Raw genomic sequence first — 71,834 nt, 5'->3', positions numbered from 1 at the left:
GTTTAGCCTTTTCTAAGAAGCAGCACTTCCCTGATCCCCCAACCACCACATCTCTGTCAGAGCCCCCGAAATACTCCTCCCCTTCCTCCAGATGCCTCCTGCAATCCGCTCCTTCCTGTCCTCCACATCGCCCTGCAGCCCATTTTCCTGCGCCCCTAAATCTGCCTCCTTCTCCCCCTCATTTCCCTGATCCCCCTCACTCCATCTACTTTTAGCCCTGTCCTTGGAGCTCCTCACAGTCCTTATGTCCTGTCTAGCCCCCAAACCAGAGTGGCAGCCATTTTGCCTGTGGGCATGGCTTCCATCTCAATGTAAACAGCGGGAGGTGGCAGCCAACTTTATCAAGGGCAGCCTCACTTCCACGAGCAGATGGACTGTAGGGAAATGGTAGCCAGTGTTATAAATATAGAGGGAAGGGTAGCAACCTTTATGCTTGTAGTAGCATAAAATCCCTCCTTGGCAGCGCTACTAGATTGGTTTACCTGTAAGGAGTTAGGCAGTTCAAATAACCTAGTTGACACCTGACCAGAAGGACCAATGAGGAAAGAAGATAAACTTTCAAATCTGCGGGTGGGAGGATTTGTTGTTCTTCTCTTTTGTTGCTCCCTCTCCAGATGGAAGGAGAAGCCAAGCAGGTACAACATCATCTGAAAATATAAGTAGGGCAAGGAAATGCATTAGGTTATCTTTTGTTTTAGCTTGTGAATTTTGTTTTTGTAACTGTGAAGCTGAGCCAGAGGAGAATCCTCTGTGTTCTAAATCTTTTTATTACCCTGTAAAGTTACCTTCCATCCTGATTTTGCAGGTGTGATTCTTTTATTTTTTTCTTTATAAAGTTCTTCTTTTAAGAACCTGATTGATTTCAGTGTCCTGAAGACAAAGGGTCAGGTCTGTGCTCACATTGCTAAAGAAATTGGTTGGTTTATTACTCTGAAGCCTCCCCAGGAAAGGTGGTGAAGGGGCTTGGAGGGATATTTTGGGGGGATAGAGATTCCAAGTGACCCTTCGCTGAATTTTTGTGTAAATCACTTGGTGGTGGCCGCCATACCGACCATGAACAAGGAAAGGAATTTGTGCCTTGGGGAAGTTTTAACCTAAGCTGGTAGAAATAAGCTTAGGGGGTCTTTCATGCGGGTCCTTACATCTGTACCCTAGAGTTCAGAGTGTGTGAGGGGAATCCTGACATGGTGGCAGTCGTGGGATCAGTTTAAACCAAAAGCACTCAGGATTTTAAAAGAATACATTTTTCTTTTGGCTGCTTAAAAACCAGGGAGGTTTCTTTTCTCTTAAGGAACACATTTTTTTTTCAGCCTCATTTCCAGTAAGAGGAGATGGTGGCCATTTTTAATAAAGGAAAAATTGCTAGTTTTCGCCTTCCATCATGTTTTCAGGTACAGGGTTGGGGAAATGTCAGTATTACAAATTCTAGTGATTTTAGCACAACGCTTCCATGTGGTCCAGCCACTAGAGAGGGACAGAGCCACACTGGGTATGGTGAGTTACACTAGCACATCCCTTTCCTTAGAACAGGACTGTCAAGCTGTATGGGGGGACTTAGGAGTGTGGGCACCTCCCAAGAGACTAGTCACTCACTGAGTGCATCCTAGATCTCACACCAAAGAAGCTGGCAGCCAATCCTATAGTAAGCTATTTAGAGATTTATTAGTAAGGGTATGTCGACACAGCAATGTAAGTCCAGACTTGAGCCTGGGCTCAAGCCTAACCCCCTTTGTGTCCGCACACCAATTGTGTTAATTTAGGGCTTGAACTTAGGGTCACAGGACCCTGAAAGTCTGAAGGGTCCGAGCCAGTGTTAAGCTGGGACCTAGAGTCTGAGTTCTGTTGCTTTCCTGTGTGCATGTGGCCCTGGCTTGACTCATTCCCAGAAGTTCTCCAGATGTATCCCAGGGTTCCCTGGGCTTCATATGCAGAGGTGCCCAGGCAGTGTGCACTGTGAGGGTGGGGAGTGGGAATCAGCCCCAAAACTTCCTCTCAGCCTCCCAGGGATCCCTTATCCCTGCCTCACAGGGTGTTGTGGGGGCACAGAAAAGGGATCCCTGGGGTTTGCTGAAGTACACTGCACCCCAAGCCCTGGGGATAAAACTTCACTGGCAGCAGCCAGCCTGGGGTGGGTGGGCATTTTCCCTCTGAAAAATTTGTTTTTGTCAAACATAAAACCAAACCAACAAAAATAACAAACAAACAAAAACAGCTTAATTGAATATCCTGTTTTAAAAATGAAGAATGGCAAAGTTTCATTAGAATAGTTTGACAGCCCTGGAGACTGACGTCCTAATTATCCCTAGAACTGGAGCACATGGGCATTTTCCTGCCAGTGTGACTCAGCCTAGAGGTGCAGGGCCCAACTCTCACATTAGATGGTTGTTCAGTATAAAGCCTTCACAAACTGCAGTCACTGTACTGAGACAGCCGCCAAAGGAGCTAGTTATGCAGTTGATGTGCTCATGTGTCCTTATGGGCACCTGAATCCCATCAACAGCACTGTCACAGTTAGGAAATAGGGAGGGCAATAGAGTTTTCCCACAGTGCAACACATTAAAAGGGCTTGAGTGTCAACATTGGGATGGGGGAGTGGGAGTGGGAGGGGGAGATGTGCTTGGTACTCTGGGATAGGGTTACTTTGTCTTGGGTCTGTGCACTGCAGAGTGGACTACAGAGCCCTAGATTAGAGCACTGGTCAGGAAATTCTTTATTTAGGGTTAAAATGCAGTGTGGATTCTCAATTCAGGGTTCTCTGACACAGGTCTGCTGACTCAAGTCCCACTCACCCTAGACTTACATTGCTGTATAGACATACCCCAAGAAAAATAAATGCATTATTCAAGGGTTAAAGCAGGTAAAAATATATGTACAAGTGAGTTATGATCTATAATTTCAAAAGGTGGGAGATATGTAGGTCATCTGGTCACAGAACAGGGAACCAAATTGATCACATTACAGTTAAACACAAATGGAGAAGAACATATTCATAAATGATCTGGAGAAAGGGGTAGACAGTGAGGTGGAAAAAGATAATAAAAAACTGCTCAAGATAGATAAGTCCAAAGCAGACGCAAAGAGCTTCAAAAGGATCTCACAAAACTCGGTGACCTGCAACAAAATGGCAGGTGAAATTCAGTGTCAATAAATGCAAAGTAATGCATATTGGAAAACAAATCCCAACTAAACATATAAAATAATGGGGCTCTCACTCAAGAGAGATATCTTGGAGTCACTGTGGAAAGTTCTCTGAAAAACATCCACTCAATGTGAAGCAGCAGTCAAAAAAGCAAACAGAATTTTGGGAATCATTAAGAAAGGGATAGATAATAAGACAGAAATTCCAAACTCTAATAATAAGTATATAGGTAGGGATATATTACTGATCACCTGACCAGGATGGTGGTAGTGACTGTGAAATGCCCAGGGAGATTAGAGAGGCTATTCAAATAAAAAAATCAATAATAATAATGCGGATTTCAGTTATCCCCATATTGACTGAGTACATGTCACCTCAGGACGGGAGGCAGAGATAAAGGTTCTTGACACCTTAAATGACAGCTTCTTGGAGCAGCTGGTCCTGGAACCCACCGGAAGAGAGGCAATTCTTGATTTAGTCCTAAGTGGAGCACAGGATCTGGTCCAAGAGGTGAATATAGGTGGACCGCTTGGTAAAAGTGACCATAATATAATTAAATGTAATAACTCTGTGGCAGGAAAAACACCACAGTGGCCCAACACTGTAGCATTTAATTTCAGAAAGGGGAACTACACAAAAATGAGGAGGTTAGTTCAACAGAAATTAAAGGTACAGTGCCAAAAGTGAAATCTCTGTAAGCTGCATGGAAAGTTTTTAAAGGCACCATAATATATGCTCAACTTAAATTTATACCCCAAATTAAAAAAAAACATTGTAAGAGAACCAAAGAAGAGCCACCATGGCTAAACAACAAGGTAAAAGAAGCAGTAAGCGGCAAAAAGGCATCCTTTAAAAAGTGGAAGTTAAATCCTAGTGAGGAGAAAAGGAAGGAGCATAAACTCTGGCAAATGAAGTGTAAAAATACAATTAGGAAGGCCAAAAAAGAATTTAAGAAACAGTTAGCCAAAGACTCAAAAAGTAATAGCATTTTTTTTTAAGTACATCAGAAGCAGGAAGCCTGCTAAACAACCAGTGGGGCCACTGGACAATCAAGGTGCTAAAGGAGCACTCAAGAACGATAAGGCCATTGCAGAGAAACTAAATGAATTCTTTGCATCAGTCTTCACAGCTGAGGATGTGAGCGAGATTCCCAAACCTGAGCCATTCTTTTTAGGTCACAGATCTGAGGAACTGTCCCACATTGAGGTATCATTAGAGGAGGTTTTGGAACAAATTGATACATTAAACAGCAATAAGTCACCAGGACCAGATGATATTCACCCAAGAGTTCTGAAGGAACTCAAATGTGAAATTGCAGAACTGCTAACTGTAGTCTGTAATCTATCATTTAAATCAGTTTCTGTACCAGATGACTGGAGGATAGCTAATGTGACACCAATTTTTAAAAAGGGCTCCAGAGGTGATCCCAGCAATTACAGGCCTGTAAGCCTGACTTCAGTACTGGGCAAACTGGTTGCAACTATAATAAAGAACAATATTGTCAGACATATAGTTGAACATAATTTGTTGAGGAAGAGTCAACATGATTTTAGTAAAGGGAAATCATGCCTCAACAATCTACTAGAATTCTTTGAGGCGGGTCAACAAGCATGTAGACAAAGGGGATCCAGTGGATATAGTGTACTTAGATTTTCAGAAAGCCTTTGACAAGGTCCCTCACCAAAAGCTCTTACGCAAAGTAAGCTGCCACAGGATAAGAGGGAAAGTGCTCTCATGGATTTATAACAGGTTAAAAGATAGGAAACAGAGGGTAGGTATAAATGGTCAGTTTTCAGAATGGAGAGAGGTAAAGAGTGGTGTCCCCCATGGGTCTGTTCTGGACCAGTCCTATTCAACATATTCATAAATGATCTGGAAAAAGGGGTAAACAGTGAGGTGGCAAAATTTGCAGATGATACAAAATTACTAAAGATAGTTAAAACCCACGCAGACTGCGAAGAGCTACAAAAGGATCTCTCAAAACTAGGTGACTGGGCAACAAAATGGCAGATGAAATGTAATGTTGATAAATGCAAAGTAATGCACATTGGAAATTGGAAAGCATAATCCCAACTATACATATAAAATGATGGGGTCTAAATTAGCTGTTACCACTCAAGAAAGAGATCTTCGAGTCATTGTGGATAGTTCTCTGAAAACATCCGCTCAATGTGCAGCGATAGTCAAAAAAGCAAACAGAATGTTGGGAATAATTAAGAAAGGGATAGATAATAGGACAGAAAGTATCATGTTACCGATATATAAATCCATGCTACGCCCACATCTTGAATACTGTGTGCAGATGTGGTCGCTCCATCTCAAGATATATTGGAATTGGAAAAGGTTCAGAAAAGGGCAACAAACATGATTAGGAGTATGGAACGGCTTCCATATGAGGAGAGATTGGAGGAGAGATTTTTCAGCTTGGAAAAGAGACGGATAAGGGGAGATATGATTGAGGTCTATAAAATCATGAATGGTATAGAGAAAGTAAGTAAGGAAGTGTTATTTACTCCTCATAATACAAGAACAAGGGGCCACCAAATGAAATTAATAGGTAGCAGGTTTAAAACAAACACAAGAAAGTATTTTTTCACACAACGCACTGTCAATCTCTGGAACTCCTTCCCAGAGGGTGTTGTGGAGGCCAGTACTATAACGGGGTTCAAAAGGGAGCTACATAGATTCATGGCAGATAGGTCCATCAATGGCTATTAGCCAGGATGGGCAGGAATGGTGTCCCTAGCCTTTGTTTGCCAGAAGCTGGGACTGAGCAACGGGATGGATCACTTGATGATCATCTGTTCTGTTCATTCCCTCTGGCACACCTGGCACTGGCCACTGTCAGAAGACAGGATACTGAGCTAGATGGACCTTTGGTCTGACTCAGTATGGCCGTTTTTATGTTCCTATGTTCTTAACTTTAGAAGATGTACATAGCAGGATCGAGGCACGTGTGGGTGTGAACCACTTAGGCTAGTGGTAACTAAAATGAGAATAAAAATAAGAACAAATAAAAGATTCTGCCCTGCTAGAATCCAAACAGTGAAGAAATAAAGAATTTTTCCATGGGTCCATATTTATAACTTCTCCTCACAGAAACCAAGCTTACTGGATGTAGGTTCCTTTCTTCATGGTGGGAAAAGAGGAATGCGCTTAGACTTTGAACTCACACACAATGACCACTTGCTTTGAATGCGCAGGATTTAACACTTTCTGCTAGACTTCTACATTTGCGTTACAGAAGACTTCTTTTTTGTTTGATGAGTTACTTCCTTACAGGGGTATATACAGTGCAGATGTTTGCTATAACAGTATAACAGGGTACAGATAAGTGAAAACAAAGCATGCAACATCCTGCCGGTTTTTCGTGAAGTCTAAACACTAAACACATTTAACATCTACTTTGAACGATACTAAAGTACCAGTCAGCTGGTCTGGCTTCCAGCTATGAGTTTGTCAGTTCTTAGCTGACACCTACGGCCTTGGCCAGAGCTGGCACTTGGTTTACCAGTGTCACGAGCACCATGCTCTGAACTGAGCACTGGCCCCTGCTCTCTCAAACTTGCTGCAGACAGAAAAACTGCATTCTTCTGAACTGGCTGTAATAGTAAATACAAGAGTAAGTGAAATGTTCCTGTCTTCCTGTAGCTGGGACACATTTTTGAGCTCTCACCTGCATTTCAGCAGTGTCAGGCCCAGTGTGCAGCACCACAACAGCTGCTAAAACTCACCCCCTTCAAGATCTGAGTTACTGAGGGGAGGGGGGCGTGAGGTGCCCATGTAGCAGAGAGCTGAGATAATTCTGCTTACATGGAGAGATTCTGTAAGCTGGATTTTGCAGCCCCTGCTCCCTGTGAGTGCTGAGTAGCTGCACAATCTAGCCCTTTACGTGCAGAAAGGACATTGCTGTCCCATCCCAGAGCTCACAGGGTGAGTGGGGTGCAGTGGTGCAGGCCAGGCTACAGACTGCACCAATGCTTCTCCTCCCCTTCTCCAAAGGAAAGGCACCAGCTAACAGTGAGATCGGCAGGCAAGGGAATGACATTGGTACAGATCCTGTGGGCTCTGGCAGACAGCTGGGAAAGACCCCAGTGGTGGGCAACGCACTGACAGGGACTGTGGGCTCAGGCATCATGTCTGCAGAGAGAACTAACATCCTTTTCTTTCCTTATTTTCCCCACAGAGTGGACTTCCACCGTCTAACTCCAGTAATGCAGGTAGAGCTGTATGCAGTGGAAAAGATAAAACCTGATTTGATCATAAAGATGCAGCCGGAGGACTGAGTGGGAGCCTGTGCACCAACACAGCTCTGGCCTGGCCGCCCTGCCACTAGCTGGATCAGCAGCCAGGGAAAGGTGAAGACCTGGCTCACTTACTATAGATCCCACTATCCCCAGGGACTCCAGCATTATATTTCAGCATCAGTGGCAGGGAGCTAAGTAGAGATTGTCAGGCCCAACCCTCCTGTCTGAGGCAAGAAACTCAGAAGTAGAAGCTGGATTTGCTCCATGCTTGGTCTGACCTTAGATGGTAGAGTTGATTTGCGGGATGGAGCAGGAGGAAGGAAGGGGGGCAGTGCAGGGGGGTGACCCAAGAACCATCCTTGGAGCCAGTGGATTCTGTTCCAATAGCTCAGTCATTATTTGTTGTATGTTTCTTCTCCTACCCGTCCCCCTCCCACAATTTCACACAATTCCCAGGCCATTAAGTCAACATTCTATGTCCATCTACAGCATTTGTTCATGCCAGATGGATGTTTCTATGTCAGTTTTGCTGGAGTCCAATAAAGATCATGAATCAAGACTAATGCTGCACTTCAGAGTTTGTATTTCTTTCTATAGTTTGTGCTGTTCTTGTGCACAAGAATTCTCCCATTCGCCAAGGCTGGGGGAGTCCTCAGGGATGCTTTTCAGACCACTTTCTCAGGGTCAAGAAGCTTGCACAGGCAAAATGACAGTTTGGGCAGCTAAAAGAGGGTTTGTTTACCCTTCTCTGGGTGCTCATGGCTTTATCAGAAAGGTGCTGTAGGTCGCCACAAAGGCTCGTGAACACCCATTTGGGAGTGGAAAACAAAAAAGCAAGATAGGGAGATGATTAAGGCCTGGCCAGTCACCCAGTTGCATGTGCCCAAAGAAATGCTGCTGTTCTAGTTATGCCTGGTGAACTACTAATATATCAGCACAAGTGACGACATTCACCTCATAGCCACTCACTTCCTCTCACAGCTACAGCACAGCCACAAGCCCTATTACGCATTGATTAAAATACCCCCAAACACACAGACTATGCAGGGCTGGCCCACAACATTTTGGCACCTGAGGCGGGGAGCTCAAATGATGCACCCTCGCTTGGGCCAAAATTTTGAAAGGTCTCAATTCTATCTTCTTCCTGTTCTACTCCTCTCATGGTACTGCTCTGCTACCTACCCCAATAGAGGAGAACTAACAACTTAAAATGCCTTCTTTAAAAATTTTAAGTAACACTTAACTTTCAAATGTCTGAACAGCAAATGTGACTTTTCTTGTCCACATAGTAAACATTGGAATTTTTCTCTGTTTGAATAATCAAAGTGATGCTCTCTGTGCCTTCTTGATTGCAAAGATTTGAACCAAGGTCCACAGTCTGGGTGAACTCATGCTCTATTGAGATGGTTGAAAGGCCGACCAGCCTCTCCTGTGTCATTGTGGAGCACAGATATGTTTTTGTTAACTTCAGCTTGGAGAAGCTTCATTCTCCACTGGCAACTGTTACAGGAAGTCTTAGAAGTATGCACAGAGCAACAAAAGCATTTGGAAAGAGGGTGATCATCTTATTTGTGCACATATATTCCAGAACAACCTTTGGAGTTGATCCTGCTGAAATATATCTTGAAAGGGCTTTCAGTTCATCACCTAAATCACTCGCATCAATATCGCACATGTCAATATTGTCTCTAGTGCCCTGCATTGCTAGTGTAGGTCTTCTTCAGGTATAGTGAGGAGTTTTGGAATATCATACAACATCCCAAATATACTGCTGTGTTCCTTGAGCTGCATGAAACGTTCTTCAACTGACTGTATTGCACAATTGAGCACCTGGTTAAATAATTCAACTTTGAATATTGTTGTTTGGGGTCTCTTTGGGGATTATCCCGTGCCTCGTAATCAAAATGTCTTCTTCTTCAGTGACTCTTGTATTCTCGAATGGGTGGGGAAATAGCTTCAATGTGAAGTTCCTCTGCCAACTTCTGTGCACTCTTCAGAACATTTTGAAATTCTTCATTTGACCGGTAAGACTGTAGGTATGACTTTGCTTTGTCCAGTTGTTCCATTGCTCCAGATATATCAAGGCCAACACCTTGGAGTCTCTTGCTTACAACATTTATTTCAAACAGTATGTCATGCCACAACACTAAGCCACACAGAAATTTGAAGTTATGTATGTTTCTGGTGATTCCATTTCCCTCTGCCACTGTTCTCCCACAAACAGTTCCTGTCATAGCATTATCCTCCATAATGGCAACTATGGCATCCCAATTTGGTGTTTGATAGGCTTTATCACATCCACTCGACTTTCCCATTGTGTAGCGCTCAGTGGTTTCAGTGTCAGAGAGGATGTTCCCAGATGTTGCTTCAAAATTTGCCATTGATGAGTTAATGCAGAGAAAAATACATAGATGCTTTGAATTACATTAAAAATTCAGCAGCCTCCCTAGAAGCTGATGCTGCATCACTCACCACCAAGTTCAATGAATGAGAACTGCATGGGACAAAAAAAGCTCAAGGGTTTAACTCTCAGATCCATGTCTGCACTCCTCTGTTCTTTCCTCTCATGTTGGCACCATTATCATAGCCCAGACTCTCATGTCAGCTATCGCAATTCCCGTATCTTCCAGCTTTTTAAGAAGCACATTTGTCATACCAGCTCCTATAGTATCAATGTCAATAAATTCTAGAAAATGCTCTCTGACAGTCACCGTTACAGGGACATTTTCAGTAGGTTCTGTTGTTGTTACAAAACACACCATTAAAGTCATATGTTCCATATGGCTTATGTCAGGTGTGCAGTCCAGAATAGAGTAATAGCTTGATGACTTCAGATCTGACACAATCTTCTGTTTGACTTTTGTTGCCAGTAACTGTATGATCTCATTTTGAATTGTTTTCCCAAAGTAGTAGTGTGTGTACATTTCTTGGGTGGTGACTCTTCTTAGATGCTCCTGGAGTACAGCATCAAACTCAGTCATCAGCTCCACAATTTTAAGAAAGTTTCCATTGTTTGGCACATACAGCTGATCTGAAGTGCCACGCAGTGCTAGGTTTTGGGTAGCACGCATTCTCACAATGGCAATGAGCCTTTTCAGAACATTTTGCCAGCAAAGAGACTCTGATGCAACCTTCTCTTGATGCTGATCATCTAAGGTGGCCTTTCTCAAGCTCTTTCCACCTATGGAATGCTCGCTGGTGATTTGCTGCCTTCTCATGGCATTCCAGATTTCTACCCAGATTTTTCCAGTCCTTTGTTCATGTAGAACCCAATGGGGCTGGAACATTAGACTGGAAGAGTTTGCAACAAAACAGTGTGCAGCATTCTGGGTTTTTGAGTACATAAGCCATGGCCTCTCCACTTTGTCACCATTGGGAATTTCATGCCAGTAATGTGTTGAATGGAAACTTCTATTTTCATTGTCTTTGGGGAACATGAAGTTTTTCACTTGCTGTGGCCCATGCAGTACAAGGAAGTCCTCAGGCTACTGCTCAAGTGGGTCCACAGTCCTGGATCATTTAGACTTAAGGAACTAAACTCAGCAGCAGCTGTTTCTTGCGCCTCCACCACACTCTTCTCTGATCTACACTTTTCTTCAGGAATGTGCATGGTTACATCCATTTGAGATGGAGATATGGATGCTGCAGTAAGTGCCAGGTCACCTGCACTAATTCCTCTCTTACCAGACCAGGGTGGAGACAATCGGTTGCTGTGACACAAGGGACAAATTCTGCCCTCAGTTACATCCATACAGCTCCACTGAAGCACAGACGTTCCACATGGACAAGACCTGGGATCTTAGGGCTAGTGGAGGATGGTTCCTGCAGAAGTCAAAGTTGCTGCACTAGGATAATTCAAGGTGGAAATTGACCCTAACACATTAAGGGATAATTCTCCCCTGCATAGCCCCGTGTGCAGGCATCTGCATCTGAGCAAAGCTGGTGAGAAGAGCGTATTAAACCTTACTAGGGAATTTCACCTGCTTTATAGGCCTAATACTGCAGCCATTGGCATCAACTGCAAAACTCCCATTGACTTCAATGGGGCAGGAATAGGCTTTATGGGTCTGCTGTAAAGCCCACTGAAGTCAAAGGGAATCTTTTCCTGGGCTTTGGATTCAGCTTTATGTGGAAAAGTGACCTCTGGAGTAATCACCACGTCACACCAGCATTGGTCCTTTTTTTTTAATGTGACTGGTCTAATTTGGAGCTTATGTTGGCAAGAGCTTTTTTCCCCTCACACTAAGACTATGCCCCCATGTGAATCACATACTCATGCTCAAGAACCCACCGAAGTGTTGATGGAAACAGGTATAACACTGTGTACATGCATATCTCTGTGGCCACACTGCCACTGTAAGTGCACAGCAGTAGCCTTGCCATTTCAGGGGTGGTATCTCAGGGCTCTGTGTGTCACAGGGAGATACTACAAGAACCGCTTTGCTGTGGGATATTGGTACTGTCCTCCACCTTCACACGCTTGCCTGTGGCAGTTCTTGATCATGTCACTCTCTGATTGTTACTCCTAGAGAACTCGGTAGAAGACATGGAGCAATTGGATGATGATCTGGTTTGTCTCCCGTTCCTCACTGAGGGATAAATGGTTATGCAGTGAAGTGGGTGCTCAGCAAGCTGCTAGATGGAATTTGGGCAGCATTTTCTGACACATCGAAGATGGCTGACCCTGTGGGGCACTGACAAGTCAATTCTGCTCACACAGTCAGGGGCGGCTCTAGGATTTCCGCTGCCCCAAGCAGGGTGGCGCGCCGCGGGGGGAGCTCTGGCGGTCGCCGGTCCCGCAGCGCCGGTGGACCTCTCGCAGACGTGCCTGCGGATGCTCCACCGGAGCCGCGGGACCAGCGGCCCCTCCACAGGCACATCTGCGGGAGGTCCACCGGCGCCACGGGACCAGCGGACCTTCCGCAGGCATGCCTGCGGGTGGTCCGCTGGAGCCGCCTGCCGCCCTCCCGCAGGATGCCGCCCCAAGCGCGCACTTGGCGCGCTGGGGTCTGGAGCCGGCCCTGACACAGTATAGCTATGTGAATGCCTGTATTGTCACAGTGCGTCCTTTTAGTGACTGTCACATCTGGTGAAGGAGAACCAGCACCGTGTGGTAGGATCCAAGTTTTGGGCCGAATGAGGCAATGGACCTTCATGGGGCACTCTGACAAGCTTGCACTAACTCTCCAGCACCAGAACGCTTGATTCAGGGGAGCTGCACCAGTTCGGAAGTGGATGGCTATTGCCCTGTGGATGCTGGCTACACCAGACAGCTATTGGTCCATTGTAAACCACTTTGCGGTTGACCCACCCACTGTCAGGGTTGTGGCTGTGCAGGTTTGTGAGGCAATGAACACTGATTTACTCACAGGTGGTTGCCATAAGAAAAGTTCCAGCACTACTGGTTGGTTTTCAGAGAATAAAGTTTCCTAACTGTGCAGGGCCATCAATGGCACCCATAGCCCAATACTTTGCCCCCTGCACTGGGCAAGTGAATCAGTGAACTGAAAAGATTACTAGTCAATCATCCTGCAAGGCTTAGTGGATCACATACTGCTGAATGGAGGGATTTGGTCATCTATGAAGGTGGAGGAAGCAGATTTGCACTGCCGGTGCCAGCTGGAGTTTTGCTGCAACAGAAATTGGCTGAAATATACTTACAGGGAGGAAGAGTCAGCGCACAGTACTATTAAATGCCCTTGATCTTAAAACTGAGACTTAAGCACCAGAGCAAGAAGGGATATTAGTGAGGAGAGTGAGGGGGCAATGTAACCTCAGTTTCTGGTTCCTGACATTGCTCAGGGCAGGAGCGACTCCAGGCCCCAGCACGCCAAGCGCGTGCTTGGGGGCGGCATGCCACAAGGGGCGCTCTGCCAGTTGCCAGGAGGGTGGCAGGTGGCTCTGGCGGACCTCCCGCAGACGTGCCTGTGGGAGGTCCACCGGAGCCGCGGGACCAGCGGACCCTCCGCAGGCACGTCTGCGGGAGGTCCACCGGAGCTGCGGGACCGGCGACCAGCAGAGCGCCCCCCCACCCCTGCGGCGTGCCGCTGTGCTTGGGGCGGCAAAATGGCTAGAGCTCAGCTCGTCATGGGGGAGGGGGAGTCTTCTTCAACCTGCTCCTGTTCTATGCAGTCTGGCAGGCTGAGGGTGCCTCTTCCAAGCTGCAGCCACAGAGCATCTAGTGGCACCTGAAGATGGGAGACCCAAGCTGCATTTTGCAAAGGATAGAGAGTGTGCCCTGCTGCATGGCTGTCCTTCTCCCTGTGCCCCTGCTGAGACCTATATCCCTTTTCATGCTCCCCTCCCTCCATGCCTTTTCTGTACACGATTATTGCCTGGCACATAGTCCATGGCAATGCCAATCTCTTTGCTTTGTGCAATATAGAGGATCATCCCCACACACCATGGTTGATTGCAGGCAGCATGTGACAATCAATGAGGACTGGCTCAGGAAGGAGATGGGGGAAGAGAGCAAAAAGTGGCAAAGCATCTGAGCAGTTGATCAGCTACTAAAGTGAGGCCCCCTCAGATCACAGCCAGTGCTTGTTAGGAGGGAGGGGGGCAAGATCTTTGCATGCTAAAATGTGGGTTCTGTGCTGGTGGAGATCCAGGGAAGAAGCATACTCCATGCACCTGTTCATTTTCCACCAGTCATTCAGTTCACACATCACCCCTCCATGTCATACCCTGTCATTCTGTGCACATATCCCAGCATCTCAAACAGTAGCCTGCACCGAGCCAGCCTGCACGCTACACAAGGGAGGGAAAGCACAGTCGCAGGCCTGATCCTTTACAGGTAGAGACCAGGGCAATGATAGGGTTTCCGTGTGTTCAGGGGATGTCCCATCCTTCTAGGCCCATGGCTCCCTGTCTCCCATTTCCCTAGGAAAGAAACTGCCCCACCCTTAGACCCCCCCAGGGCACTGGCTTTCCCCAATATCTGATTTCGCAGTTCACAGACGTAAGACAGAAATGGCTGTTGTGACAATCTAGTCTTACCTCATGCAGAAGGCAACACAACATCCCTGAATTAATTCCTGCTTTGAGTCCAATAGTTGTGCTTGATCTAGAGCAAGTCTTTTAGAAAAATAGCCACTCCTCATTTTAAACGTGCCAGTGATGGAGAATTCAGCGCAATCCTGGGTCAGTTGTTCCAGTGGTTAATTACCCTCCCTGTTAAAACTGTGTGCCTTACCTCCAGTGTGATGTTAGTACTGAATGCGGGGGTAGTGAAATATGGTTACCAATGTTTGCAATTATTGTGGGAATACAGAAAAGGACTGTGCTTAACCTGTCCCAAAGGATCTAGTCACTTTCAGGTTAAAGAACCTTGGTAAAACAAGGGCTCAAATGTCCGAGCCCTGTAAAAATATGAGGGTGGGGGTGGTGTAGGAATAGCAGCTAGAAGGGTGTATAGTCTTAAGGGTTCTTCCTAGGTTGGTTTAGTCTGTTTTCTTCTGTTAAAAAATAGGGCTAAATAGGCTTTATTAGGAGCCTTTTATTATTTTAATTGTTCAGTCAGTGCTGGTAAATCATCTGTAGCAGGACTTTGTTTCTGTCCTGCCTCTCCAGAGCTGCAGATCACTTGTGGAGGACAGTGTTTAGTGCACAGAGCTAAAATCACTAAGAGTGGCCAGCTGGCACGAGCAGGCAGAGGCAGAGAGACATGATGAGTGGCCAGCAGGGCCGCAGTGGAGAGGCGTGATGAGTGAGTAAGATGCCTCTTACCCTCTGTTTTAACCCTCATGCAGCAGGGGAGGTGAACTCTGCAGATGTACCTCTGAACTGTAGGTCTGCATTGACCAAGGGCAGCAACTGTGAGTGGGGTGCACAGAAGGATTGCGCGTGTGAAGGGGACTTTTGGGTTGCTGGATTTAAGAACCTGAGGGGAATAGGACACTGCCCAACCTAGTTGGGGTGGGTCTTTTACACATGGTTTATGTTTATGAAGCTTGTTTGTTGTGTTTTCCAAAATTAATGCTGAGTTACTTCCCTCTTTTTATTAAAAGTTTCTTTTCTACACACAGACTCTGTGCTTGCGAGAGAGGAACTATTGCCTCTCAGAGGTGCCCCAGGGGGATGTGTAAATTTCCCAGGTTACTGGGTGGGGGCTCAAGCCAGTTCTCTGTTGGTTCAATGGAAAGGAACCCCTAGATATTGAACGTGGCCCTAGCTGCTGCTGGCTCCATCTGGCAGAAGGGTTACAGTTTTGGGGGCTCGTCCGGGATCCTGGGTCAGTACCCCTCACAAGCACCTGGTGAGTGATTCACTAAGTTGGGAAAACAATTGTGTTTATATTTTGAGGAAAGTACTCTGTATAATGGCTAATAGATCAGGTTTGTTGGGCCCTGACTCAGCAGCTCCTAGCTTGGGGGCTGCAGCCTCGGCCGATGACTGGGGAAAAGCACTGGGGCAAGCATTGGAAAAGGTTGTGCTGTCCCATGCTACATCAAGCTCCTATCGTAAGTTAAGGTTATTTGCTGGGGGTCCCATTGCAATACCTGGGGAAGAGGGGTGTGAACCCTGGTTGGAACATACCATTGAAATGCTGCAGGAGTGGGCCATACCAGGCACAGAAAAGTGAAGATGTCTAGTAGAGAGCCTCAGGGGCCCAGCTTTAGATGTGATTCGCACCCTGAAGCTCACTAACCCTGGGGTCGGTGTGAAGGACTGCTGAGAGCGGGGTGGGAAAACTACAGCCGCAGGCCAGATGTGGCCCACCAGCCATTTTAATCCGGCTGTTGAGCTCCCACTGGGGAGCAGAATCTAGGGCTTGCCCCTCTCCGGCACTCCAGCTGGGAAGCTGGATCGGGGGCCACTCCGTGCAGCTCCCAGAAGCAGCAGCATGGCCCCACTCTGGCTCCTACATGTGGGGGCAGCTAGGGGGCACTGCTCTGCATGCTGCCCCTGCCCCAAGCACCGCCCGCGCAGCTCCCATTGGCCGGGAACTGCGGCCAATAGGAGCTACAGGGATGGCACCTGCAGACAGGGCAGCATCCCGAGCCACTTGGCTGTGCCTACACTTAGAAGCCGGGACATGCCGCTGCTTCCGGGGGCCACTCGAAGTAAGCGCTGCCCGGAGCCTGCACCCCTGAGCCTCTCCCCATGCCCCAACCCTTTAAAAAATATTTTGCAGAAGTTTGGGCACAGCCCATGGACTAAACAAGCATTAGTCAATGCCCATACTATAGTTTAAAAATAAATATAAATTGGCAAAATATCTTTTGGTCTACAGGCCATCAACCCCAATAAAAAGGGACTCCGCTGCTATTTTTAAAAGCATGCAATGAGGAATTCCTCTGCTTGGCTATCTGCCAAGAGGAGAATGCCACACTGCATGAAAAACTTGGTGCATCTAAACAAAAACTAATCAATGGAAAATACTGGCCACCAGGGTCCAAAGCCAGTTGGACAGTCTCAAAAATACCCTAAAAAAATTAAAATAAAAAAAATGATCAAAACAAATAATAATACAAAAAAAATCAGGCTTTACAAAAAATAATTAAAAAAATAACATTAAAACCAGGTAGAGCCCCTGCCAATTACAATAATTGTAAATATATTATTAAACATCTCAAAACTAATTGGGGTTTGCCACCCGCCAGGTAGCAGCTGTAACGGCAAAAAAATAAAACCAAGCACAATCCGGTAAAATCCCCAAATAAAAAAATAAAATAAAACCCTAGTAAAACTTAAAATAAAAATAAATAAAATAAGCCCCCAAATTAAAATGTATTAAACAAAACCCTATCGCAGCCATACAACAAACTACAATCACAACACCCACAAAAAGTGGGGAAAATACAACTGTCACTGTATCAGCTGCTGACGGGAGAGAGACCAGTAGCTGCACTTACAGCCCCACAAGCAAAAAAGTGGCCCTTAAAATTCCTCTCAGTACACACTCAAAAAAAAAATTGCGGTAAAATTAATGCTGGTGTTACACTTGTTGTGGAATTTGTCTCTCCCCGAAAACAATACTCCTACCCAAAAAAGACAAAAGCCCAATTGGTGCAACCCATCCAGGAATTAAAGCAACAAGGTGTCATTCAAAAAACAAATTCACCCTTTAACTCTCCTGTGTGGCCAGTGCTAAAGGCAAACGGCCAATCTTGGTGTCTAACAATTAATTATAAAAGAATTAATAAGGGCACCATCCCAAGGCCCCTATTGTGGCTAATCTGACAAAGGTCATATAAAAAGTGCAAGTCACATCTAAATATTTCTGAGTTATTGATTTGGCCATCTGTTTCTTTGCCATACCCCTACATCTGGACTAGGGTGACCAGACAGCAAGTGTGAAAAATCAGGACGGGGGGTGGGTGTTAACAAGAGCCTATATAAGAAAAAGACCCGAAAATTGGGACTGTCCCTATAAAATTGGGACATCTGGTCGCCCTAATCCAGACTCACAAAATGGGTTTGCCTTTAGAACAAAAGAGCAACAATGAACCTTTTGTCAGTTACCCCAGGAATAGCACAACAGCCCGGCTATTGCCCATCCGTGTGTTGTGAATATGCTAAACCAGTTGAGTCCACAAAAAAGGTCTTTTGTGTTTTCATATGTAAATAACATTTTAAGATTTTCAAAAAGCTAAGGCACAAACTCAAACACTAATGGAAAAAGTTTTGGCACTAATTAAAAAAACAGGGTTCTAAGTAGCCTTAGAGAAGGCTCAGTTGGTGCTACCTGAGGTTACACACCTGGGCATGGTCATTAAACAAAAAGGAAAACAGGTAGATCAGAGGACGATAAGGGCACTAGTAAAAATGCCGGCGCCTACCGATGCCCACTCTTTAAAAGTACTGCTAAAAAAATTCAATTTTCTTAAACCACATTTATAAATATGCTAAAATAACTCACCCATTGTGGAAACTGCTAAAAAACAAAACAAAATAAAAATAAAAAAAGCAAAACTCTATAAGGTGCCACAGGATTCTTTGCTGCTTCTTTAAAACAGAAAGATCTCACAGCCCCAGCCCTGCGTTTTCCTAATGAATCACAGCCTTTGGTTATTCGTTTCGCAGCCAATAACATGGTCTTGGCTGCCACACTATTACAAAACAATAATAAAAAAAAGCTAGTACCAATAGCATGTAAATCTAAAAAATTATAAAAAGGAAAAATAAATTTTAATCCCTGTAAACGTAAGTGCCTAGCAGCCATCTGGGCAGTACAATCTTTTAAGACACTCACAGGAACAGCCCCTATTACTATCCAAAGAACCCACACTCCCCTCAAGTACATTTTGTCAGGGAAATTACTAAAAAGTAAAGTCTCAAACACCCAAATGGCTCAATAAATGCTTATCTTAGTCAACAAAGGGGTGACCACAAAAATGGTGTCCAAACTGGACATGCTAACACATGCCCTAATTAAAAACAGAAAAAAAAAAAAAAAACCATAAATGTCCAGAGGCCACTCTGGAAAAAACAATTGCCTTGATAAAGGCACCCTCCACTAAAAATATTCAATACCATGAATCAAAAAAAGCACATCTGGTTTACTAACAAAAGTGCAATGGTAGTAAAAAAATTTTGTAAAATATGCTGCCATTAGTTTTTTTTTAAAAAGTCACTCAAAAATGTCTAAATCATAAATCGGCCCAGCAATGTATCAGGTTTTAAGGCAATATAAATATTCCCCATGGCCCATGTATATTTACGCTAACAAGTATCAGAGGGGCAGCTGCGTTAGTCTGTATCCACTGCTAACAGTAATTTTTGTATTAAAAATATTAAATACATAATTGGTATAAAAACAGGTAAAAATCAGCATATATCATATTTAAAAAAATAAAAATAAATTTACCAGTGGATAAAAAGCCCCTAAACAATTAAAAGTGTGCCATGTAAAAGCACACAATAAAAAAATGGGTATAAAAGCCACCTGAAATAATCGGGTAAATAGAATAGCTCGACAGAATAACATAGCAGTTGTAATCAAAGGTAAAAAAAACCCAAACATCTGTGCTAACACATCTAAGCCAACAAATAACACTACAAACCTCCCTAACCAAATTTTTAAAAAAATTACTTAATATAGCCCATCAGTTTATGCATAAAAAAACAAAAAATTTAAAAAGGCTAAAGCAAGTAGCAAAATAAAAGTATATAAAAATAATGTTAAAACATGGGTGCAAAATTGTGTGTGGTGCCTTGGAACAAGGCTCGTCCTCCCCACTGGCAATCCATGATGCACCAACAAAGGCCTGGGTCATGGCACACGGTTCAAATTACTTTCATTAATAAATTACCAAAAAGTAAAAAAAATTCTGGTACTTATTGGTAATAATTAATTCCTTTTCAAAATGGGTAAAAGCATTTCCTACTGAAAATAACAGCACCGGGGGGTAGCCAAAAAGTTCTTTGATAAAGTAGTGTGTAAATATAGCACCCCCAAAATAATAAATCCTAACAATAAAAAAGCCTTTGTAAAAAAAAAATTTACAACAATAATACAAACCTTAAAAATTAAACAAAAGCTCCATGTACCATACTGGCCTTAGTCCTCAGGCCAAATACAGCGCGCATAAATCGCACTATTAAAAAAGTGCTCCAAAAGGTAGTAAATCACACCACAAAAATACAAAACCACTAAAAAATAAAAATTTAAATAAAAGATCCCTATAAAAACACCATATAAACTACCAGCTACTTGCTATTACCATATAAATAAAATAAGTCTATTAAAACAAAAACAATACTAACAGTTATTATGGGGAACTATGCAATACCCAGTAGTAAATTAAACCTATGGTTCCCAAACACATGCACCAAAACCTAAACCAAAAACTATACATTCAAAAAAAAATACCTCAATTAAAATAAAAAACCCTAAATTATTTGTAACCCCAAATAATCCAATAAATCCACTATTAATAAAAATAAAAATTTATATAAATTAAACTCAACTATGCATATCTAAAATAAAATCTAAATGTTTACCCTACTCCCTTCCTATTGTGACGGCCTAAATACAAATGCATCAATACCCCAATAACCAAGTAAAACAAAATATAGCAAACACCATATTAAAAAGAAATAGTTTTAAAGCAAAAGTTATAAATACTATAAACCTAAAAATAATTCAAAATAAATTAAGTTCCTTATCACAACTGCAAAATAATCTCATTCAAAAGCAAGCAAATACTAATATAAACTTCGCACAAATAAATCTAAAAAAATCCAAAAGCAATATAAAATATATAGCGGTGGCTAAATACCACCACCAAACTGCTATATAAACAACAAATTTAAAAAAAAACTGTCTTAGCCATAAAATGTACTAAAATGCAAATTCTTAGTTTAGCATCACTTAAATACAAAATGTTTTGGGTAATGTCTAAAAATGTATCAACATATCTTTTAAAACAACAAAAAAAGTCCTTGTTCAATACTTACGAATATAAATAAATGCAATATGATTCCAGCAGCCTGTCTATTCTCTAATCTGATGGTGTGAGAGCCTGGGTTTGTACATACATGCAGCATGTGCGTACGAGTAACAGTAGAATCCACACCGGGAAGGTGCCTTAAAGAAAGTTCCCCGGATAGAAGTAGCCCTAAAACAATCTCAAAGACTTTCGCTGAAGTATGTTTTGTCTGTGTGTGTTTGAGGCCTGAGAAACAAAGCTATCAGCTGTAAATTGCTAAATAAGAGATGTCAAACTTCTGCTTAGCAGTGTGTGTTTTTTCAAAGCCTACACTGTAATAGCTCTGGGTGAGGAGAGGAAAGTGTTAACCAGCACACACTGAAATGTCAGGAGGAAGCTTTGTAATTGGTTCTGAGCTTGTGGTTCGGACATTAAATAATAAACTCCTTACAGTATTAAGATGGTGACCCAGCACCAAGTTATAGATTTGATTGATTGGGTAAAACAGTCACCTTCTTAGATCCTTTTTAGGATTAATACAACAAATAATCAGTTCTTATTAATCTGATGAGGTAACTAATTTGGTGACATAATTTTGATTCAACACTGAGACTAATTTAATCAGGGTTTGATTTTGTTTGGGTAGTTGCATTGCTCTGTGCTTCATTTAGTTTCGTAGTACGATTAGTAGCTTCACTTTGGTGATACAGTTTGTTGGTGTAATAGTTTTAATACAATTTATAAAACTGATACCAAACAACATTTCTTTCAATAAGCAACAGGGGCCTACAACCTTGAGGATGTGAGCAGATCTCAATGGGTGAACCTAAAAGCCCAACCAGCTCCACATAATAAGCCTTTGGTTCTCACAGCCCTGACAGTCTCTTCGGGTACATCTTCACAACCGGCCGTATCGGCGGGTAGCAATCGATTTCTCGGGGATCGATATATTGCGTCTCATCTAGACGCGATATATCGATCCCCGAACCCACTCCTGTCGACTCCGGAACTCCACCAATGCGAACGGCGGTAGCGGAGTCAACGGGGGAGCTGTGGACGTCGATCCCGCGCCGTGAGGACGGTAGGTAACTCGATCTAAGATACTTCGACTTCAGCTACGCTATTCACGTAGCTGAAGTTGCGAATCTTAGATTGATCCCCCCCCCCCCCCCGCAGTGTAGATCAGCCCTTCCAGCCCTGCGCCTGTGGAGGCTGAATGTGTAAATTCAACAAGCTCACAAAACGGGAGCATATTTTCCCCATAGTGTGAGGTTCTCACTCTTAGCACCAGCAGGAGAATATACATCTGGAGTCCTTGGTGATACCAGAGATGCCTTAAAAGAGGCAGGTCCTGTCCCTAGCTGCTGTCCCAGCTAGCAGGCCGACAGCCAAGCCAGAGCGGTGTCGGTGCAATGGCTCCTGCTCACCAATTCTTCCATACATGTATGACCATATCAGGTTTCCTCATTTTCACAGCATCTAGCTCTCTCTGTGTCTCTTCATTTATATTGACACTGCTCAAGCTGTGGGGGAAGACAAGTCAAGAAAAAGTGTTAGACATAAAGCCTGAGAACACTGTCCCTTTGAAGCAGAGTTAGCTGCACACCATTGGTTTCAGTGAAATCATCCCTGGAATGGACACAAAAGACTATTGCAATGAATGTTCAGACATAACTATCTGCGCCCATCTTCTTTCCCCATCCCACACATTTTTGGTCCACCCCGGTAGTCACCATCTGCACTGGATTCCCTCTGGAGTCTGACCAGGCCCATCCTTGCCTGCTGAAGAGGCTGCTATTGAGTGACGTGCATAACTCTCGGCCCACTTAGAGGGAGCGAGATGCCAGCATGTGACATTTATAGCAAGCAAGAAAACAGACTTCAGCGAACTTATTTGTTTCTGAATTGTTATTAATCTATAAAGTTATTGTTCTAAATCTAAATAGTTTTGAAAGCTGTCATCATGTGTTTTGGTTGTAACATCCCAGAACCAAAGGCTGTGTGGGGGATGTCTAGGACTGTGTAGAAATCTGGACGTTGTTTAAATGTATTTGCTATCTCAATGCTCCACAGAACTTACTTCCATTTTTTAATTCCCATCGGTCTTTTACCTTCCTTTATTTCTGGTCCTTTTAGTTCTCTCTCTTTTATAGATTTGCCTTTTCCCCTTCAGGCCATTGATATGGAAATTTCAAAACATTCTCTTGTAGTTGTGGATTTAAACCTCCCACCTGGCTGGCTGTGCTGGATTTAAATGCTGCTTAAGCTGAAACCCTAGTAGCTTTTATGCATTAAGAAGATCTTAAAAACAGTTTAAAACTGCCTGACATTGTTCTGGAGGAAAAGGCAGATGTCAGTTGCCTAAGGAGCCAGCTGGACCTTCCAATCCTACCGATATCTGTATGAGCTGCTGACTAGAGACAACCAAGATGAAGAGAGGAGTGAAGGAACTGGGTTGCCATCATAGGCCTTGTCTACACTACAAGACTATTTCGAATCTACTTAATTCGAATTTGTGGATTCGACCTTATGAAGTCGAATTTGTGTATCCACACTAAATACACTAATTCGAAATTCTGAGTCCACAGTAACGGGGCTGGCGTCGACTTTGGAAGCGGTGCACTGTGGGAAGCTATCCCACAGTTCCCGCAGTCCCCGCTGCCCATTGGAATGCTGGGTAGAGCCCCCAATGCCTGCTGGGGGAAAAAATGTGTTGAGGGTGGTTTTGGGTAACTGTCATCATTGAACCGTCAATCACGCCCTCCCTCCCTGAAAGCGCCGGCGGGAAATCTGTTCGCGCCCTTCTCTAGTCAGTTACAGCGCGTACGCCACAGCACTGCGAGCATGGAGCCCACTGCGATCATCTCAGCACTTATGGACGTTGTCAACTCCTCGCACCTTATCGTCCACCTATTCCACAGTCAGCTGCTGAGAAACCGGGCGAGGAGGCTCCGGCAGCGCGGTGAGGACAGGAAGTCACAGAGTGGCGCAGACCTCTCACAAACTAGGGTACGCCGCGCCATGGAGATCATGGTGGCAATGGGTCAAGTTCATGGTGTGGAACGGCGATTCTGGGCCCGGGAAACAAGCACGGACTGGTGGGACCGCATAGTGCTGCAGGTCTGGGATGAAACAGAGTGGCTGCGAAACTTCAGGATGCGTAAGGGCACTTTCCTTGAACTGTGTGACTTGCTGGCCCCTGCCCTGAAGCGCCAGGACACACGGATGCGAGCAGCACTGACTGTGCAGAAGCGAGTGGCCATAGCCCTCTGGAAACTTGCCACGCCAGACAGCTACCGGTCAGTAGCGAACCACTTTGGCGTGGGCAAATCTATCGTTGGGGTTGCTGTGATTCAAGTAGCCCATGCAATCGTTGATCAACTGATCTCAAAGATAGTGACTCTCGGAAACGTCCAGGTAGTCACAGATGGCTTCGCAGCGATGGGATTCCCAAACTGCGGTGGGGCTATAGATGGCACTCACATCCCTATCCTGGCACCAGCCCACCAGGCCAGCGAGTACATTAACCGAAAGGGCTACTTTTCAATGGTGCTGCAAGCACTGGTGGACCATAGGGGACGTTTTACCAACATCTTCGTCGGGTGGGCGGGAAAGGTTCATGACGCGCATGTGTTCAGGAACTCTGGTCTGTTTAAACGCCTCCAGGCAGGTACTTTCTTCCCGGACCACAAAATAATGGTTGGGGATGTGCAGATGCCTACAGTGATCCTCGGGGACCCAGCCTACCCGCTAATGCCCTGGCTCATGAAGCCCTATACAGGCGCCTTGGACAGAGAGAAGGAACTCTTCAACTACCGGCTGAGCAAGTGCAGAATGGTGGTGGAATGTGCTTTCGGACGTCTCAAGGGGAGATGGCGGAGCTTACTGACTCGCTCGGACATCAGCGAAAAGAATATCCCCGTAGTTATTGCTGCTTGCTGTGTGCTCCACAATCTCTGTGAGAGCAAGGGCGAGACCTTTTTGGCAGGATGGGAGGTTGAGGCAAATCGCCTGGCTGCTGTTTATGCTCAGCCAGACACCCGTGCCGAGAGAATATCCCAGCGGGAAGCGCTGTGCATCCGGGAGGCTTTGAAAGCTAGGTTCCTCGGAGAGCAGGGTAACCTATGACTGTCCACTTGATTTTAAGAGAGCCTGATCATGGGCTTGTGTCTGTATGTGTCGAGTTAGATCTGAGGTTACATACCCCGTTCTCCAAGTTTCCCCCACTTTCAAAGCACGTTTTAAAACAAATTACATGTAACACTAATTAATAATAAATCTTTCGTTTACTTTGCATTTCTGTTCAGGGGTTGAAACATGGACGCATACTGTGCTGGGTATGGTGTGCACTGATGTACAGACCGCTTGTACAATACAGGACGGACAGCCTCCTGCTCCTACATAGGTCTCTGGGGTGGGGGACGGTTTAAAGTGGTTGTGCATGTAGGGGTGGGTTTGCAGGAAGGGGTGTGTTTTGCAGGAAGGGGCGAGTGGTGCCGTCTTTGGATAGGGATTTGGATGACGGCTGTGGGCTGTGGGTTTGGGCGTAGGAAGGGGTGAGGGGTGTGGGGGAAGGGTGAGTATCTGTCCGTGGATGAGGGCTCTTGTTGGGGCTCAGGACAGCGGAGAGGATCGCGCCTACGGTGGAAGTGCATGGTAAGGGCAGCATGCCTTAACATTAGGGGGTGGCAGGCGCTAGGACCCTGGACAAGCATACACATCACAGAATGACCCGGGGCAGCATACACCACACAGAGTGACCCTGGTGACTACTGACTGCAGTCTGTGTGTGCCCTGCAGTTGATCCTGCCCCCGATAGTCTGTACCCTGCTAATGTAGGCTATCCCGTGCAATTATAAATCCCCTGCCCCCCCCCACATACACAGTCTTCTGACACGAAAGACGTGACGGAAAGAGTGAACAACAGCAAACAGCTTTTATTAATCTACTGCATAGTGGGGTGATGAAACTTGGATTTGGGACTGGGTAATCCTGTAAGGGAAGCACTTCTACACAGTTATAGCGTGAGAGGTATGTGGTATATTAGCGCTCAGCTGTGGTGCAGTGACAGTTCTCACGGCCCCTACCGCCCCTCCGTCTTGTAATTTTCGGTGATGGGGGGACAGGACTTCTTGGCTTTGGAGGGTGGTTGCAGATACAGTTCAGGGGGGCTCTCTGCTCCTGCCTGCGGTCCTGCAGAACATCAACAAGGCACCGGAGCGTGTCCGTTTGCTCCCTCATTAGCCCAAGCAGCGTTTGAGTCGCCTGCTGGTCTTCCTGCCGCCACCTATCCTCCCATTCGATGTGTGTGCGATGCTGCTGACATAGGGTCTCCCTCCACTGTCTGTGCTCTGCCGCCTCGGCTCTGGAGCAGGCCATCAGTTCCGCGAACATCTCGTCCCTAGTCTTTTTCTTTCGCCGCCTAATCTGAGCCAGCCTCTGCGAGGTGGATGACGGGGCAGTCCGGGAAAGAGCCGAAGCTGTGTGATGGGAAAAAGTAAGTGATTTCCTTGAACAGATACATGTTTGCGAACAGTGAACACAGTCTAGTCAGTTTCTCTGAACAAGACCATACAGGGCACCAAGTTCCACGAGATCTCAGGACAAGTTCGAGATTTCGGAATACGCTGTCATTGGCGGCGCCATTGCACAGGAGAGCGGACAAGCGGGGAGAGACAGCTGAATCCGTCTTGCAGACAGTCCTGGTAAGCCTTAAAGTAGATAATGCTTCTCAGTTAGTGGATAGCTGTGCTCTCCTGCTAAAGGCAATCTGGAAAGCAGAAAGGCTGAGCCTTTTCCAGCCCCTCCTGCCAGTGCACGGGAACGATCAATGTATGCTTGTTCTCTGTGGCCTCCAGCACGTGGCTGTTAAGCGAGGGTCATTGTTATGCAACCTAATTTTAAACCATTAACAATAGTAACAATACACTAATTGCCCTACTTAGATGCAGCCTTTCCAGAACGAGATCACCCTGAGGTGGGTCACTCGTAGTCAGAAAGAGCGGATGCTAAGGGAAGCCTTGCACAGACCAGGACCATATGCAGCAATGCTGGTGGAGGCGACGATTCCTCTCTACATTAGGATGTCCTGGCGCGGAAGAGTGTGCTTCCACGGAGCACCCAATAAGGCACCTCTCCCCAGGAACCTCCTGCGGAGGCTTTTCAAGGAACTCTATGACAGCTTTGTTGAACTGTCCCAAGAGGATTATTGTTCAATCCCTTTATGTGTGGACCTACTTTTTATATAGTTTGACACTGACAATTTTTATATAGTATTTCTATTTTTTCTATACCTGCTATTTAAACAATAAATGTTTCCATGTTTATAGCACTTACCGCCTGATCCTTCCCCTGATTCTGAGTCCGGGTTAACAGGCGGGGACGGTTGGTAGGGGATCTCTGTGAGGGTGATGAAGAGATCCTGGCTGTCAGGGCAAGCGGTATTGTGTTCGCTGTTGCCTGCGCCGTCCTCCACAAACCCTTCCTCATCTTCCCCATCGGCGAACATCGCCGAGGAACTGTCCAGGTGCACTATGCCATCCTCGGAGTCCACGGTCACTGGTGGGGCAGTGGTGGCAGACCCACCGAGAATGGCATGCAGTGCCTCGTAGAAGCGGTATGTCTGGAGCTGTGCTCCGGAGCGTCCGTTTGCCGCTCTGACTTTTTGGTAACCTTGTCTCAGGTCCTTGACTTTCACGCGGCACTGCATTGCATCCCGGCTGTATGCTTTGTCTATCATGGCTTTGGAGACCTTCTCGAAGGTCTTTGCATTCCGCTTGTTGGAGCGCAGCTCCGAGAGCACAGACTCCTCGCCCCACACAGCGATCAGATCCATGACTTCCCGGTCAGTCCATGCTGGGGACCTCTTTCTATTCTTGGATTGCCCGGACTCCTCTGCTGGAGAGCTCTGCATCGTTGCAGGTGCTGCGGAGCTCGCCCCGATGTCCAACCAGGACGTCAGATTCAAAGTGCCCAGACAGGAAAAGGAATTCAAATTTTCCCGGGTCATTTCCTGTGTGGCTGGTCAGAGAATCCAAGCTCGGACTGCTGTCCAGAGCGTCAACAGAGTGGTGCAGTGTGGGATAGCTCCCGGAGCTACTAAGTTCGATTTGCATCCACACCTAGCCTAATTCGAGCTAGCCATGTCGAATTTAGCGCTACTCCACCTGTCGGGGTGGAGTACCAAATTCGAACTAAAGAGCCCTCTAGTTCGAATTAAATGGCTTCCTGGTGTGGACGGTTGAGCGGTTAGTTCGAATTAACGCTGCTAAATTCGACTTAAAGTCCTAGTGTAGACCAGGCCATAGACAGAAAAAGAAATTAAGCAGAAACAATTAGGTGTCGACTTTGTATCCTTCCCCTCTTTTCCTTTGTCTGTCTGTTTGGCTTTGTCCCAGAATTATTTGTTGAAATGGTGGTAAATTATTATTTGAATGCAGGGCTATTTTAATTCAATTGTGAAGCACCCCAGACTTGTATTCTCAGTCCTGCTTACTGAATAAAATAACTGAGATTCTAACATAAAACTACACTGCCTTTGGAGTGCTCAAACAGCCACTTTATTATCCCATGTTTAAGCTAGTCAAACTGCATGAATAATAAATTTTTCAGGTTGGTGGCTGAAGAAAAAAAAAGAAAAGGTTCATTTTGAACCAAAATCTAAATTTTTCAGGGTTTTGAGTTTTTCTTTAGTTTCTTTTGAAGTGTTTTTCACCCTCAAAAAACAATTAATCAAATTAGCTACACAAAACATTCTAAACAAAACATTGTTTCAAAGTGACAAGACAAATCTTTTGTTTAAAAAAGGTCAGCTTTTTATTCTGCCAAAATTATTCACCAAATGCAACCTCCATTTGCAAATATTTTCATCCTGAAACTGCATTTTTCTGCACATTTACTATTTGAGCAAAAAATGTCACCCAGCTCTATTGGTATCACAGCAGTGTATCTCTGTCCCTTTCTCTGCGGGAGGAGACTAGGTGCTGGTTCTTGGGTGCACAGACAATAACACTGTGACCTCAGGAGAAAGAGCTTAAATCACATCACTATGTGCCAGTTTTTCCAAAGAACTCAGCACCCACAACTGGGGCTGGATGTTCAAGGGGACTGAAGTCCCATTTACCCAGGGTGCTGCTGGCTTTTCTGAAAATCTGACGATAGAAGTCACAAGCTACTGCATGCTGAGCACTTTAGAAAGTCTGGCCCCATGTGAAAGGAACACCGGTGAAAGGAGCCCACTGGTAACTTACCCCAGTTTCTGCAGTTTGCAGTTTGGGTGTTTCAGTCCTTCACACAACTGTTTCACACCTGAGTTGTCCATTGTTTTCTCTCCCAGGATCAGCTCTGTCAGTGTCTGGTTGGTGCTGAGCACAGAGGCGAGATCCCCACAACAAGCAGCTGTGAAATGGCAACCACTCAGTCTGCAGGAGCCAGAGAGATACAAAGATTTGTGATTGCTTATTTTTGCCCCATTCGCTGGCATCAGCAGTCTTCATTCTAGGCATGCACAGTAAACCACAGTGCTCTGAGAGGAGCCTTTGGGATTAGTCATAAATTCCAAGGCCAGAAGGGCCCACTGTGATCATCTGGTCTGACCTGCAGTACAGGACGTCCCCCAAACAATTCCTGTTTGAACTAGAGCAGAGCTTGTCGACAAAAATATTCAATCTTGATTTTAAAATTGCCAGTGACAGAGAATCCACTACAACCCTTGGTAAATTGTCCCAGTGGTTAGCTGCCCTCACGGAACCTTATTTCCAGTCTGAATTTGTCTAACTTCAACTTCCAGCCATTGGATCCTGTTATACTTTCCTCTGCTAGACTGAAGAGCCCGTTATCAAATATTTGTTCCCCACGTAGGTACTTGTACACTGTGATCATGTCACCCCTTAGCCTTCTCTTTCTTAAGCTTAGTAGATCGAAGTCTGTCACTATAAGGCAGGTTTTCCCATCCTTGCATTATTGTCATGGCTCTTCTCAGGACCCTCTCCAATTTATCAACATCCTTCCTGGACTGTGGGCACCAGAACTAGACACAATATTCCAGCATCCATCACAGCAGTGCCAAATTCAAAGGTAAAATAACCTTGACTCCTACTTGAGATTCTTCTCTTTATACATCCATTAGCCCTTTTGGCCACAGCATCGCACTGGGAGCTCATGCTTATCTGATTATCCACCGTACCCCCTCAAGTCTTTTTCAGAGTCACTGCTTCCCAGGACAGGGTTCCCCACCCTGTAAGTGTGGCCTACATTCTTTGCTCCTAGAGGTACAAGTTTATATTTGTCTGTACTAAAATGCACATATTGTTCGCTTGCGCCCAATTTCCCAAACAATACAGATTGCTCTGTAGCAGTAATTTGTGCTCTACATCTCTACATTGTTTCCCATTTTGCAATTTTTGTGTCATCCGTAAACTTTATCAGTGATACTATGTTGTCTGCCAGGTCATTGATAAAAATGTTACAAAGCATAGGGCCAAGAACTGTGGTGCCCCCATAGAAACACACCCTCTCGTCTTAAACTCTACAAGCCCCGGAGAGAATACTTCACCATGAGCAGGTGTTGTGTCAGTTACTATGTGTTCTGTATGTGATTGTTCAGATGAGTTGAAGGGACAGGTAGATTGAGGGGCTATTTCTAGTAGGTGGGGTGATCCTAACAATATCCTGTAATGACCTGCTGGTTCTCTACTGGATACCGCCCCCTCTAGAGTGGTAAGAAGAGAAAGGACTAAGCCCTAGCTTAGTCTGGTGGAGGAAGGACCTAGATCAGCATCTCACCAGTAGGGGGCGCTGTGTTAAGCAGAATGACGAGGAAAGAGAAGTGACATCCTGTGGACAGAAGGGATCAGGCTGGGAGAGCCAGATGGCCAGTGTGTGGGGGGGGATGAGCAGCAGGCTGCAGGTAGCAAGGACAGAAAGCCTGGCAGTGGTATCCTGAGAGCCAGGGCAAGGAGGCAGGTGGGAAGGGGAGAGCTGATCAAAGAAGCAGGCTGTGGCTGGTGGTCTGGGAGCAGCAGCCCCAGGACATGTGGGGTGGAGCAGCCTGCAAGCAGGAGGTGAGAGGCAATTGCTAAGGCTGGGTGACAGGAGGACAATACACAGGGACCCCGAGGAGACTAGAGACGACAGGACTGAGCTCTGGCCAGTGGGGTCGCAGACAAGCCCTAAATTGTCTGCCATGAGAAAGATGGGTCAGAAATGGCACCGGGTGCTAGCCCACAGCCGGTTCTCAGTGATACACTTTCTGGCTGGGCTGTGTTATCAGTAGCTGGGGTGATACTGCTGATTTGGCCATGCACTGCTACAGGCTGGGAACCGACTAGCTAAGCAGCAGTTTTGCAGAAAAGGACCTAGGGATTACAGTGGATGAGAAGCTGGATATGAGTCAGCAGTGTGCCCTTGTTGCCAAGAAGGCTAACAGCATATTGGGCTAAATTAGTAGGAGCATTGCCAGCAGATTGAGGGAAGTGATTATTCCCCTCTATTTGGCATTGATGAGGCCACATCTGGAGTATTGCATCCAGTTTTGGGCCCCGCACTACAGAAAGGATGTGGACAAATTGGAGAGAGTCCAGTGGAGGGCAATGAAAATGATTAGGGGGCTGGAGCACATGACTTATGAGGAGAAACTGAGGGACCTGAGCTTATTTAGTCTGCAGAAGAGAAGAGTGAGGGGGGGATTTGATAGCAGCCTTCAACTACCTGAACGGGGGTTCCAAAGAGAATGGAGCTCAGCTGTTCTCAGTGGTGGCAGATGACAGAACAAGGAGCAATGGTCTCAAGTTGCAGTGAGGGAGGTTTAGGTTGTATACCAACCAACATCACCAGACAGGCACTGCAGTGGAACCCCCAAGGCAAGCGGAAAAGAGGCCGCCCAAGAAATACCTGGCGACGCGACCTTCAGGTTGATAGCAAAAAAATGGGCTATACCTGGAACCAGCTAGAGCGAATGGCCCAGGATAGAAGACTATGGAGATCTGTTGTTGGCGGCCCATACCCCGGTTGGGGTGACGGGCATGAATGAATGAATGAATGATTAGGAAAAACTATTTCACTAGGAGGGTGGTGAAGCACTGGAATGGGTTACCTAGGGAGGTGATGGCATCTCCATACTTAGAGGTCTTTAAGGCCCAACTTGACCAGCGGCGGCTCCAGGCACCAGCACTCCAAGTGCGTGCCTGGGGTGGCAAGCTGCGGGGGGCAGCCTGCTGGTCCCTGCGAGGGCAGCAGTCAGGCAGCCTTCAGTGGCAAGCCTGCAGGAGGTCCGCCGGTTCCACGGATTTGGCGGCAATTCGGCGGCGGGTACGCCGAAGCTGCAGGACTGGCGGACCTCCCACAGGCATGCCGCCGAAGGCTGCCTGCTTGTCGTGCTTGGGTCGGCAAAAAAGCTAGAGCTACCTTTGGGCTTGACAATAGTAATAAGAGATATACACCTATCTTCTAGAACTGGAAGGGACCTTGAAAGGTCATCGAGTCCAGCCCCCTGCCTTCACTAGCAGGACTAAGTACTGATTTTTGCCCCAGATCCTTAAGTGGCCCCCTCAAGTATTAAACTCACAACCGTGGGTTTAGCAGGCCCATGCTCAAACCACTGAGCTATCCCTCCTCACTGGGATGATTTAGTTGGGGTTGGTCCTGCTTTGAGCATAGGGTTGGACTAGATGACCTCCTGAGTTCCCTTCCAACCCTGATATTCTGTGAAATGACAGGTGATGATCGGGGGGAGTCCCAGCCACTTTGTGGGAAACACATTAATGTTGATGTTATTTATTCACATTACTGTTTACAGCCAGTTTGGGAGAACAGAGCCATGTTCAATTTCCTTTTCTTTCCAGCCCTTTTGGGAGAGCAGGAGTGACAGCTCCAGTTCAGGGCAGTGTGCACACATGTGGGGTTGTTACTGCCTTAGTGAGTAAAGTCATTGTTTTTCTAACTCCAAAATATGCTGCATTTGTGGTTTGCTAAAAACCACTGGATTCTGCCCTTGGCAGCACCAAGTTCACATCTGGCACTGCTGAGAGACTTTGAGGAGAAGATATTGGCTGTAACCCACCTTCCTACTGCACTGATCCTGGGCCAGGTGGGGGCCAAAACAGCCTCTGGTATAACTCAGAGGAAACTGCAGAACTAAAATTCATTTGCAATTTAACACCATTAATTTGTGCTTGAATAGGGACTGGGAGTGGCTGGCTCACTACAGAAGCAACTTTTCCTCTCCTGGAGTTGACACCTCCTCATCAGTTATTGGGAGTGGATTACATCCACCCTGATCAAATTGGCCCTGTCAACACTGGTTCTCTGCTTGTGAGGTAACTCCCTTCTCTTCATGTGTCAGTGTAATAATCCCTGCATCTGTAATTCTCACTCCATGCATCTGAAAAAGTGGGTTTTTGACCCACAAAAGCTTATGCCCAAACAAATCTGTTAGTTTTTAAGGTACCACCGGACTCCTTGTTGTTTTTGATAAATAGAGTGTAACTCACAACACCACCATGTCAACAAGCACAGACTAAAGGGAACCAGCTGGTACTTACTGTAGTATCTGTAATTTGCAGTTTGGATGTTTTAATCCTTCACACAGCAGCTGCACTCCTGAATCTCCTAGGTTGTTCCACCTTACGCCGAGCTCTGTCAGGGTCTGGCTGGTGCTGAGAACAGAGGACAGATCCCCACAACAAGCAACTGTGAGATAACAATTCCCCAGTCTGTAGGATATGAAGATATACAGAGAGCAAAATGATGACTTGTTTATGCCCCATCCTCTGCATTTCCCCTCCTTGATACCTGTGTGTAACTCTAAAGTTAATTCTTAATTTAGAAGCAATACAGAAATCACTTTTAGAAGCAATTACAGAAATACCCCTACAGAATATCAGGGTTGGAAGGGACCTCAGGCAGTCATCTAGTCCAACCCCCTGCTCAAAGCAGGACTAGGACAAGGACCAGGCCCCAGGCAGATTTTTGCCCCAGACCTCTAACTGGTCCCCTTAAGGATTAAATTCACAACCCTGGGTTTAGCAGGCCAAGGCTCAAACTACTGAGCTATCCCTCTTCCCTATATAAGGCTCTAGACAGGGGTGGGCAAACTACGGCCCATGGGACATTTTAAGCCGGCCCTTGAGGTCTCACTGGGGAGTGGGGTCTGGGGCTTGTCCTGCTCCGGTGCTCTGGCACTCCAGCCAGGGAGCAGATTCAGGGGCCACTCTATGTGGCTCCTGGAAGCCGTGGCATGGCCCCACTCCAGCTGCTGCGCACTCCAATGGCCCCCTCTGATGCTCCAATGGGAGCTGCAGGGGAAGTACTTGCCTGTGTAGGAGCCGGAGGAGGGACATGCTACTGTTTCCAGGAGCCATTTGAGGTAAGCGCCGCCCGGAGCCTGCACCCCTAAGCTTTCCCCATGCCCCAACCCTCTGCCCCAGCCCTGATCCTCCTTCTGCTCTCTAAAACCCTTGATCCCAGCCCAGAGCACCCGCCTGCACCCTAAACCCCTCATCCCCGGCCCCACGCCCAGCCAGAGCCTGCACCCCTTCCCGCACTCAAGCCCCCTGCCCCAGCCCTGATCCCCCTCCTGCCCTCCAAACCCCTCGATCCCAAGCTGGAGCACCCTCCTATACCCCAAACTCTGCATCCCCAGCCCCACCCCAGAGCCCGCACCCTCAGCTGGAGGCTGCACCCCACTCCCCACCTGGAGCCCCCTCCTGCACCCTAACTCCTCATTTCTGGCCCCACCCCAGAGCCCACACCCTCAATCAGAGCCCTTACCCACTCCTACACCCCAAACCCAATTTTGTGAACATTCACAGCTGCCATACAATTTATATTCCCAGATGTGGCCCTTGGGCCAAAAAGTTTGTTCACCCCTGCTCTAGACCTCTAGCACACAATTAGTACTACAGCCAAAACCCGAGTAGCACTAAATTAATTATTCTAATAGGAGCTCATTCATCCAACTACAGAAAGCACCTTCCCACCCCTCAACCCTCTCTAAAACCCCATCAAACAGAGGCTCTTTGCAGCATGCCCAGAAGGTTCCTAAATGTGGAGTATTTTGGACGGGGGGGTAGGAGGGGAAGGGCAAGTCCCAGAGCCTTCACAGAGGCCAACCATCCCTTCTCTTTTATAACAAAAGGGGGATCAGCTCAGGTGCCTGTGCTGACTGCAGTTGGGACAATGTGGCCCAGTGCCAGACACAATTCCTCAGATAGGCTGGTTCCAGGCCATTTAGGGCTTTATAGCTCAGAAGACCAGAGACCAATAGGCAACCAGAGAAGATCCTGGAGCCATGTGCTCCCAGTAGGATTCCACGCGCAGTAAGTGACCTAGCGCTGTCTACACTGCGGCTTAGGTCGGCTTAACTAAGTCTCTCGGGTGTGTGTGTGAATTTTTCACACCCCTGAGCGACATAGCTGGGTCAACCTAACTTTCTAGTATGGACCAAACCTTAGTGAGTAAAATAAACAGAGGATCTACAGAAAATCTCTATGGGGCGTGAAGAGGCTCTGTGTGACCCAACTTCTGTCTAGTAAAATATGACAAATCTACAGTGTGATGGGGTCTCTCAGCTGTACACAGGAGGAGAGTAGGTGTTTTTGGGTGGTCATTAGATGAACCAGTTGGGATTTTTTCAGTGAAATAGTTTTTCCATCAGAAAATGCAGATTAGTCACACACTTTTTGTGGGAATGTCTCGGTGTTGATGGAAGTTCTGTCAGGAAGGTCTTTCCTAGCCAGGCTGGACTGTCAGGGCAAAACTACAGAGAGAGCAAGCCTAGAATAGCCAGTAGCCCTGTGGTTGGGGCATTCACCTGGCCTGTGTGAGGCCCAGCTTCGTCTCCTCCCAAATCAGGCAGAGCAGTGACTTTAACCTGTGCTCCCCACACCTCAGGTGAGTGCCCTAACCAGTGGGCTATTGGCTAGTTTAGCTTCTCTCTCTCTAAGAAGGTGTTTGTTTCATCACAATGCAGAATGGGGGGAAATACTGAGTTTTCACAAGATGGAAAACAGTTTCCCACAGCTGCCAGGAGTACGGATGTTCCAGTAGACAAAGCTCAGGTCACTGTTAATAAGCACAGACTGCAGGAAACCAGTGGTTACTTACACTAGTTTCTGCAGTTTGCAGTCTGGGTGTTTCAGTCCCTCACACAGCAGCCGCACGCCTGAATCCCCCAGTTTGTTATCCGCCAGTTCCAGCTCTGTCAGGCTCTGGCTGGTGCTGAGAATAGTGGAGAGATCCTCACAGCAAGCAGCTGTGAGGCAGCAACTCCCCAACCTACAAGAGACAAATACACAGAGAGGGAAGTGATCACTTGTTTCCTCCCTGTTGGCTGTGGTTCCCTCACTGGTGTCGGTATCTGTCTGGAGAGGGTTTCATTTCCATTCTGGAGGGAGGGAAGGATGGCTCCTGCCACATGTGCCACTAGCCAAATACTTAGGGGCTAGGGACATCCCAGGTCCTCAGCGAGTAAGGGGTTAATTCTGGCTTCCTTCAATCTGTCCTTGCACAGGTGCTCAGGTAAAGGGCTATAAAAACAGCTGTTGGGGAGCCAGTGGGTGCAGAATGGCTGTGGGTTGAGATGGCTGCAAATCCAGGCTGAGCGAGCCTCAGGCTGGGGTGGTTTATGATTTGATGTGTTTAAGTTGTTTTGCTTTGCTGATTGAGATTTGCTTCTGCTGAAATATCCTTCCTGATTACCTGAGTCTTGCTGCTGTACAGTGCTAGGACCATGGTATCACCCCATACACCTGCTGCTCACTCTGCCTCTTCCCGACTCTCAATAGAACATTTGCTGTTGCAGCTGAGTCTTCAGAGCTATGCTGGCCCTGCAGTTTGGCCTGAAACTACCCCTGGGAGCTTATATCACGTGGGGTCTTGCAAGGGTCTGTCCTGGGTCCAGTACTGCTCAATATTTTCATTAACAGCTTGAATGATGGAGTAGCAAGTACACTTATAACATCTGCAGATGGCACCAAGCTGGGAGGGGTTACAAACAATTTTAGAAGACAGAATTAGAATTCAAAATGATCTTGATTAATTGGAAAATTGGTCTGAAATTGATAATATTAGATAGAGACATGCAATGTTCTGCAGTTAGCAAGGAAAAATATCAAATGCACAACTTCAAAATGGGGAATAACTGGCTAGGCGGCAGTACTGCAGAACAGGATCTGGGGAATATGAGTAAACAGTGTGATGTATTTTTGAAAAAAAGCTAATATCACTGTAGGGTGTATTAGCAGGAGAGTCGTAAGTAGGGCATGGGAGGTGATTGTCCCACTCTACCCATCACCAGTGAGGCCTCAGCTGGAGAACTGTGTCCAGTTTGGGGCATCACAGTTCAAGAAAGATGTTGACGAATTAGAGAGTCCAGATGAGAGCAACAAAAGTGAAAAGAGGTTTAGAAAACAAGCTCCACAAGAAAAGGGTGAAAGACTTGGGCAACAAAAGTCTACAAAAGACAAGGCTGAGGGGCAACATGATAACAGTCTTCAACTATGTGAAAAGTTGTTATAAAGAGAACGGTGATCCATTGTTCTCCATGTCCACCAAGGGTAGGACAAGAAGTAATCAGCTGAATCAACAGCAAGGGAGATTTAGGTTGGATATTAGGAAACACTTTCTAAATATAAGGATAGTAAAGCCCTGGAACAAGTTACCTAGGGAGACTGTGGAATCCCTGTCCTTGGAGGTTTTTAAGAACAGGTGAGACAAACACCTGTCAGGGATGGGCTACGTTTACTTAATTCTGCCTCTGCACTGGGGGATGGTCTTGCTGATCTCTCAGGGTCCCTTCCAGCTGTACATTTCTAAGGAGTGGGACGGTCCCCCTGAGGTGCAGGGCCTGGGGCTGGTTTCAGCAAAGCTTTACAGTTCGGTAACCCAGCAGCCAGAGCTACCATGCTAGCAGGCACAGTCTGGAGGAGACCAGCCAGTACTTACAGTATTTTCTGCAGTTTGCAGTTGGGATGTCTCAGTCCCTCACACAACACCTGCACACCTGAATCTCCCAGCTTCGCCCCCCAAAGGTTCAGCTCTGTCAGGGCCTGGCTGGTGCTGAGAGCAGAGGAGAGGAACCCACAACATACAGCTGAGAGTCTGCACCACTCCAGCCTGCATGAAATGAAGAGAGAATGGAAAACGATTCATTTCTGACCCATGCACTGTGTTCCCCTCACAGATGTCTGTGTGAGTCTAGAAAGATTTGTTATTGTGGGAGTGCAGGGAGAGATGACAGCGCTGTGGGAAGAGGCCAGGGGGAATAAAAACACAGAAGGCTGTTAGTGTGGATTTCTTCCATGCACGCCTGTCAGGCAGGGTTTAGCTCTCGTTCATGTTGGTGTAACTCTGGAGCATCCCTTGCAGTCAATAAAGGCAGACTTGCAAATACAGAGCAGCTGAGAGCACAGTCTGGCCCATTATGTCGGTTATGCAGCACTCCACAAGTGACTGGTCAGTTGAAGTGAAGGGAGGGGGTAGGTTGTGGGGTCACTTTTAGTGGGTTGGGAGGGGGAAGGTCGTGGCTGGAAAATAGTTCAAACATTTTCATTGCTAGCGCTCTGGATCCCTTCTGGTTTAAGCAGATGGAGCCAGAATAAGCTCTCCAGCCCCCAAGTGTTCCCCAGGGCCATGAGCATCCATTACCCGTCCCTTGTAAGAACAGACACCCTTAATCCCAGAAGACAAACTACCTGATCGTTCTCATAACCAACCAACCCCCCACAGTGTTGAGGATACAGCACCTTTTCCCCATTACAGCCTCTGTCTAGCACAACTGGAATCCCCAAACCTCTCAGCCCCCAACCTGCCCATGAGTGACAGACACAATAGAAATGTGTGACAGTGACTGGAATGTGGAACACCTGGGTCTTGCTTTACACAGCACCCTGACTGAACAGATTAATGATTTTTAACTAAACGTCTGTTTTTAAGGCTGTTTCTTCCCTGGGTGAATTAAATAAACTAGTTGTTTAAGAAGAAAACTAGAAAAAACCAAGACCTTAGTCCAATGGTAGCCAAAGGACCCTTGCACAGGGCAGCAGCCAGGTTTGGATCAGAGACTTTCAAGTACACAGAACAGACTGCTACCACCTGAGATGGCGTAGTAACTATTTATCCTATGCATGGACCAGCCTGTAGAGAGGGAGTTTCCAGTGGGTCACACAGCTATTAACCATACAGCAGTAGAAGGTTGGATGCTATTCGACATTCAGATAGCAGGCAGTTCCCTGTGATGATGTGGTGTGTTGCAGTCAGTGGATATGTGCTGAGTGGACACTAGGATACAGTTACTGGTGTCCTGGGAGTTGCCATTTCCTTGCTTTTAAGGATTTGTGTTGAGCAGGTGCCCCACTCACCCAGCCGTAATCATTTCTAGACAAAGATGTAGTTTGTGGAGTATCCTGGCTTAATGACAACAAATGTAGGAAGGTTTGGGGGGAGGGAGAGAGAGGCCAGGAAACGGGGAGCAGGGATATTTGAAGTGGGGTTAATGGTGTGTATAGGGTCCCAGCAGATCCATTTCCACCCTCCCTAACTCCAGCACAAAGGGGCCTGTGTTCTTGGTTCCCACCTGTCAAGTGCTGCTCTGCTCTGCCTGCCCAGCCATGGCTCCTTGGAGCTCTGAAGCTTTGACAAAGACTCTTCTGCTCCCAGTCGTCCCACAGGGTAAGTCCCAAAACTGCATCACACATGGACCCAGTCTGCTCCCTCTGTGCCACAGCAAACTCCTTCTCCCAGCAGCTCTGCCCTGCGCGGAGGGAGCTGGGCCGCACACTCTTTGGTTTTGGCAGCAGCACCCTTCCTTTTCCTGCTTCTCTTTCCTCCCTCCCCACAGGCCACCTGGACCTGGATGAGAAGTTGCCTGAAAATGGAAATCCCTTCCCACAAAAAAAATTTGCATTTTTGAAAATGTAAAGTATTTTATGGGAAAGGACTTCCAGAAAAATTCCATTTGGGGAGAACCAAAATGATTCCCTAGCTGCCTTCCTGGCTCCAGGGCTGCCTGGCTTCCCAGATGCCTGAGAAGAGACTGGATGGGAACCTGGACAGACCAGGAGAGCTGGTTATTGAGCCGAGGACCCAGAAAGCCAGTGCAACCATTTAGGCAACCGCTAGGGCACTAGGATTTGGGGGGTGGCATTTTCTTCGGCAGCAACCGTGGCGGCCAGATCTTCAGTCTCCCTGGTTGCCACCGGCATTTAGGCGGAGGGAGCTGGGGCAGGGGAGCGCAGGGAGAGCCACCTGCAGCAAGTAAGGGGGGGGGGCAGCACGCAAGGGAACTCCCCGCCCCAGCTCACCCCTGCCCTGCCTCCTCCCCGAGCACGCCATGGCTGCTTCACTTCTCCCGCCTCCCAGGTTTGCGGCTCAGGGCGGAGGGTGGGGAGCTGTCGCAGGGGGGGCTCCTCAGGGCGGAGGAGGGGAGCTGCCATGGGGGGGAGGGGAGGGAAGGGCGCCTCAGGGCGGGGGCTCAGGGACGGGGGAGGGCGCAAGGTGGAAATTTGCCTAGGGCGCGAAACATCCTTGCACCGGCCCTGCTAGTGAGTGACACAAGCTGCCTTCTTCTGAGGCAGCTGTCAATCAGAGTGTGGTGGGTGGTGATGTAGGAGTGATCTGTCACTAACACAGTCTCCAGAGATCCCTTCTCTGCAGCACATTAGATCCAAAGCTGGTGGGGGGTGGACACTGCACCAGGTTCACAAGGCCATTATTTCACCTTGTGCCCTGCTCCCTACAGTGTATTTCCCCGTGAGTTGTCTAGTCTACTGTGATGATGGCCCAAGTCATGGAGCTTCCACCCCTTCCGGGGGGAGACTATTCCATGGACTATTCCAGCAGATCTGTCAGAGCAGCACAGCAGTGAAGCAGACACACTTCAGTTTTGTATCTTCCCTCCCGCTCCCCCCCCCATATCACTCTCAGTGAGTTACTCATTCCCCACCCTCCTCCGAGCTGTGAGGGAGAGATGGGGCAGTTGCCACCAGGGAGAGGTGCCACCATCACTCTCTGCAGGGCTGTGGCGGAGGAGAGGCCAGTCGTCACTGATGGTGGAGAAAAAACAAAGAGCTTTGAGATGAGTCCTGTCCACCTACATACTGACAGGCAGAGTTTTGAAGCCCTGCTTGGGGGCTGGTGGGGAAAGATGGGGACAGAAGCATCTCATCCCTCCATCCATGAGTCTGATGTTCTGGGGAGAGAATGGGGGTCCCTGGATTAGGGGTTTGTGGCTCTAACCCCAAACCTCCAATTATAGACAGCAGCTGCAGTAAAAGGTAGCTGATTTTGACATTCACTTTGCTGTTGCTTTTGGGGCAGATTTTCAAAAGAGCTCACCATCCAATGTGGAAGGCTTCAAAATTTGTGCAGAAAAGTGTCACAAGTTTTAAAGTTAATATATAAAGAAGTCAAAGTCATTAAAGTTATATGTAAAATGGGCTGTTAATGGAAGGGTAAGAGAGTGCTCTCTCTCTCTCTTTTTTTTAAAGCCCAATATTAAAGGATTGGTTTAAAAAAATTGAAATATTTTCCCAGCTGTCTACTGTGGGCCCACCTTTGCTTAATATTTCCATTTTCCAAACAGGGCAAGCTGGGTGCATGTTGTGAGCCATTGACAATGGTACTGGAGAGACATTGAACTCTCAGCTCTTCTTTATACCTACAGGGGGCAGACACCAGACACCAGCTATAGCTCCTGTAAAGTGCTTTACATAGAGGTCACTTGAAAATACACAGAGGACACCAAATAGTACTTACCCTAGTATCTGTAATTTGCACTTTGGATGTTTCAGTCCCTCACACAGCAGCTGAACTCCATCATCTCCCAGAGAAAAATTATAACTGAGGCCCAGCTCTGTCAGGCTCTGTCTGGTGCTGAGAACAGCGGAGAGATCCCCACAGCAAGTGCCTGTGAGACCACAAAATCTCAACCTGCAGGAGAGACAAATGCAGGGCAGATACATCAGAGAGTGAACAAGGCTCATTACAGCAATTGGCAGGTGGCCCCACCCAGCATCTCCTTTCCCTGACCAATCAGAATGGGGAATGAGCCAGAATCCAGCCCTAGACTCTGTCCTAAGCCCCATCCCTTGACCAATGAGAACCAGGTTTGAGTGTGACATCCTATATTAGCCCCACTGCTTGCACTATAAAGATGGAGAGAGGGAGAGGGAGAGGGGTGTTTCTAGGAAGGCTCTAGGAGAGGGTTAGCAGGAGGAAAATGGGGAAGATGGAGGCAGAAGTTTAGAGGGTGGTAAAAAGGTCAGAAGAGAGGTTAATTGGAGGGTAAAAACAGACACTACAAAACAATGAGGAAAAAAGAGTCAGAGAGAAAAGGAGAGAAGAAAACTTTCAAGCAGAGAAAAACTAAAAATAGTAAAGGGTTGACCTAGTGGAACTCTGTTACATTATTTTATATCAAGTTTGATGCCAAAATGTTGCAGTAAAATACGCACTCATGGCATGTGGCCAACCCCAAAAGTTCCAAAATCATGAGTCAAGCTCCAAAAAAATCACACTATTAGCTTAAAATTCATGGGATTTTTTTTACAAATACATTTTTGGTTCTTTTTCTTTGTCTTCTGGTTTTTGAGACTGGTTTTCAGGCTCTCTCTGCAACCACAAGGGCTAGAAACTTAGCTTTCATTTTTAAAAAGCGAGGGGCTCACTTATTCACATTATTCCAGGAGCTGTGACTTTAAGAAAAAACATCAAATATAAAAATTTGTGATAAAGTCATATGATGGCAACAATATTATATGTAAGCAGAGTCAGGATGAGCTCTACCCTGACATCTGGTGGTGAATTCTGGTGAGTTGTGCAAAAGAACTTCAGGGGCTGATCTTGTTTGCATAGGCACACCCACCCCGCCTAACATGAGCCCACAGCTGCCCAAATGGTCACTTTAGCTGCTGTGGGATCCCCAGTTTCTCTGTTATTGGGGCAGGAAGAATAAACTGTTGTTACCCTGACTATATGAATCAATGACAGTGGAACTATTTTATGACAAAGGGACTGACCATCAACTAAGTAGCATTCGCTAGACAAGGGACATGGGTTCCAAAACAGTGAATTGAGAGAGAGCGAGAGAGGGGGGCCTGGGCAACCCCAACCCTCTGCTCAAGGGTAAGTAGTCTCATAGCCATCCAAGGCTGTGATCAAGTGTCTTGATGTTTTTCGTCTTTTGGACTTCAGATGAAAACCTTGTCTGTGTCTCTTGGACCTTGAAGTAAAAATATCATCTAAATTATATAAGAGCTAATTTTGATTTTATTAGAAATCTGGTTACAAGCTGCTGAGCTGAATTCACTTTGGGCACAGAGGTTCCCCTACTACAAGCTGAAGTCACTGAAGAGCTAAAATTACTGAGTGTTGTTGGGAGGAGGGGCTGAAAATATATTGCTGAGTGGCTGATGGCGCAGAGCAGTTTGCAGGACACCTGGTGGAGTGGAGTGTCGAGTGGAGCATTTCATGGGACAGGTGGAGCGGCTGGTGGGATGGCTGGTGGACCGGAGCGGCTGGTGGAACGGCTTGCGGTGAAGGCTGCAACAGAACCCCACGGAAAGGCGGGGCAGTCAGCCTCAGATCATGTAAGGTGCCCCTTAACACCCCCTGCACCTCCCCATTCCCACCCAGGCTGGGAGGTAAAACTCTGCAGATAAATTTTTGAACTCTGGGGCTGCACTGACCAGGGACAGAGACTTTTGGGGTGTGGGACTTTGGGTGATTTTTCGGGTTGCTGGACTTAAGACCCTCAGGGGAAAAGAACACTGCCAAACTTACTTGAGGGTGGGTCTGTTGCTCATGGTTTGTGTTATGAATCCTGTTTGTGGTGTTTCCCCAACATAATGCCGCATTGTTTCCCTCCTTTATTAAAAGGATTTTTCTACACTCAGACTCTGTGCTTGTGAGAGGGGAAGTATTGCCTCTTAGAGGCACCCGGGGGGTGGTGTGTAATTGTCCCAGGTCACTGGGTGGGGGCTCAAGCCAGTTTTGCACTATGTTATTGAAACGGAACCCCTGGATACTGAACCAGGCCCTTGTTGCTGCCAACTCAGATGGGCAGAAGGGTTACATATATATCAGACAACATGACTCCATAGGACAATGGGGTCTCTGTAGCTTGGTTAGGAATGGTAGGTGGGTATGGGAGTCATCTGTCCGGAGATTAGAGGAATAACCTGATTTTTGTTTACCTCAAAATCTTTATTGTAAAATAATGGGTTTTCAGTCCTCCTTTAATTGCAAATCTGAATGCAAACTTAATTATAGAATTGCTAGCACTGCCTCCACAAGTTTTTCCCCAGTGTTGATGCTAGGTTTTAGAATACTTCATGCTTGCAGCTACCTGAAATAATCATATATATTTAAGGGTCCTGTGGTTTTGATGCACATCTGTTTTCGCAGTACATTACCGGATGCACTAGCAAATTATCCTAGCACAGAAGTCCAGATGAACACCAGATGTCAAGATGTCTGGGTGGCGGTGGCTAGTTCATGCCACTGATCACTGCTGCCTGTGCTACCACAGCTACGCTACTATTTTTAGTGCACTAGCAAAGATCAGAGCTAGCATGAATGTGTGTATGTGAGCTCCCAGCTCCAACTGCAGACAAAGCCTAAGACTTCTAGGGCAGAGAGCTACTTATCAATGAATAGATACTAGGGGTAGTGATGAGGGGTCCAAGCACAGTGTCTGATTTGAGGAACTGTGTCTGGGAAATTCAGGAAGCTGACTACCCAGGGCCCGGAGTTACCCAAGCAAAAATGCAAAGGCCATGAAGAGCTGTGGGGAGGCGAATTCCTGCAACCCCCCTCATGGATACATACTTGGAACAGCTAGCTCATGCCACTGCTCGCGCTACCGTAGCTACATCACTATATTTAGCACGCTGGGTCGATGAGAGCTAGTGCAAGTGTGTCTAGTCACTCTGGGAATCGCACTCCCAGCTCTGAGTGCAGACGTAGCCTTCATGTGGGCAAAAGACTGTGGGAGTCTCTCATGAATATGAGACTTTCCCACCCCAATCCAAGATTTACATGGAAGACACACAAGAAATACAAGCCAGCCTCTGGAAAGCATTACTCTAGGCACCAGCCACCAATCCAGTGCAACTGAGTTTCAGCCACAGCACACAAAATTACTACAGACACAGGCACACCTCAGGATCAAAGCTCGTGTTGATTAAAGCAAGGTTAGTGGCTTAAAAGATGTTTATCAGCTTCAATTAGATCCTTATAATAAATATATATATATAATAATTAATAATAATCCCTGACCTGGTCTGCATCCCCAGAGCCTGGCTATCTGACACTGCAGCCTGGGACCTGGATCATTTCATGCCTTCCAGCTGACACTGTGCCCTACAGACCCAGACTAGGCAGTTCCCGGGGCAGAGACCCAATTTTATTGCCACCCAGCTTCAAATGCAAAAGAAGCTCCTTTGTAACAAAATCCTTTGAGTGCATCTACTTAATCTGAGAGACTAATGACAAGCGCAATAAGACATCCCAATAGCACAGATCTATTACCTACAGAGAGCTCAAGTTTTCTGGAGGAGTTGAGAGAGACATTGACTGACATGGTGATGCAGTTCCTGAGGCTCCTCATTCTTGGAGGCTTAACAATTCACACTGACAATACACCTGATCCAATGCACAAAACTTTCTATTTGCCCTGTTCTCCTTTGGATTATCACAGACACAGCCGGTCACATCCTGACCTTTATAATGAACGTGGATCACTCCTCGATGCCAGTCAGATTACCACCTCCAAAAGAGAAAGAACATAAGAACAGCCATACTGGGTCAGAGCAAATCTCCATCTAGCCCAGTAGCCTGTCTTCCAACAGTGGCCAATGCCAGGTGCCCCAGAGGGAATGAACAGAACAGGTAATCATCTAGTGATCCAACCCTTGTCACCCATTCCCATCTAATAGCCATTGATGGACCTGTTCTCCATGAATTTATCTAGTTATTTTTTTTAACTCTGTTCTAGTCTCAGTCTTCACAACATTCTCTGGCAAAGAGTTCCACAAGTTGACTGTGCGTTGTGTGAAAAAATACTTCCTTGTGTTTGTTTTTAATCTTCTGCCTATTAATTAATTAATTAATTTCCAGGCAAGAAGGTCTTATCATCATGATCCATCCTAGAGAACTCATTGATTCAGTTAGACTCACAAAGCACTGATGCCCTAGCCCAGCAGCCAAGGACTAGAAGAACCAGTGAGACATCACAGTCACTGACTGACCACAGCCATGAATACTTTGGTTCTGAAGCACTTCCTTCCCATATGGCCCTCACAGAGCTTTGTGGTTTCTTCTTCCTGTGACAGATGATACAAGAAGGCAAGAAAACCCAAGTGCCAGTGTTGAGAACACTCAAGAAGATACAACAAAGTATCTGAACAACAAAGTTTTCTTTGCCTGCTCCTTGGCCATGGAGAAGACCAAGAGATCCTCATTCTTCTCTTCCGTAGCAACCACCAAGTCTTCATCTATGCAGTTGGACTATGCAGTTCAGACTATGGGGGTGTGAATTGCAACAGCACAGCATTCTGGTGCATGCAGCTCCCCAATGTGGATGGTCCTAGTGCAAACTAAGAGGTACCTAGCTTGTGTTAACATAGTCCTCTTCAAACAGGACTATGTTAGCGCGAACTAGGTACCTTTTTGTTTGCACCTGGGGGAGTTACAACACAGAAGTTTGGTGCATGCTACACTTCACACCCCTGTGGTCTGAACTGCAGGGCTGTGTAGACAAGTCCCAAGTCACACCCCACTGAACTATTTTGGATTGTCAATAACATTGCTAACCTAGGCCTGGTCTACACTAGGACTTTAATTCGAATTTAGCAGCGTTAATTCGAACTAACCGCTCAACCGTCCACACCAGGAAGCCATTTAATTCGAACTAGAGGGCTCTTTAGTTCGAATTTGGTACTCCACCCCGGCAGGTGGAGTAACGCTAAATTCGACATGGCTAGCTCGAATTAGGCTAGGTGTGGATGCAAATCGAACTTAGTAGCTCCAGGAGCTATCCCACAGTGCACCACTCTGTTGACGCTCTGGACAGCAGTCCGAGCTTTGATTCTCTGACCAGCCACACAGGAAATGACCCAGGAAAATTTGAATTCATTTTCCTGTCTGGGCACTTTGAATCTGACGTCCTGGCTGGACATCGGGGCGAGCTCCGCAGCACCTGCAATGCTGCAGAGCTCTCCAGCAGAGGAGTTCTTTAGGAAGTGCGGGGCCCGATTCAAACAGTTTCGACTGGGCCCCGGCAGGGATGACTAAAAAAAACACGTAAAAAAACCACATGGGGCTTGTACTCATCGGGTGGTGCTCCTAGTCTTCGGCGGCGGGTCCTTCACTCACTCTGGGTCTTCGGCGGCACTGAAGGACCCGCCGCCGAAGTGCTGCCAAAGACCCGGAGCGAGTGAAGGACCCGCCGCCGAAGACCTGGAGCGCCGCCGGGTGAGTAAAAATTAAAAAGGAGCCTCTAGCCAGGGAAGGGATTCTCGGCCACTTGCCCCCTACTTCCCCGGCGGCCCTGCCACTGGGTGCGGGGCCCTCTTAGGCGCGGGGCCCGATTCGGGGGAATTGGTGGAATTGGCCTAAAGCCGGCCCTGGACAGAGGATACAGCCGTGATGCAACGCAGCACCGCGTGAAAATCAAGGACCCCAGACAAGGCTACCAAAAAATCAAAGCGGCAAACGGACGCTACGGAGCCTGCAACCACTGCCCCACCAGTGACCGTGGACTCTGACTATGGGACAGTGTCGATGGACAGTTCCTCGGCGATGTTCACGGACGGGGAAGATGAGGAAGGGTTTGTGGAGGACGAGGCAGGCGACAGCGCTTACAACGCTGGTTTCCCCGACAGCCAGGATCTCTTCATCACCGTCACGGAGATCCCCTACCAACCCTCCCCGGCCGTTAACCCGGACCCTGAATCAGCGGAAGGAGCTGTCGGTAAGTGCTTTAAACATGTAAACTTTTATTCTTAATATAACAGGAATCTGAAGTATGTGAAAAGGAGGTCTCTCTATATATGGGGATAGAACAGAAATCCTCCTGGGAGATCTCCACGAAGCTCTCCTGGAGGTATAAAAAGCCTCCGCAGGAGGTTCCTGGGGAGAGCTGCCTTATTGGGTGCTCCGTGGTAGCACAGTTTTCCGCGCCAGGATTTCATGAGGTACTCAGGGAGCACTGCCTCCACGAGCACGGCTGCATAGGGCCCTGGTTCGTGCGAGCTATCACGCAGCATGCGCTCTATATCTCCTTCAGTGACCCTCCTCAGGGTGATCTCACTCAGAGACTCCTGCATCTAATTAGGGTAATTACTGTAATGTTACGCCTGGTCCAAAGTATTTTTAAAAAATCTACGAACACACGGCATAGCACAGACTCAGCACGCAGCTGCGTGACGAGCGTAACGGAAAGCCAAAGAATATAATGGACGCTCATGGAGGGAGGGGGGAATGAGGACGCAAGGTATCCCACAGTTCCTGCTGTCTCCGAAAAGTATTTGCATTCTTGGATGAGCTCCAAATGCTTCTAGGGTCAAACACAGTGTCTGCGGTGGGTCAGGGCATAGTTCAGCAATTTGCGCACACACCACACCCACCACCAGAAGTGAAAATAATCCTCTGTTGAGTCTTTTACATGTCACCCTATCTTTACTGAATGCTGCAGATAGACGCGATGGTGCAGCACTCAACACCAACATCCTTGCTCCCCCCACGCTATGGATGGCTGATGGTACAAAATGATGGAAATCCGTCCTCATCATCAGCCTCTTGGCACATGGGGCAGTGCAAAAGGGCTGGTAACCATGCCGACTAGTATCAGTAAGGTCGATCAAGGGCGCCTGTCCCTAATTTTTGATGGCTGATGGTACAATATGGCTGGTAACCGTCCTCATCATTGCAACAGGGGGCTGAGCTCCATCAGCCCCCCCCCCTTCATTGTAAATAAAAGATTCAATTGCCCCTGGACTAGCAGAGGGATGATGGGCTCCTTCATCCACACTCCTTAATGTCCTGCCTGGACTATCATTGCAGCTGGAGGCTTCCTTCCAGTCATTTCTCACAAACAAGTCACTGTGTCTTATTCCTGCATTATTTATTACTTCATCACAGAAGTGGGGGGACAATGGTATGGTAGCCCAGGAAGGCCGGGGTAAGAACGGAATGAACAGGTGGTGTTGTTGCAGGAGCACCCCCTGTGAATAGCATACAGCTCATAATTTATGCAGGATCGGACACAGAGCAGCTGTGCTCTCTGGTTCTATGATACAGTGGTTCTCTAGTACACTTGCCCATAATCTAGGCAGGACTGATTCTATTTTTAGATACCAAAAAGGAGGGATTGACTCAGGGAGTCATTCCCAGTTTTTGCTTTTGCGCCCCTGGCTGCTCGGCCAGGGGCACTTATGACAGCAGCAAATGGTGCAGTGCAAAAGGACAGGTAACCATGCCCATCTTATTACCATCTTATTACCAATTTATGGTATGGTTGATGGTACAATATGGCTGGTAACCATCTCTGCTGTCATGCAAAAGCAAACTCATGCTGCTGTGTAGCGCTGCTGGCCCGCCTCTGTCAGCGGCATCTAGTACACATACGGGGACATACACAAAAGGCAAAACAGTGTCCATGGTTGCCACGCTATGGCGTATGCCAGGGCAATTCTGGGAAAACGGGCTTGAAATGATTGTCTGCCATTGCTTTCCCGGAGGAAGGAATGACTGGCGACATTTACCCAGAATCCACCACGAAAATGATTTGTGCCCCAGCAGGCACAGGGGTGTCGAAGAAAAACTCAGTTCTCACTTTTTGTTTGGGTGCAGCAAAATCAAATTCTTTATTATTTCTCCAGTAATTACCATGGAGGGAGAGAGTGCCATAGGACACAGGGTCCTGGACAGGTCTCTCAACTGGTAAACAATCACAGCAAGCCTTTATACCTTTTACAGACAATTTCTAACAATAATACAGACAGTAAAAAGCAACAACTACATTTTGTTTATACATAGCAAAAAGGCTTATCTTATTTGTCTCAATCCTAAGAAAAGCAAGCCTGCATTTTGGTTAGTGATTGCAAGGTCAAAATAACTTTGTACACAGTTCCTGTCCTGTCGCCTCGCACTATCTTTGCTCCTACAAGTCTTACGTCATTAAGGTTACAGTATGGCCTGACTCTTGCTAACTAACATTCATTAAGATCTCTTCAAATCCTTGTTAATTATTTACTGGCTTCCACACTCCCCCCTTTTGTACTTCTAGTACAACAAACAATTTCAAATCTCAATTCGCATGAAACCAGGGACTTCAAATTCTACAGCAAACATGTCAACCGTCAGGGGACGTAATGACAATGCATAATTAGCATAAACATGAAAGGTATTGCTATTCTTATGTTATTTACAACAACAACAACAACAATATAATCCTAAATTAACTAACAACACTACAAATAATAACAATCCTATAGGAATAACATAATGGGACTATTGTACAATCGTGAACACAAAGCACAAAACATCATACCTAGTACATAAAGTAAACACTCTATAAGCTGTATGAAAGGCATTCCTTCCATCTTGATATATATTCTAAAGCATGGGAATTTGCCCTTGCAATTCAGAGATTCTTTGAACCTTTGGTAACAATGAAAGCAAATTTTGAAACTGATCAGGCACCATTCTAATCCAATCAAAATATACCTGAAATCTAAGAGCTACATGTAACATTCTATCTGCAGGCCAGGAAATGATAGGATTGCCTGCAGCAGTGGTAAGATCAATATGTATATCCTGTATAGTGGTGGCATTAACGCACACACAGCTATCATTAGCTTGAAAAAAAATGGGTGTCCCGTCAGGGTAGTTCCTTGACCTCCACCCTCTCAACAAATATTGTCATAAACAGTGACAACTTCCCCTAGCTTCAGTTTATAGATACACTGAGCTGTGGTGGTTCTAACGGCCAAAATGTCCATTGACTCTCTATTCTTATCCAAAATGTCAGGTGTCATTCTAGGGGTACTGTCTAGAAATCAGTTGGAGATACCAGGTGGTCTAATTTCCCCAGAGGTCTTGGTAAACAATTCAGTTCCACAGGCATCCTCCCCATGGACCCAGCAGGATTCGGTATGTGGGAGCCCACACCCACCCTAACCGGTCCATATGCTTGGAAGGAGCACTGTGAATGTCCACACTTCCATCCAGAAAGTGTCCAAGTATGTCTTCATGACCACAGATCAGATGGTACTCCTGACGTGTCTGGAAGGGCAGTGGGCCAAGTCTAGTCCAGATCCCACTGCAATGCCTTCCCAGCCTCAGTGATATTCAATACCATCTCTGTCAGTAACTTCTGGGTCATAGAACTAAGGGTGGAAATGACATGTAACTCAGCAACTCCAGCCTGTACTGAAGATAGCTGAGCTTCAAAAATAAGACTAGTGGCCTTTTCTAGTTGCCCCAATTTCTTATCATGTTCTTGGCCTGGAAGAGTAGTCCAAATGGCTACTACACTATTGGCTCCAGCCCACAGGGATCTGGTCAATTCCCTTTTTGTCCAGAGGAAATAATCCAGGCCTTTTTGTTATGCTAATCTAATGGTAGCCCCTTGTGAGCAATCTGGGTATGTAGAAAACTGGATAAGGGCAATGTCAGGTAAAATCCAATTAGGGAGGGCAATACATATTGAAGGATTTATCCAGAACACAGGGCGCAGCCTGTAGAATAAACCCCAAAATCCAATTAATACCACAGTCCCAAGCATGGGTCCCACAAAGTTCTTCCTGCCAGTATGTAATTCTTTGTTTCTTCACCAGGGTCAGTTCTCAGTGTCCTTTTCAGTCAGGAATTCCTGGATTTTGGCAATGTCAGTGGAATGAGTGCTTCTTCTTCTTTCCCAAAACAATCAAGGTTTAGCATCCTACAGGGGAGAGGTTTCTAGCACATATCACCCTGTAATAGCTGTGCTTTTTTCTAGAAGTCTAAAGGCACAGTCGGTCTGTCAGTGGACAAGGGAGCTTTTTTCCCTGCTGTCCAGAAGCACAGTAGAACTAGAAGAAAGAATAGGCTAATCATCAATAGGAAAATTCTTCTGATGTGGAGGGGTCTTTTTTTGCAGTGAGAATCCTGGGTCCAAGCAGTCAGTCTGTGGCACTTCACAGCGGTATAGTCAGCAGGACTTGGAAAGGGCCTTTCCAGCATGGAGCCAAGGCAGTCTTTTGCTGATGGATCTTTAGGTAGACCCAGGCTCCTGGTTCCAACGAGTGGCAAGGTTGCACAGGATCCTTTGGTAGTGCTTCCATCACCTGTGTATAAAAAGACTTAACACATTTCATTAGTGCCTGACAATATTTAAGCATTATGTTATCCAGCAAATGAATGTCCATCTGAGCTGGGGTTAGTGGGGGTGCAGTTGGTAGTCAGCATTGGGTGTCCTGTCAAATTTCATGAGGGCTGAGTCCAGTCGTTCGATTGGGAATGGTTCTCATACACATCAGTGCCAAAAGAAGGGCATCCGGCCACCTTAAGTTCGTTTCAGCACAAATCTGGGCCAGTTTATTCTTTAAAATCCCGTTCTGGCGTTCCACTGTCCCAACTGTGGGTGGTGAGGGCAGTGAGTTGCACATAACTCCTTTACAATCTGTCCAGTAAAAATGAATTCCACGATCACTGTTGATACCCACAGGGATGGCAAAACGTGGCACAAAATCTTTAAGCAAAATGTCATAACAGTCCTGACACCTGCTTTCCTGCAGGGAAAAGCTTTAACCCAATTGGTAAATACATCAACTAAAACAAATACATATCCATAACCACAACATGTAGACATCTAAATAAAATCAATCTGAATATCTACAAAAGGTCCCCAAGGAGGAGAGTGGGCTGGCCGCTGCACACCAATCTCGTGTAATTGCAGCAACCATTCCCCCCCCCCCTTTCCCTTGGTAGGCAGCCAAGCGGTGTCCTTGACTGGGGCCAGCGCATGTTAGCCATTCTCTTTTTTCTCCCTTCTTTGCGTTTTTTTTTCTTTTTTTTTTTCGTTAACATACAAAGAAAACTGTTACCCTTTACTCATACACCTTCTTTTATACCATGAACACATAAACATTACTGTTATACAGTACATTAGTCTTATTAATCAAGTATGCCACATAAATAACCACATAAGTATGTCACTAAACTAACCTTATTACAGAACTTTGGAAGAACAAGCCAGGACAAGCACACCCACTTTGAGAAGTTCACTTAATATAACTTCTAGTCCAATAGCTATCCACCATCCCCAGCCCTCTGGCTAAAAGTCTGAGGTAGCCAGAAGGATCCCTCGTACAATATGGGGAGTGGGTTAACTTTTCATGTCCTTGCTTCCAAAGACTGTCAGTATGATTTTAACAACAATTCTCAATTAAAAGATTTGGCCAATGTAGTTTCTTTCTCTTACTGAAGAAAATGTATTAGACTTTAGTATATCATATTTTTCTGATATAACTAAACACTTTGTATTCTAAGTTGAACAAAACAAGTATCTGCATTGCAATGCAACATTTTCGCTTGATGTCAAATCAGACCATCTCATGAAAATATTAAACACAACAATTCTGGCCCAAACACGACAAGACAGAACATAGAACACACAACATAATTTTTTACTGTGCCAGTAAATCAAGGTACATTGAATGCTGTGTAGCTGGCATTAATGTTCTTTGATTATCTGAAAGACAAAAACAGAGGTCCACCCCTTCGGGGCAGTTAAATACTTAAAATATACAAATACCCTTGTTGATTCTAGGCAAAACAGAGGAATTACCCCATATTTTCTCGTATGTGCTTCTTAGACAGCCCTGGTTCAGCGGCCTCTACCTTATCAGTTAGTTAATTTGCATTAACACAGATGCTCTCTGGCTTGCTTTTTTTTTTTTTTTTTTTTTTTACTGTTAACTCCTGCTTTTAAACACTGAAAGAATACCATCCCCACGTATAGTGCCTGTAGGGCCTAATATAATTTCATTACATAGCACTGTATACATTCTTCAACTGATTTAACAAAATCGTTCATAGCCAAATGAGTGCAATCTAATAATTTCTTTGCCTGAATTCATTCACAAACACATCAAAGACACCAAAAACTGTTCTCGTTAGCTTTTTCACAAAGTTCAAGTGCTGTTCCCCCCAGCAAACACAGAGTCAATTTTTCATTTTCCCTTAAAAATCAATTGCTTTTTTCCTTCCAACAGCCACTTTACCAATGCAAATCACCATTCCAAATATCCTTCTGAGTATTTGAAATCTTCATGCTTATATTCACTTACTCCTTCTTTCCACTACACCCTCAAAAGTTTCCAACCTGTTTTCCAAACACTCTGTCTGTTGCCCTCCCGCTTGGGCCCGATCCTTTTTTCCTCACTGAATCGTCCCGTCCATGGACACTAGCTTGTTCCACAACCAGTTCTTAGCTAGGAGGGTGGGCTTCACAACTAGCTCCCACCCTTCTGGTCTCGTCCCCAAAACATTCTTACTCACAAGACTACCTGAATCCTTCCTAGTAAGGCTTGCCACCTGGGCAAAAATACATGGCCATTCACTTAACACATAATCCAAACCCCTTTGGGGTCTACCCAGAGACCCACCCATTTGTCTGCTGACACTTAAACAGAAAAGAAAATTACACAGAAAGTAAAGAAAATTACAGTCTAAGCCAAACTTTTCTACTTCTATTATATTGTCCGCTACGGGGGGGGGGGGGGGGGCGGGACGGTAAAATTTCAGGACAACCCCAGAGCTTCATCGCACACATGGCTTCCACCCTGAGGAATTACGAACGAGAAGTTCAGTTCCGCTCACACACCTAACGCCCAAATGAACAGAGCAGAAAAACATCAGTAACCGGTTAAACAAAACAGAGCCAAAGCTAAATAGTGCACCAAAACCAAATAGTGTTTCTTATTCTATTAAAGCTCACCTATAATCATGCTATTCTTAACACAAAACACCAACAGTACCAAACAAAGCAAACATAAACTAACAAGGGTAAAACAGATAGATGGTGTAAATTCTACAGTGCCCCCCATTCTTAATTGCTCACCAAACTGTGACAAATTCCTGTTACTAATTATCCCTTATGTCAGGTGATCAAACTGACATTGCATATAATCAAATTTTAAAGCTTCATTAAAAATAATAAAACAACAATGGAGAGTGTTGGGAATGCTCCCACATCACTCAGGAAAAATATGAATGCCCCAAGCCTTAAGCCACTTTAATACTTACACATATCCAGACTGGCATGTCTGTGTATAATGTTCAGAGAAGGGAAATAGGTGGACGGGAGATTATCCTGTATACAGCTTGTCCAGCATTTCCAACATGCTTCCACTCTTGGGATGGCTGTTCTTTTACACCCTGGAATCTCCTGCGGCGTCTCTTTCAGAGATTCCAGTTCAGGTCAGCTGCCTGTCCGGCTTCAGGGTTGCAAAAACTGTTGGATCTCACTGAACCGTTAAGCTTTGCAAATGCAATCTCAGTTTTGTAACTTATACTGCTTTTTGGTTTGCCTTTTTTTATTTTCCACAACCAGCTGGGGCTGAAGCAGTTTTACTTAGCACTTAGCATAGTCCGCACTAATTCATGACCTTGAACACAAAACAACTTCTCCTTTATCTCAGGGCTAAGCCGAATTTCAAATTAACCCGTTCCTAGACAAATTGCTCACACTGTGACAGAGGTTTTTCTCTGTGATTAAAGCTCCACTGAGATATATGATCTTATCTAGATTGAAGGTACCTTCTAATGGGCATTGTTTAAATGAATTTTCACGCGTATACAGATTCCAATCATTTAAATACCTGCAGGTTTTAGGACCATAATGTACGTACATGTAATATGCTGGGGCACCCTTAAGGGGTAAGGTGGAATATTTAGACTGTCCCTTACCCATTTTCCACTCACACAGGAGAGACTCACAAGGAAAGGGGAGGGAAGATGGGTTCACACACTCCTAGACCCAGGCAGCTTCCTCGCCGGACTATGCCAGGCTGAGTCAGCCCACCGTGGGTCGGATCTCCTAAAGATCCACTAGTTACCGGGCTAGCCCGGTAACAGCCACTCACACTGGTGTACACACACACACACCAAGGCCTCCTTTTCTTCCTTTTTCTTTTTCTTTTTAACCTTTTTTCAACCTTTTTATCTTTTTTTTTTTTTTTTTAAACCATGATGCATCTTTACCTGGTCCGGACCAATACCATGAGGCGGTATGACAACCCCTCTTGAGGCGGTAAAAACCCCTCAGCACCGGTGCATTCTAATGCATTTACCTATGCATTACCTTATGCATTACCTTATGCATTTCTTAGGCCAACTCAGCAGTTCCCAGTACTGCTATAAACTAACCTTATTGGGGCCTCTCCCAATACCACTTTGCATCTGATCCTGCTGCACAGTCAATAAGTTCAGATGGCGTGAGCCCAACAGAGAGACAGACGTCCTCAGGGACAGTCCTCCTCCGATACCCCAATAGAGATTTCAAAAGGTCTCATACCTCTCATGTGGCGCCATGGGGTTCAAAGGGGAATGATCCGTAGTAGTTGTCTGTGGGTCCGTGGGCGTTGCCATCCCGGACGAGCCCCCAAATTGTCGAAGAAAAACTCAGTTCTCACTTTTTGTTTGGGTGCAGCAAAATCAAATTCTTTATTATTTCTCCAGTAATTACCATGGAGGGAGAGAGTGCCATAGGACACAGGGTCCTGGACAGGTCTCTCAACTGGTAAACAATCACAGCAAGCCTTTATACCTTTTACAGACAATTTCTAACAATAATACAGACAGTAAAAAGCAACAACTACATTTTGTTTATACATAGCAAAAAGGCTTATCTTATTTGTCTCAATCCTAAGAAAAGCAAGCCTGCATTTTGGTTAGTGATTGCAAGGTCAAAATAACTTTGTACACAGTTCCTATCCTGTCGCCTCGCACTATCTTTGCTCCTACAAGTCTTACGTCATTAAGGTTACAGTATGGCCTGACTCTTGCTAACTAACATTCATTAAGATCTCTTCAAATCCTTGTTAATTATTTACTGGCTTCCACAGGGGTCTCAACCCAGAATTCACAGAGACAGCCTAGACTCAGTTAATTGTTCGCCAAAATGTATCTTTGCAAGGAATTCACTCCCTGTTTCCCATCTCACAGCTTCCACTGTCTCCAGACCTGCCACAGCATCCCCCTCGCAGAGGCTGGCAAAGATTAGGCGGCGAAAGAAAAAGACAAGGGACAAGATGTTCGAGGAACGTATGGGCTGCTACCTAGCAGAGGCGGACCAGCAGAGCCAGTGTAGGGAGACCGTCTCTCTGTGCCAGCGCTCACACAGCGAACGGGTGGAGAGGTGGCGTGAGGAAGACAAGCAGGCGACTGAAACGCTGCTTGGACTAGTGAGGGAGCAAACGGACATGCTCAGGCGCCTTGTGGATGTTCTGCGGGACCGCAGGAGGACAGAGACACCCTGCAGTGTATCTGCAACCGCACTCCCCTGCCACAAAGTCCCATACCCCCCTCAACGAAAGTAATCAGGAGAAGGGGCGGCCGGGGACGTGAATACTGTCACTGCACCACAGCACAGTGCTCAAGTACCCAAAAGCTCTCATACCTTTGCCGAAGTCCTTCACTTCCACACTCACAGTAGTCCCAATCCCAGTCCCATCCCCTAACTGTGTACTTAATTAATAAAAATGCTTTGCTGTTAATTACTGTTTCCGTTATGTTTTTTCAAAGAAGACTGTGTTTGAATGGGGGGCGTGGGGAAGGGGGTGTTTAATTGCATAGGACAGTCACCTTTCCCAGGGTACAGACACGGGGGCAGGATCAGCAGCGGGTCACACACACGGTGCAGTCAGTAGGCACCCTGGTCGGTTTTTGGAGGTGGTTTCCAGGATCTGTGTGGGTGGGGGAGATGTGACTTTGCAGCGGGGGAGGGCGGTTACAGATCTTATACAGCGGTCCTTGTCCTGGACCGCTGAGTCACGCAGCTGAGGAATCTGTATCCGTCCTCCTCCACCACAAGGTCACATATCCGCCCGCACTCAGAATTCCATAAAGAGGAATGGCAGGCTCCATTGAAAGAAGCATTCCGGCACTGCAGACCGCTCTAGGAGCAGGAGCCTGTCATTCCTTGAGTTTAGAGGCGGTCTTTACATCACCGCACACCCTACCCAGCACAGCCTGCGTCCCAGGTTCAACCCTTTCACGAAAAGTCATGAATAAAGAAACCTTTGTTAAGTAATAATGGGACATGTATTTTATTTTTACACGTGTGCTGGAAGTGGGGTAACGGGTGAACGGGTATGTAACCGAAGAGGAGAGTCAACAGTAACTGGGTAAAGAAACAGGGGCAGGTTCAGCTTCTCTGTAAAGAAACTGAACAGTCACAGGTCACGCTGCTCGCTGCTCGCTGGTATTTGAAGAGTTCCTTGTCGCTGTCCCAGGCGCCTGTATAGGGCTTCATGAGCAAGTGCATTAGCGGGCAGGCTAGGTCCCCGAGGATGACTATAGGCATCTGCACATCCACAACAGTTATTTCGTGGTCTGGGAAGAAACTACCTTCCTGCAGGCGTCTGAGCAGCACACAGTTCCTGAAAACACACGCATCATGAACCTTGCCCGGCCACCCGACGTTGATGTTTGTAAAACGTCCCCTATGGTCCCCCAGTGCTTGCAGCACCATTGAAAAGTGGCCCAATTTCTCAGCAGCTGACTGTGGAAGAGGTGGACGATAAAGTGCGAGGAGGAGAAAACGGCGATGATCGCAGCGGGCTCCATGCTTGCAGTGCTGTGGCGTCCGCGCTGTCACTGACCAGAAAAGTGCATGAACAGATTGCCCGCAGGCGCTTTCAAGGAGGGAGGGAGGGAGGTTGTGATTGACGGTTCAATGACGACACTTACCCAAAACCACCGTCGACACATTTCTCCCCCCAGCAGGCATTGGGGGCTCTACCCAGCATTCCAATGGGCAGCGGGGACTGCGGGAACTGTGGGATAGCTTCCCACAGTGCACCACTTCCAAAGTCGACGCTGGCCCCGTGAATGTGGACTCAGAAATTCGAATTAGTGTATTTAGTATGGATACACAAATTCGACTTCATAAGGTCGAATCCACAAATTCGAACTAAGTTGATTCGAAATAGTCTTGTAGTGTAGACAAGGCCCTAGATGCCTCCTAGCTCCAGAGCCCAGCACCATTCGGCGTGAGGAACTGTACCCACTTCACAGAGAAGATCTTCCACATCCAGGATGGCCTCTATGGCCATCAGGGACAACACAAAACCCTCCTCAGAATAGTGTTCATTCACAAAACAGGAATCCTAGATATGCTAGAGGAAATCTGAGCCTCTGTCTATGACTCCAATCCTTGATCTCTGTGACTAGTGCATGGCAGCAAGAGCCTAGGGGGGAGCGGGGCCTGGGGCAGATGTAACGAATCCATCACTTCCGGGACTGACCCGTCACTTCTGGGACTGATTGTGCTGGCCAATTCCACTGGCCCACAGGGCTCCCCAAAGTGCAGGGCCCGGAGCGGTCTCCCCGATTCACTGTACCTTAGGAATGGCTCTGAGCAAAAGCATCTAGAACCTCTACTAACAAATACTGTCATCGTCTGCTTTTGAGGACAGAAATCTGCTCCCCCAACCTGTAGAATGCAGTAACCTGGCCAGGACGTAAGAATCCATTGCTTGATATAACCAGCCTTACAAGTTTCAAAGAGAAACTTCTGAGCTTAAGTTCATCTGCAAATTTGACACCATCAGCTCAGGATTAAACAAAGATTGTGAATGGCTTGCCAACTACAAAACCAGTTTCTCCTCTCTTGGTTTTCACACCTCAGCTGCTAGAAGAGGGCCTCATCCTCCCTGATTGAACTAACCTCGTTATCTCTAGCCTGCTTCTTGCTTGCTTATATATACCTGCCCCTGGAAATTTCCACTGCATGCATCCGACGAAGTGGGTATTCACCCACGAAAGCTCATGCTCCCAAATGTCTGTTAGTCTATAAGGTGCCACAAGACTCTTTGCTGCTTTTACAGATCCAGACTAACACGGCTACCCCTCCGAAGCCTTACAAGTGAATGCCCAGTATCATTAGGTCTCCTATTTCTGAGCAATCTAGTCAAGCAGTTACTGAACATTTGCATCCAACTTCACTTGTCCATTGGCAATATCCAGCTGGGTTTTAAGCCTAGACACAGAACAGACATGGCATGTCAAGGCTGATGGAGAACCTCCTCCTGTCCACAGGCGAGAGGATTTTTGAAGCTTTTTACTGTCAGGGTCTGCAGAATGGGGACAAAGCCTACTCTTGTTGGAGCCAACAGTTAAATTTGGAGATGGGGTGGAGGAGCACCTTAGTATCGGGATGTTGTGTGCAGCAAAAACTGCTTTCAACAGGCTGAACGATGACGGGAGGACATGGGATGGAGAACTGAGAAGATTCAATGGCAGCCTGGGTGTAGGTGAGGGGATATGAGGAACTATAAATCAACAGTGAGGTCACAAGCCTGAATGGTGGGGGAGGATCAGGGATGGAGGGAGGAGCAGGAGGGGATCAAGGCAGCAGGAACTGACTTAAATGAATCTTATATTATTTTGTCTCCAGTTGGCTCAATGGGGTGGGAGGTGAATTCCCTCAGTTCTATAAGTGCTTTGAGATCCTCAGCTAGACGGTGCTCTAAGAGGGCATGTTATTTGGCTTCAGGAATAGAGACTGTTCCTGTCCCTCCCACCACCTACCCTACAGAGCAGGGGAGAGGAATGAGAAGTGGATGCGGGGGTGACTGCAGAGAAGGAGAAATTGTTCATAGAGGGATCAGAGCTGTCCTGGTTTGCAGGTGGTGATTTTCCTTCACTGCAAGGGTCCTCCTGGGTAGTGCCTCCTTCTTGCTCTCACATGTTTGAGGGTGGGGAGAAAGTGTCCCCAACTGAGGCATTAATAGGAGAGACTCAGATTTTAACCTCACCACATACCTGCAGGAAGTTTATTGTACCCCATCCACGCCTCCTGCCAAGGTCTTTACATAAAGGAAACTGGTCAATACTTACACTAGTCTCTGCAGTTTGCAGTTTGGCTGTTTCAGTCCTTCACACAGCAGCTGCACTCCCAGAGCTCCCAGTTGATTACCACTCAGGTCCAGATCTGTTAGCAGCTGGTTGGTGTTGAGAGCAGAAGAGAGCTCCCCACAACAAGCAGCTGAGACTTCACAAGCCTTCAATCTGCAGGAGATAGATGCACAGATTAGAGAATGAGCACATCTGACTATCCAGTCCTCTCCTCTCAATTGAAATTCCAGCATGGAAAGCCAAGAAGCATTTACCATAGTCCCCATGACCCTTAATCTAAGGATTTGCAACATATCAATAAACAAATGCATAGAGACTGGTGAGGAAAATGAAGAATAATGGAATTGTATAGGAAGCCAGTTGTAAATTATAGTTTCTCTTTCTTGTAGACTAAAAGTCTCAGTGCTTTAGAAAGAAATATCACCCAGATCAAGGAGACTATGACCAAAATAGACAAACTGAAGATACATTATCCTCTTGTATCAACCTAGCTGCATTTACACCAGTGGTTGAATTTTTAACTTATTTTTATTTTTATTGACTTTTCCACACCTATGAGCCTTGTAGCTATGTTGACCTAAATTTTAAGTGTAGATCAGGCCTTAAACATGATGGATAGATACTGAGGGCTTGTCTATACAAGGACATTGACCAGAATAGCTCCCTGTGGGACACACTCTTCCAGAATCAAAGTCTCTTTTCCTTTAAAACAATTACTCTGCTTTACCAGCTATTGGGATTCTCATCTGTTGCAAGCTGCAGAGTTGTCCATTAACATCCTGGGGATCTCAGAGGCATAAAGGTGGTTTAAATCCACTTAGCTCCACCCTCCCTCTGGAATGTGAGATCTTTGTTGCACCTCTTAAAAGCTCAGCAATGAATCTTAACCTTGGTGTTGGTAGCAGTGGGATTGTAAAAGAAAAGTTTACACTGGGGTCCTTCTACGGGCATCTGTTATGTCCATTAGACTGTGTTCCACAAGTGTGTGTTCAGCTAAGCTGAAGGTTAGGGTAGAGCATGGCTGCATTTTCAAGGGGCTGGTGAATCCCGAAATGCGGCTGTGAAACTGTTCTCGGTGAGCTTGGAGGGCCAGGGAAGTGCCTAGCTTCTATTTGCAGAAGCTGGGAATGGGCAACAGGGAATAGATCACTTGATGACCTGTTCTGTTCATTCCTTCTGAAGCACCTGGCAATGGCCACGGTTGGAAGACAGGATACTGGGCTAGATGGAGCTTTGGCCTAACTCAGCACTGCCGTTCTTATGTTCTTATGTGGTGTAGCTGTGAGGAACCCCAAATGTGGGCCTAGTGTAGAGAAAGGAGCTCTACACATCTATCAGCAGCATAGTAGGCTCAGAGAGGTGTGAAGTGGCCCATTCATCTCAATGAGACATTCTCAGCTGAATGAGAACACGGCATGGAGATGAAAACAGCCTGAAACAATAGCTCCGAGAGGTGTGAACTGCTCCATTCATCTCAGTGGGAATTCTCATTGCCCACTCCATCAGGTATTTAGCATTATGGTTTACTCATGGGAGGCAGGAAGAGGGGCTCAGACCCCCAGAAGTTTCATACATAAGTAACATAGACTGGGGTCTGGCCTATAGGCTGATTTAGTGTCCGACAGACAAAAGGAAGTTTCCGGCCCTCATGGCAACAGAGATCACCAATGTGAGCCAAGTTTGTAACAGATACATTGAAGTCAGCCTGAGTCTGCAGAGAGCCTGAAGCAATCACTCAGGAATGGGAACTCTCCTGTCCCCCAGTAATCTGACTGTACTATCAACTTTATTGCTCGCCAGTGAGATTTCAGTGCCAACATCAACTACTGAATCAATTATCATTGTAGCGGGTAGAATTAGGGGATTAGGGGATGGGAGCGAAGCCTGCTGGGTTGGGAACTGGAAGTTGCTGCAGGGAAGGAAATACAGAGAACACACAGGAGACAGCAGAAGAGAAAGCAGAGAGGGGAGGATAGAGAAGGAAGAGAAACCAAAGGCAGAAAAGCAATGGGCTTAAAGGTGAGCAGATTTTTCCACTGATGATGAATGCAATAATAAAGCACTAATCAAACAATAAATAGTAACAAAACATTTAGTTACTACATAAAGGCCATATTCTCAGCTGGATCTCTGTCATGAGGGGGGCATTCCACTGTGCATCACAGAGAAAATATAGTATTTATAGCCTGACCTATGGACTATAGGTAACCATAGAATTCAACACTCTTCAAGTGAGTTTGACACCCCGGCCTTACATGCTGGAGCATCTATGTACCTTTCTCATGAACACTCTGCGGGGCTTACAGCCAGTCCTGCCTCCCTAATGAATCTTAAGACTGTGGCCACCTTCTCTAAGACTATGACATGGTTATCAAGTGGCATATTGGTTACTGAAAAATTAGGCCCATCAATTGCTGGAATGTCACAGGTACCTGACGTAACCCAGAGAGCCTCGTCTATTATTAGAACAGCTACTGCAGTGGCTATTGTGACAATAGTGACTAAATGCTTTTCTATTACCCAGAGGGGCTGTGTGTCAAAGGTCTTTCTACAAACTCCTGCCTTCCCTCTGCTGAGAATAGATTCACCTCCTACTGTGAGTACCACACAGGCCAGACACACCTCAGCCAGACAGGAGCTGAAAACAGTGAATGTTACAGTTCACACGCTGAGATGGCTACTCAAAAGGTGCACAAGGGGCGGGGAGACCACAGGAAGCCTTGTTTATAGGTTGGGCGTAATAATAGCTGCCTTTTATTCGATGTAAAAAATTAATTGAGCTACTTTATAGAATAGACTGCTGAAGCCAATACAGGCCTCTGTTTTGGCTTCACACAGGCCATGTGCATGGCTGGAGCAGGAGCTTACCATGTGGCACAAGGGGGTTCCATGACGATCTGATAAACCCAGGGCAGTGGGTTGATTTTGTCTGTGTACAAGAAAAGAACAGACAGAAATACCACAGAGCGAGAGACAGAAGGGCAGAACAAGGCACCCGAAGAAGCACTGGAGATGTTTCCCTAAGAAAAAGCCCAGAGAGAGCTTGTGGCATCTCTGTGTTGCTGAAAGAGGCGTGAGCTTTGAGCAAAGAAACTACTTCCTGTTTGATTCTTCCTGTGTCTGAGGAAATGGGACTGTGTGCAGTCTTCATAAACAAAACTGAATCAAAGATCAAAGATACCTGGATCCATCACCAATTTCTCCTTCTAGCAAACAATACACAGGACCCCAAATTTTGGCTAAATGCTCAAGTCAAAAAGGGATGACACCTCCCTCTCCTTGTGTCTTGTGCTGAGCCCCCCCCATAAACACAGTCTCCTTCTTCTTTCCCTACGTTAGGGGCAGAAGACTCACTAAAGGATGCAGGGAAGAGCAGAAAGGAGCCATGATAAAATACACCTGTATGTAATGGCCAGCAGAGGTGACTGGGTAAAACAAAAGAACATGCTGTACCTCCTGAAGGGGGGTTAGCTGCAGGCAAATTCCCCTCCCTTGGCACATGAAGGAGTTATAGGAAAAATTCTTCCTTCCTGAGACAGAATCCCTCCCACAGTTCCCCTGAGACGCACATCGTTCTCAGCGTGGGAATGTGTCTATAAGGGACGACTGGGAGATATAGGGTCATCAGGCTCCTGGGGCCTCTTGTGCTTTTATTAGTTGTAAATCAAAACAAGTGTAAAATTATTTTAAAAATAATTAAAATGATGATAAAGCGGGGCTTTTATCAAAGCGATTAAGATTCTGCAATAGTTTTAAATGCCAGGGACACATTAGGAATCATTTATATATGATGATTTATCCTTCAGATTCAGGGGGATTGGAACTACTGCTCCAATATGTGCCCATCTTTATTGATAAATTCCATTTACTGAATGTGACAGGCTAGCAGACTGTTGGGAGCCACTGAGACACCAGGGGCTGGAGGGACACTCAGTGTTCAGCCTCTTCGGGTATGTCTACATTGCAGCGAGTCCCAGGGCCTGGATTAACTGATTTGGGCTTCCAGGGCTTGTGCTACAGAGCTAAAAATAGCAGCGTAGATGTTCCTGCTTGGTCTGGAATCCTGCTTAGGGGGTGGATCTTAGAGCTCATGCTCCAGCCTGAGCAGGAACACCTATGCTATTATTTTTAGTCCTGTAGTATAAATCTGGATCAGTTGATCTGGGATCTGAGACTTCACTGCTGTGGGTCTTTTTTGCAATGTAGACACCCCCTTCATGTACCTGCAGGGAGCCAACATCTTACACCATCCTCACACTCCATGGATTCCTTTACAGAAAAAAAAGGGTAAATACTCACCCCAGTTTCTGCAGTTTGCAGTTTGCATGCCTCAGTCCCTCACACAGCAGCTTCACTCCTGATTCTCCCAGGCTGTTTCCTGCCAGGCGCAACTCAGCCAAGGTCTGTTTGGTACCAAGAATAGAGGAGAGATCCTCACAGCAAGCAGCTGTCAAATGGCAATCAGAAAACCTGCAAGAGACAGGTAAGCAGAGAGGAAAATGAGACCTTCTGTCTGTCCAGTCCCTGCTGTGGGTTTCTAGAAAGATTCTTTTATTTGGGAGTGGGAGTGGGGAGGGGGAAATCACAGAGCTGTAGTAATGGATGTTGGGGATCACATGATCATGTGTGGATTTCAATCCATGTGCATCTGTAGATCTCATTGATCCTGTATTCCACATATGAGTGTTTTCTATCTCTGAGCAGAAACACTTGGGCATCTGATAATAAGAAAAGACAGGGGTGGGGAGGGGAATTTCACTGGGAATTAATGCTCCTGCTGCTGCACTGGAAGGTCTATTATAGTTTTGTGGATGGGAGGAGCCTTTTCTTCTCTCTTGCTGCATCTTTTCAATTGAGGGCTCAGCAAATAAGACACCATCTATGGTAGACTTAAACATTCAGGATTCAGGGATGGTTCCACTTTACCAAGTCTCAAGTCCCACCCCTCTCTTGATCATACAGTAGAAAAGGCTGGAATTTCCCTAGAGAGCCCAGTCTCAGAGGGCACTAGACAGAGTGAGGTCTCTCTTTGCCACATACCTGAACAAGAACCTACCAGCCTTCTGCTGATAGCCTGAAGAATAGATAATGTTAGCAAGGGGGGCTCTCTCTACCTCCGGGAGAAGAATGCTCCTGTGGACCTTGGTACCAGCTCCTGGTGACACAGGCACTGGCACATTTCAGAAGAGACAAGGGTTCTATAACCCTCACAGCCTCATACTGCCCAGGCCAGGTATGGCTCTCAGCTCTGGTTCAGATGGCCAAAGCCGACTGCATTGGGCTGACTGGGCATGAGGCCACATGCAGGAGCAGGGGGCTCATGTCCTCCTAGAGTCATATCAACCATCTACCCGTGGAAAGGGGTTCTGGCAGGGTGCAAACAGGTCCACATGGCACCCTCTATTATCCTCACAGAAAAACAGTTTGACTGACTCCTTCATCAGCCTCTCAGGAAGTCCCATCCCTGCAGCCCTAATTATCCGGTTCATACAGGGCTTGACAGTTTTGAAATCCTGTGTCAGTGAGGTGTGTGTGTGTGTGTGTGTGTGTGTGTGTGTGACCGTACAAAATTACAAAGCCCATTTTGTATTAGCTGTTGAACACATGTCTGAACTTGCCCAGGACAAGCCAGTGAACAGCATTTCCTGAGCAGGAAAGGTGCTTGACAGGCAGTTGAAGGACTGTCACTGAGAAGCCATCAGGACTATGCTCTGGAGTCATTGACTGTGTTTGTCTCAACTTCTGGCCCACCCCCATGGAACAGAGGGGCCACAGGCAGGAAAAGCATGACTAGGAGAGGGTGCAGGGGCAACCCAGTGGGTCACATGGCAAGGTGACAGAGACCCCAGAGCTGCTCTGTTCAGGGGATGGGTATGACCATCATGACATATAAGCAGGATGTACAGTAGCGAGAGAGGACAAGAGGGACTCTGCCCAGCCTGAAACCCTGACATGCCTCGGACTTGTGGGAAGGGCCCGATAAGACTCAGGGAGGAGGGATCTCAGGACTTCTGTTGCTTTTCAAAGACCTGTAACCCCTGAGTGCTTTGAAGACAAAGTCTCTGATTAATAAGCCCCTGTGCCAAGCCTGTGTTCCTTGCTTTCCTGCCACATTATCCCTGAAGGTGACAAGCTAGAAGCCCAGAGAACCCACAACCAAGGTGGAGCGTTGGATCAGGGTGTGAGTCTCACTGGAGGTGGGACTTGGGAGATCTCAGACACTGATTTCAGGGCCTAGGGCAATGGGAAGGCAGCGCCTCACATTCCAAGGAAGGACATCAGACAAGAGGGCTGAGGAATGACCCCAAAGATCCAGACCTGGAAACAGGGACTAGACCACACCCAGGCTCACCTGGCTTAGAAGCAGGTGTCACCCAGTGATTGGGCCCCACTCACAACAGCCTGGCAATCCTCCAGAGTGGTACTGGGTCAAGTTGTAACACCTCCATTCCCCGGTGTCATGGGATAAAGCTGATGAAACCTCCTTTTGAATCACTTGACCCAAAATGGAGCTTAATTTCCTTACACGGAAAGTCATTTTCCTACCAACAGTGATTCTGGCTCAGAGTGAACAAGCTTCAGGCTCATGTGACTGGTCCATCGTGTCACATTTTACGAAGCTAAGGTGATAGTATAGACTCCTCTGAGATTCCTCCCCAGTGTGTCTTGAACTTACTAGTCTATCCATCCTGATAATTTTTTCCCTCATGCCTGCATGCCCATCTTAGTGGGGCCTTTCCCCAGGGACTTGATGTTCTATTTGGGGCAAATTAAAGCCCTTGGAAATGCCAACCAACATATTAGAAAAAAAAACACCTTTGTTTCATTTGAAACCAATTTGACACATTAGCTCATAGACTCATAGACTTTAAGGTCAGAAGGGACCATTATGATCATCTAATCTGACCTCCTGAACAACACAGGCCACAGAATCTCACCCACCCACTCCTGTAACAAACCCCTGACCCAGGGGTCCCCAATGCGGTGCCCGCGGGCACCATGGCGCCCGCAGGGGCATCTAAATGCGCCCACGTCCTGGCCAGCGGTGGAGCACCCACCAAAATGCCACCGAATTTCTGAGGCGTTTCGGCGGCGACGCCTCTCGATGACGTCACTTGTCGGCAGCAAGTGACATCACCAAGAGGCGTCGCTGCCAAAATGCCACAGAAATTTGGCAGCGACGCCTCTCGATGACGTCACTTGCCGCCGACAAGCGACGTCATCAAGAGGCGGCACCGCCGAAATGCCGCAGAAATTCGGCGGCATTTCGGCGGGTGCTCCACCACCGCCACGGTCCTTCATCTGGCACCCGCCAGACGAAAAGGTTGGGGACCACTGTCCTGACCTATGTCTGAGCTATTCAACTCCTCAACTTGTGGTTTAAAGACTTCAAGGTGCAGAGAATCCTCCAGCAAGTGACCCATGCCCCACGCCACAGAGGAAGGTGAAAAACCCCCAGGGCCTCTGCCACTCTGCCCTGGGGGAAAATTCCTTCCTGACCCCAAATATGGTGATCAGCTAAACCCTGAGCATGTGGGCAAGACTCACCAGCCAGACACCCAGGAAAGAATTCTCTGTAGTAACTCAGATCCCACCCCATCTAACACCCCATCATAGGCCATTGGGCATATTTACCACTAATAGTCAGAAATAGTTGGAAACCTTCATCTAATTAAAGTCTAAACTTCCTGATGGCCAGTTTATAACCACTTGTTCTTGTGTCCACATTGGTACTGAGCTTAAATAATTCTTCTCCCTCCTGGCATTTATCCTCTGATACATTTATAGAGAGCAATCATATCTCCCCTCAGCCTTCTCTCAGTTAGGCTAAACAAGCCAAGCTCTTTGAGTCTCCTTTCATAAGACATTCCTCAGATCATCCTAGTAGCCCTTCTCTGTACCTGTTCCGGTTTGAATTCATCCTTCTTAAACATGGGAGACCAGAACTGCACACAATATTCCAGATGAGGTCTCACCAGTGCCTTGCATAACAGTGCTAACACCTCCTTATCTCTACTGGAAATACCTTGCCTGATGCATCCCAAGACTGCATTAGGTTTTTTCACAGCCATATCACATTGGTGGCTAACAGTGATCCTGTGATCAACCACTACTCCAAGGTCCTTTTCCTCCTCTGTTACTTCCAAGTGACGCGTCCCCAGTTTATAACAAAAATTCTTGTTATTAATCCTTAAATGCATGACCTTGCACTTTTCACTATTAAATTTCATCCTATTACTATTACTCCAGTTTACAAGGTCATCCAGATCTTCCTGTATGATATCCTGGTCCTTCTCTGTATTGGCTATAGCTCCCAGCTTTGTGTCATCCACAAACTTTATTAGCACGTTCCCACTTTTTGTGCCAAGGTCAGTAATAAAAAGATTAAATAAGATTGGTCTCAAAACCAATCCCTGACGAACTCCACTAGTAACCTCCTTCCAGCCTGACAGTTCACCTTTCAGTATGACCCATTGTAGTCACCCCTTTAACCAGTTCCTTATCCACCTTTCAGTTTTCATATTGATCCCCATCTTTTCCAATTTAGCTAATAATTCCTCATGTGGAACTATATCAAATGCCTTACTGAAATCAAGGTAAATTGGATCCACTGCATTTCTTTTGTCTAAAAATTTTTCCCAAAGGAGATCAGGTTGGTTTGGCACCATCTACCTTTTGTAAAACCATATTGTATTTTGTCCCAATTACCATTGACCTCAACATCCTTAACTACTTTCTCCTTCAAAAATTTTTCCAAGACCTTGTATACTACAGATGTCAAACTAACAGGCCTGTAGTTACCCAGATCCTGTTGTTTCCCCTTTCTTAAGAATAGGAACTATGTTAGCAATTCTCCAGTCATATGGTACAAACCCTGAGTTTACAGATTCATTAAAATTCTTGCTAATGAGCTTGCAATTTCATGTGCCAGTTCTTTTAATATTATTGGATGAAGATTATCTGGGCTCCCTGCTTTAGCCCCCTGTTCAAGTTTGGCTTCTACCTCGGATGTGGTAATATCTACCTCCATAGCCTCATTCCCATTTGTCACCCCTAAGCTCCTCATTAGCCTCATTAAAGCCTGAGGCAAAGTATTTGTTTAGATATTGGGCCATGCCTAGAATATCCTTAACCTCCATCCATCCTCAGTGTTTAGTGGTCCCACTTCTTCTTTCTTTATTTTCTTCTTATTTATATGACTATAGAACCTTTTACTATTGGTTTTAATTCCCTTTGCAAGGTCCAACTCTACATGGCTTTTGGCCTTTCTCATTTTATCCCTACATGTTCTGACCTCAATCAGGTAGCTTTCCTTGCTGATCCCTCCCATCCTTATAGGCTTTCTGTTTTTTCTTAATCACCTCTCTGAGATGCTGGCTCATCCAGCTTGGTCTATAACTCCTGCCTATGAATTTTCCCCCCTTTCTTGGGATGCAGGCTTCTGATAATTTCTGCAACTTTGACTTGAAGTCACTCCAGGCCTCCTCCACCTTTAGATCCACAAGTTCTTCAGTTCAATCCACTTCTCTAACTAATTTCCTTAGTTTTTTAAAGTTAGCCCTTTTGAAATCAAAAACCCTAGTCACAGATCTATTTTTGTTTATCCTTCCATTTAGTTTGAACTGAATTAGCTCATGATCGCTGAAACCAAGGTTGTTCCCACAACCATTTCTTCTATGAGGTCCTCACTACTCACCAAAACCAAATCTAAAATGGCATCCCCTCTTGTTTGTTCTTCAACTACTTGGTGAAGGAATCCATCAGCTATTGCATCCAGGAAAATCTGAGCCCTATTATTATTACTAGCACTTGTCCTCCAGTCTATATCTGGGAAGTTAAAGTTTCCCATGATCACACAATTTCCTCTTCAAAAGCTCTTCAAAAGGCCAGGAGGAAGTGGTCCCATTTTTACAGTTAATTCTCTTTACAACAGTAGATCCTCAGAGTTACGAACACCTTGGGAATGGAAGTTGTTCATAATTCTGAAATGTTTGTAACTCTGAACAAAATGTTATGGTTGTTCTGTCAAAAGTTTACCACTGAACACTGACTTAATAGTTTACTATGAGTGAGCAACTGACTCTGAAACTGTACTATGCAGAAGAAAAATGCTGCTTTTAACCATCTTAATTTAAATGAAAAAAGCACAGAAACAGTTTCCTTACCTTGTCAATTTTTTAAAACGTTCCCTTCATTTTTTTAGTAGATTACATTTAACACACAGTCACATAATGTGTTTGCTGCTGCTTCTTTTTTTCTTCTCTGCTTCTGCCTGATAGCATACTTCCAGCTTCAAATGGGTTGTGTGGTTGACCGGTCAGTTCATACCTCTGGTGTTTGTAACTTTGAGGTTCTACTGTTGTTTATTTTTACACAGAGTTTTTCCATTCCCTTTACTTTGCAGTGAGAAATCAATGCATATTCCTCTGGTCACCCTCAGTCTGCTGTAGAAAAGGGCAGTGCATTTGCCTAGCTTCACAGATCACATTGGGATTGGTGTCAGCAAGAATTTGCTCTGTGGATAAAGGTGGCTGTGATGCCCCGTACATGTGCCGTTGTTGGCAAAGTTTGAGGTTTCAGTGTTTGGGCTTCCATTGTGTAGCAAACTCTTCCTTCACAGCCAACATATAAACAGTTCCTGGACAGAAGGCTTTGTCATGCTGACATTGAAGTTACTGTGACCTGCCCCCAGCCTTGTAGAAAGAGATTAAAAAATGCTGGGTTTTTAAAAACAAATCCTAAACTGTCATCCCTAAGCCTGGAAATTACAAATTCAGGTTCTACTTTAAAGTCAGTTGAACAAGGATTGGAAATCAGAGAAATGTGCAAACCCAAACTGTCTGGACCCTGTAGTACCACCCTGGGAACAACCTGAGATCCTGGAAAACACTGTTGGGGATTAAGTCCCTCCCCGCCTCACCAGCTTTGCTTGTAAAAAACAGAGATGGA

General features: G+C 46.2%; 2 protein-coding genes and 1 long non-coding RNA gene across 3 annotated transcripts in view; 1 reads left to right on the top strand and 2 right to left on the bottom strand.

Moving 5' to 3' along the window:
• Positions 1-7,918, top strand: part of LOC120393059 (NACHT, LRR and PYD domains-containing protein 3-like) — a 13,741-nt gene extending 5,823 nt beyond the window's left edge. The window contains exon 3 of the mRNA XM_039517685.1: positions 7,326-7,918. Coding sequence (XP_039373619.1) covers positions 7,326-7,425 — 100 coding nt within the window. The 3' untranslated portion in view covers positions 7,426-7,918. The remainder of the gene's footprint in view (positions 1-7,325) is intronic.
• Positions 7,919-22,167: 14,249 nt separating this feature from the next.
• Positions 22,168-36,491, bottom strand: LOC120393057 (NACHT, LRR and PYD domains-containing protein 3-like). Its single transcript, XM_039517684.1, has 5 exons — positions 36,478-36,491; positions 35,865-36,035; positions 33,302-33,415; positions 29,012-29,182; positions 22,168-22,285 (listed from the first exon to the last, which is right to left on the bottom strand). Exons 1-5 carry the CDS (start codon positions 36,489-36,491, stop codon positions 22,186-22,188), a joined length of 570 nt encoding a protein of 189 aa, XP_039373618.1. The 3' UTR covers positions 22,168-22,185.
• A 5,060-nt stretch (positions 36,492-41,551) lies between these two features.
• LOC120393060 lies at positions 41,552-65,269 on the bottom strand. The gene is made up of 3 exons (XR_005591889.1): positions 65,184-65,269; positions 60,867-61,037; positions 41,552-41,687 (listed from the first exon to the last, which is right to left on the bottom strand). It is a non-coding gene; the product is annotated as an uncharacterized LOC120393060 (long non-coding RNA).
• Positions 65,270-71,834: the final 6,565 nt, after the last annotated feature.

This window comes from Mauremys reevesii, unplaced genomic scaffold (assembly GCF_016161935.1).
Source record: "Mauremys reevesii isolate NIE-2019 unplaced genomic scaffold, ASM1616193v1 Contig140, whole genome shotgun sequence".
Taxonomy (NCBI): domain Eukaryota; kingdom Metazoa; phylum Chordata; order Testudines; family Geoemydidae; genus Mauremys; species Mauremys reevesii.
Note: the sequence above shows the minus strand (reverse complement) of the source record. Positions and strands in the feature narration are given on the sequence as shown.

Coding starts and splice junctions, on each gene's coding strand:
- LOC120393057 (XM_039517684.1), bottom strand. Junction 29,183..33,301: donor TGCAAATTACAGATACTACA/GTAAGTACCAGC, acceptor TGGCTCCTGCAG/ACTGAGTGGTTGCCATTTCA. Junction 22,286..29,011: donor TGCAAACTGCAGAAACTGGG/GTAAGTTACCAG, acceptor CTTCCCCCACAG/CTTGAGCAGTGTCAATATAA.